At 30.1% G+C, this 72089-nt stretch overlaps 6 protein-coding genes across 6 annotated transcripts in view; 5 read left to right on the forward strand and 1 right to left on the reverse strand.

The window, feature by feature from the left end:
• Positions 1–16283: 16283 nt before the first annotated feature.
• On the forward strand, positions 16284–19381 carry LOC108471179 (remorin 4.2-like). The gene is made up of 2 exons (XM_053021631.1): positions 16284–17117; positions 18819–19381. Exons 1-2 carry the CDS (start codon positions 16464–16466, stop codon positions 19008–19010), a joined length of 846 nt encoding a protein of 281 aa, XP_052877591.1. The 5' UTR covers positions 16284–16463; the 3' UTR covers positions 19011–19381.
• Positions 19382–32082: 12701 nt separating this feature from the next.
• On the forward strand, positions 32083–36390 carry LOC108471912 (polygalacturonase ADPG2). The gene is made up of 9 exons (XM_017773456.2): positions 32083–32500; positions 33324–33455; positions 33557–33730; positions 33834–33854; positions 34375–34582; positions 34676–34757; positions 34848–34956; positions 35794–35910; positions 35996–36390. The coding sequence occupies exons 1-9, from the start codon at positions 32153–32155 to the stop codon at positions 36215–36217; spliced, it is 1413 nt and encodes a 470-aa protein (XP_017628945.2). The 5' UTR covers positions 32083–32152; the 3' UTR covers positions 36218–36390.
• A 393-nt stretch (positions 36391–36783) lies between these two features.
• Positions 36784–44642, forward strand: LOC108470370 (uncharacterized). Its single transcript, XM_053021632.1, has 10 exons — positions 36784–37195; positions 38321–38381; positions 39754–40006; positions 40109–40333; positions 41384–41643; positions 42191–42417; positions 42857–42982; positions 43498–43683; positions 43812–43949; positions 44062–44642. The coding sequence occupies exons 1-10, from the start codon at positions 37049–37051 to the stop codon at positions 44362–44364; spliced, it is 1926 nt and encodes a 641-aa protein (XP_052877592.1). The 5' UTR covers positions 36784–37048; the 3' UTR covers positions 44365–44642.
• A 1539-nt stretch (positions 44643–46181) lies between these two features.
• Positions 46182–57447, forward strand: LOC108470962 (protein SEMI-ROLLED LEAF 2-like). The gene is made up of 20 exons (XM_017772501.2): positions 46182–46728; positions 47052–47376; positions 47685–47759; positions 48742–48857; positions 49492–49606; positions 49717–49845; positions 50790–50837; positions 51547–51737; positions 52013–52209; positions 52303–52595; positions 52698–52847; positions 52968–53396; positions 53759–53908; positions 54628–54703; positions 55471–55598; positions 55818–56018; positions 56130–56273; positions 56344–56478; positions 56628–56792; positions 56945–57447. Exons 2-20 carry the CDS (start codon positions 47230–47232, stop codon positions 57134–57136), a joined length of 3081 nt encoding a protein of 1026 aa, XP_017627990.1. The 5' UTR covers positions 46182–46728; positions 47052–47229; the 3' UTR covers positions 57137–57447.
• Positions 57448–61790: 4343 nt separating this feature from the next.
• LOC128283997 (uncharacterized) lies at positions 61791–64449 on the reverse strand. The gene is made up of 5 exons (XM_053021455.1): positions 64267–64449; positions 63973–64168; positions 63039–63370; positions 62714–62780; positions 61791–61799 (listed from the first exon to the last, which is right to left on the reverse strand). The coding sequence occupies exons 1-5, from the start codon at positions 64338–64340 to the stop codon at positions 61791–61793; spliced, it is 678 nt and encodes a 225-aa protein (XP_052877415.1). The 5' UTR covers positions 64341–64449.
• Positions 64450–66296: 1847 nt separating this feature from the next.
• Positions 66297–72089, forward strand: part of LOC108472940 (villin-3-like) — an 11783-nt gene continuing 5990 nt past the window's right edge. The window contains exons 1-11 of the mRNA XM_053021633.1: positions 66297–66436; positions 67867–68013; positions 68293–68392; positions 68533–68601; positions 68707–68943; positions 69092–69269; positions 69426–69558; positions 70574–70733; positions 70812–70974; positions 71050–71150; positions 71242–71400. Coding sequence (XP_052877593.1) covers positions 67958–68013; positions 68293–68392; positions 68533–68601; positions 68707–68943; positions 69092–69269; positions 69426–69558; positions 70574–70733; positions 70812–70974; positions 71050–71150; positions 71242–71400 — 1356 coding nt within the window. The 5' untranslated portion in view covers positions 66297–66436; positions 67867–67957. The remainder of the gene's footprint in view (positions 66437–67866; positions 68014–68292; positions 68393–68532; positions 68602–68706; positions 68944–69091; positions 69270–69425; positions 69559–70573; positions 70734–70811; positions 70975–71049; positions 71151–71241; positions 71401–72089) is intronic.

Below are 72089 nucleotides of genomic sequence, written 5' to 3' on the forward strand. Positions count from 1 at the left end.
GAAGATTATAAAGCCTCGACTTTTAACTCTTATATATGTACACACATCTAAAATAACATTTATCAACAACATAACATCATATAAATACCAAAAAACATAGACGCGCTTATCACAAGATAAACTTTTATTTCATTTTCCTTTTCCCATATTTCTCGATTTATGATTATTTTATTTCGTACATCATCACATCCATATAGTGAACTCTTTTTCATACCTTTCCAAGTTTCGACTCATCATAAACACATTCTTACTCAGACACCTTAGTGTCACTTTCAACACTTTCTGAAATAACTCGATTGAAAAGTATTTTTGTCTATAAGTAAAAAAAATTAGATCGGATCATACACATCACTCTATCACAGATTTATATGCCATGTATTTCTAAACACTTTACACATCTCATTTGATCTGAGAATCGGCTAAATCGAAGCTCTGATACCAATAAATGTAACACCCTCTATCCGTATCCGTTACCGGAATAGAGTACGAGACATTACCGACTTACAGCTAATTTAAATATATTTTCATAACAACTTGTCTCGATTTCATACTATTTCATATTTAAGCTTTACTCAACAAAGTATTTGAAATATCATCTTTATGCAAATAGCACACATGAGGTACATAATTCCATAATTATGAATGAACACATTTATTAAACATATTCCATATTCATATATGAATGTCTCATGTCTCCATATATCAATAATCGTCATTTTTCTTATTTTTTAGATAAATATGTGTAACCATTCATAAGCATGCAATTCACTGTTTCTTCCTGTCAATCACAATTTCAAATGAAAAATTCATGTGAATGAGCTCAACCTCATTAGCTGTTTAAATTCTATCACTTTGATTCACATACTCATAATTTACTAACATAACCTATCAAACACAATCTCTGAATGATGAAATCACATAATTGAGCTCAATTTCAATGTTCACTAAAATTTGTCATATAAATTCAAATAATAATTACCAAAACTTTGTCAAATTGGAGAACGTCTTACGTTCATTGGTCTGCACCGGTATGCACTGAATTTCATTGATAATCACTGATGCCATAACATAACTATGGTCTTTTCACTAAAATGTCATAGCTCAACTATGGTCTTACATTTTCACTATCATTATGCCATGGTGAAACTATAGACTTATCCGTCAATTCATCACTTTTTACCAAAATGCCATAGCCCAGCTATGATCTTACACGGAAATCACTTGTCACTTGTAACCGAAGCTACCACTATTCATTGATAGGGTAGCCGGAGCTACCACTTCTCACTGATCAAATTACTTATTATCAAATTAGGAAAGGTCTTATGAAATTGAGTACGTCATTGCTCATTGTCACGATTCACAACTCAGTATGGTTTTCCTTATTGAAATACCATACCTACATTTCACAACTCGGTATGGGAAATGCCATACCTACGTTTCACAACTCAGTATGGTTAATACCATACCTAGGTTTCACAACTCGGTATGGTTAATACCATACCTACGTTTCACAACTCAGAATGGATGATACCGTACCTACGTTTCACAACTCAGTATGGATGATACCGTACCTACGTTTCACAACTCAGTATGGATGATACCGTACCTACATTTCATAACTCAGTATGGTTAATACCATACTTACGTTTCACAACTCAGTATGGTTAATACCATACCTACGTTTCACACTTTGCCATGGACCAACCATGGTCTTTTCCGTCAATTCATCTTGTCACTGAACTGAAGTGCTCAATTTGATCATTTATTCAATTTTCATGCTTTTACATTATTCACGATTTTATCATCAATACATATGAAATAATACATATGAAATTCATAAAATTAACAAATGGTCACTAAAATTTAGTTATATAAACTCACAAGTTCGATTTTTGTATATAACGATAATCATAATTTCATAATAAATATTCCAAATAAAACATTATATCATTTCTAATTCAACATTTATCGATTATAATAGGGCATGTGATCAATTTATACACAAGTCATTCATATATATATGTTTTCCTCCTCCTCCTCTCCATCCACATCCTTAGTATAAATAACACACTTGTAAGTAACATTATCCATTATTTTCACTATTTACTTATGTGAATATTCAAGCTATCCATCCATGTCATAGTCACTAAATTATTTTTATCTTGAGCTACAGAACTCCAAATTAAGATCCACTAATTTTTTCTGAAACTAGACTCACGTATCTTCTTACCATAAAATTTTCATAATTTTTTGTTTAACCAATAAATACAGTTTATTCTTTAAATTCACCGCCTGTTCTGCTGTCTAACAGTTCCGACCCTTCTTCACTAAAAATTAATTATCTCCTCCTACAAGATTCGAATGATGTCCTTGTTTATTTCTATTGAAAATAGACTCATTCAGAATTCTAAACTTATAAATTTAAGCCCTAATTATTTTTCTCCAATTTTTTGATGATTTTACAATGTCAGAAAAGGAGAACCCGAAATCATACTGACCTTGTCTCACAAAATTTATTATATCTCATGATTTACAATTCAATTGCTTACATCATTTCTTCTATAAGAAACTAGACTCAATTAGCTTTATTTTAATATTTTATTCATCCTCTAATTCGATTTCTAAAATTTTTGGTGATTTTTCAAAGTTAGACTACTGCTGCTGTCCAAAACAGCTTTAGTGCAAAATATTGATTTCCATTGTGCCCCAAATTTCATAGTTCATACAATTCAATCCTTGCTCAATTAACCCCTCAATTGAGCTAATTTTTATCATTTAATACTTTATTTTATCATTTTAAACTACTTCATAACCCTTGAAAACCAAAACTTTAGCACTAGACCTTAATTCCAAACTCTTTCACAATTAGGTCCTAAAACTAATTTCCATCAAATTTACTTAATAAAATCATCATATATCAAAATTAAAGCTTCAATTATATGTTTATTCATCATATTCTTCCAACACTCATCCATATAAACTTTAAAAATTAGCCATGGACTCAAAAACTAATGACATAGTAAGTTGGACCAAATTGTAAAAGTCCAAAATCTTAGAAATTTCAAGGAGAAAGCAAGAATTAAACTTACATGAAGCTAGAGTATGAAAACCAGCTTGAACCCTCTTCCATGGATATTTTTCAGCTGATGAAAATAAAGAAAAATGAAGAGAATTCTAGATATTCCAATTTAGTCCCATTTTTGTTTAGCTAATTTTGGCAATTTTCCAATTTTGCCCTTCTTTCACCCGTTTCCTGATTTTTCTCAACTATTGCCGCCCAAAATATCTCCTTTGGGCTTATTTTCACTTTAGGTCCTTCCTCATTTGACAATTGAGCTATTTAATCATTTTAGCAACTTTTACACCTTTTTTAATTTAGTCTTTTTTATTTAATTAACCACCCAAACGTCAAAATTTTCTGACGAAATTTTAATACTACCTCACTAAGACTCCATAAATATTTATAAAAATATTTATGGATCGGTTTATGAATTCGAGGTCTCGATACCTCATTCTCGACCCAATTTACCCAATTAATTCTTTTAAATCACCAAATTCACTAATTCAAAAATACTTCTATATTCACATTTGACTCATAGGCATTAATTTATTAAATTTTCAACTCACTCGTCGGAATTAGTGATCTCAAATCTCTATTCCCAACACCACTGAAAATTAGGCTGTTACAACGTATTATATTTTTAAAAAATATTTATTTAATTTTATTTTAATGTTAATATTTTTTATTGAAAATTTTACATAGTCATCTTAATATTATTTTAATATTTATATTAGAGTAGTATTTTATATTTAGTATAGGGTTGTTTTTTTAATGTGTTACAAATTATATAATATAAAGTGTTACAAATTATATAATAAAACGGGTCGTGTAACAACCCGATTTTCAGTGGTGTCGTAAATAGTAGTTTGAGGTTACCAAATTCGGCAAGTAAGCTCGTAAATTTTATTATTTAATTTTTACGAGTCAAATATGGTTTTAAAAAAGAATTTTGAATAAGTAATTTATGTTTTATAATGAATTATTAGGTTCGAGTGGTAAAATCTTAGGTCAAGTGGTTTTAGAAAATAAGGTATTGACACTTTGTTTTTATAAACCGAAACGTAAATATTTTTATATATATTTACGGAGTGTCAATAAGGTGGTTTAAAGTTTCGTTAAGAAATTTTAACGTTTCGATGGATAATTGATTAAAGAGGACCAAATTGAAAAAAAAGTCCATTCCCGAGACTCCCTTTTGGTAAATCGGATTCGTAAATATTTTTAATAAATATTGACAAAGTTGTGAGTTTAATTAAGTTTTAGTTAGGTAAATTAGGTTAAAATAAGAGAAATTAGGAAAAAGAACTAAATTGCAATAGAGTAAAAGTTTGATTATAAATTAAAGAAAAACTAAATGGGCTAAAGAGGAAATTATGCCTTTTTATAAAGGTGTGGCGGTCTATAAGAGAAATATCGAAGATATTTCTAATTAAAATATATATTATATTATATTAACTTAATAAATAAGTAATTATATTATATTATATTATATTATATTATATTATATTATATTATATTATATTATATTATATTATATTATATTATATTATATTATATTATATTATTATATAAACAAATAAAAGAAAGGAAACACAAGGAAAATTGAAATGAAAACAGAGAAGAAACAGGGAGAAAGAAAGAAAGAAAAAAAGAAAAAAGTAAATTTAGGGTTGAAGGTTTAAGTTAATTTGGTAAGTCAATTTAATCATTTTTCTTGTAATTTTGAGTTTTTAGAAACTTAGAACAATATACTATTGAATTTATGTTAAAAATTTGAAAGTTTGTGGATTTTTGGACATAGTTTATGTTGAATTAATTAATGAATTTGGGGTTAAATTGATAGAATTTCAAGTTAGAATTGGGAGTTAGAATTGGGAAAAGGATTTAATATTAAAATAAGTTATAACTTTTGTTTAATAGGGAATAAATTGAGAGAATTTTGAAATTAGGGTTTTATGGAGAAAGAAAATAAGGGTGTTATAAAATTGGTAATTAATATTTTGCAGTAAAACAGTTTTGGACAGCAGTATTAGGCCAACTTTGAAAAATAACCAAAAAATGTGAAAATCGAATTAGAGGATGAATAAAATATAAAATTAAAAACTATTGAGTCTAGTTTTTCATAGAAGAAGTGGTATAAGAAATGGAATTGTAAATTATGAGTTATAATAAGTTTTGTTAGACAATGTCAAAATGATTTCGGAATCCCCTGTTCTGACTTTGGAAAATCATCAACAAATTGTAAAAAAATAATTAGGGGCTTAAATTTATATTTTCAAATCCTTAATGAGTCTATTTTCAATAGAAATAAATGGAAACATCATCCAAATTTCATACTAAGAGATAAATAATTTTTAATAAGAAAATGTCGAAGCTGTTAAATAGCAGAATAGGGTAAGTTTGAAGATTTTACTGTACTTATTGGCTAAACCATAAATTCTGAAAATTTTATGGTAGAAATATATTTGAGTCTAGTTTCAAAAACATCAAGCGGATCTTAATTTGAAATTTTGTAACTCAATATATAAATAATTTAGTGACAATGACTCAGGTAGACAGAAGAACATATAAGTAAATAGTGGAACTATATATATACATTGAGGATGTGGAATGAAGAGGAATAGTAGAAAAATATATGAACATTTAGCTAACGTGGGTTACATTAAAAATGGATAATTTTCAAGTTTTACGCTCAAGGATTAAATTTAATAAAAGTAAAACTTTAGGGTAAGTTTGTAAAATGTAAAAATGAACAAATTACATGAAATGAATCATTTTATTGTCTAAATTAATATATTGAAAGAAATTATCAATATCAAGTGGGTTTAGAGCTTTAATTTTGTTGTATAATGATATTATAAAGTGATTTTGTTAAATATTGATGTTAGGATCAAATTGTGAAAATTATGAAAATTATGGATTTATGTGAAAATAGGGAGTGGAATTTAGTTTAAAGTGAAATTTGCATAAAAATAAATAATTAAATGTGAAAAATAAAAGTTAGTCTCGGTTTAGGGACTAAATTGGAATTTAGACAAATGTTGAGTAAAAAGTTGAAATATTTAATATGAGATTGAATTGTATTGTATTGATAAATTTAATTGTTTTAATTCCGTAGCTAACGTCGTACCGAAATTCTTGACTAAAAAGGGAAGAATAAAATCGACATCGAATAGCTCGGAATTTCTGATTTGTATTTCTATAATCCGAATCTAATTATTAATTGTTGTATTTTGATTAAATGTTATGATAAGTGATTAAGGTGAGAATTATTATGTTTTATAATTGAAATGGATTGATTTGGCATGTGATGAATTTATATTGGTTGAATTAAATTGGAATATATATATATATATATATATGTGTGTGTAAATGTGATATTGTGCAAATGTGATAATTGGATTACTTTTGATGTGTATGAAATTCAGCTTTAATGCCCAAGTAGATGGAATTTAGAACTATTAGGATATAGTGGCATGCCATTAAGGAACCCTAGCGCGCTCTCTGATTATTAGCATGTTAGTGCTCTTTGATTAGCCACTCTCAATTGGCAGACTGAAAATTCCTTAGCTCAGAATCATGCTCTAAAGAAGATTGATTCAAAGATTTCAGCAGTTGAAGCTAATGTAGATGACAATACAAAGATGGTGAATGTAACACCCCTAACCCGTACCCGTCGCCGGAGGGTTAAGGAGTAATACCAAACAAGCACGAAATTTCATTTAACTTTATTCTGATAATTCCCATTGGCATACTTATAGAACCGAATTCCAACTTGTATTTATTTTATTTTATTTTATTTTATATATACCATATACAACAGAGTCATCTCAAGTTAATAAGTACATTGATTCATTCTTAAGTTTAATTCACATCAAAACATGGAAAACATTAATCGAATATCAACCACACATTCACATTAATTATGTGGAACACATATAGTAACTTAACAAGCCATTTTCGCATGGCTATACATATATACATCATCAAAAGATACTTATTTAACAACAAAAGTCAAGCCTATACATGCCATTATTAAAGTTCACTACTAGAGTACCGAATGGGTTAAGATAGTGTGGATGACTTCAACTTTGGGATTCCCGAGACCGAAGCTAACAAACGAGATCTATAAAACAGAGAATTAAGGGCAACAGAGTAAGCATTTCTATGCTTAGTAAGCTTTAAGCAAATACAAACAATTAAAACTTGTCATTTAAACGAGCATTTATTATCACAAAAATAATATTCTAATTAGTTATCACTTGGCCGAGTATATGTGTATAAATCCATGAATACACAAAGAAATTTCAGCATGTACTTTACTTTACTTCATAGCTCATACAATTTCTTTTTTTAAGTCACAGACTTTCATATAATGTCAGACATTGACCGAATAAATCATGCTCTTAGTCGTAGATATAGTAATCATTCACACGCATATATCGTTCCTTGATACTAATAAATCACCTTAAAAATCAATTCACATGTGAGTACATGATACGTACCTGGCTATCATGAGATATCATACATAATCACTTGTAGTTTAACTCGAACCTTCAAATTCATAATTTTACTTAAATCACCGGCGTTAAGCCTGCTAGGTTTAAAACCTGAGTCCAGTCACTAGCACAAAGCCTTCGGGACTTTAAGCCCGGATATATTCCCAGCACGTAGCCTACGGACCTTAAGTCCAGATATAATTCCTGCATATAGCCTGCGAACTTTAAGTCTAGATATAATTCTCGCATATAGCCTACAGATTTTAAGTCCGGATATAATTCCCGCATATAGCCTGCGGACTTTTAGTCCAGATATAATTCTCAAATATCATGCATGTTTAATTGTATAATAATACCTCATCCAACATATCACATTAGTAGTCATTTCCACATTCAGAATTAAGCTCTATATGAACACTATCATTTACATTACGGTTCAAACATCATAGATAAATCTCACATGTCCATTTCACCATTCAAACTTACCCTATAGTGACCATTCATTTATAATACATATAAATAGGTTATTTATCATACTACTTAATTCAAGTAAAACCAAAAGATCCTAATCCATCCAATTTACATGTATCAAGGCATCATCTAGTATATACTAAAGGTGACTACTCAAAACTTACCTCAGATATACTTGAACAGTTGCGAAATGGCTACTCGATTACTTTCTCTTTTCCCTTATCCGAAATTGTCCCCCTACGCTCTTGAGCTTTAATTCAACAAATTTTAAACTAGTCATTATTCGACTATTCAAGTATTACTTTCAGAATATAATACATATATATTCGACTTTCACATATACAGATTATAGTAAGCTTATAAGAAATCAATAAGCAATTCATTAGCAAATTTTTTTATCAATCTTTACAAAATAATCACAATTTCACTATAAGCTGACTTCCTGAACAACAGTCACTAAATTATTTATAACTGGAGCTACAAAACTCCAAATCAATTGTCGTAAATTTTATTTGAAAATAGACTCATTTATATTTTATCCATAAAATTTTCGTAATTTTTAGTTTAGCCAATCAATACCAGATTTTTCCTAAATTTTTCCTTGTTTCACTGTTTGACTAATCTAACCACTCTTTACTACAAAATAAATTTCTCATTGTACAGAATTCAAAACGTGTTCTTGTTTATTTCATTTGAAACTAGACTCATTAAGGAGTCTAATAATATAAATTTTATCATATGATCATTTTTATACATTTTATAATGATTTTATAAAAACAAAACAGGGGATCTAGAAGTCATTTTGAATCTGTCCCACATTACTTCAAATATCTCATTATCGGAAATTCTTTTGCTTTTATAGTTTCTTTTATAAGAAACTAGACTCATCAAGCTTTAATTACATAATTTATTCAGCTTCTAACTCAACTCCCACAATTTATGGTGATTTTCTAAAATCACATTACTGCTGCTGTTCCAAGTAGATTATTACCAATTCACTCTTTCACACATTCTTTGCATACATATTATTTAAACATGTATATCACCAATCAATTTCATCATATATATCTATAATTTAACTTAAGCATAATCTCAATACAACATATTGTGCTCAAATCATTATTCAAGTTCAAATTCGGCTAACACACATATAAACACTAGCAACTAAATATTAACATTTGCATTTCACCATAATAGCTAATTTAGCAAACCTTAATTTAACATATAATTGTTCATAACACATTTAAAGCATCCACTCCATTCCATCAATTCAAAACACATACATTACTCAATATTAACCTAGCTCATATTCGGCCATAGTACACAACATGTTAGCCGATTTTTCCCCTTTAGCAACTAATGCACATATATGCTCATTTGCTAGACTCTACTGCACCTATCTACAAATTTTTCATCCAAAATAACATGAAACAACAACCATTTCCTTGAACACATTCCTTAGCCGAATACCCATGTTACCAACAAATTCAAAATTTTGACATGGCTAACTAAGGGACTTAGTAACTAGCTTAATATATGCAACAATTTCAAAAACTATCATGAATTACATACCTTATTTCAAGCTCAAAGTGACCAAATGCTATTTCCTCCTTTTCTTTCTCTACCATTCGGCTCCTAAGGAAGAAGATGATAAAGTCTTTTTGTTTATCCTTTGTTTTTCTAATATCTTTTTAATTTACTCATTTTTTTATTCCATAAATTAAGCCATTTCCATTTTATAATATTATTTCATAATACATATTGCTTATCATCATTATCATGGCCGGCCACTACTACTAAAGTGGGGAATTTGACATGCAAACCCACTAATATACATCATTAATTAATTGGCCACTACTAAATTAGCCTATCATATTTTCACAATTTTTCAAATAAGTCCTTTTTAAATAATTTCACTCACAAATAGCAATATTAAAGCATGAAATTTTCATACATACACCTTCACATATAATAAGCACAGAATATAGCATTTAATTATTTTTTTGACTCGGTTTTATGGTCCCGAAACCACTTTCCGATTAGGGTCAAATTAGGGCTGTCACAGTGAATGATCATATCAATTTGTTACAAAAGAGATTAAATGATGTGGCAAAAGAATGAGCAGCACCGGGCCAAGATTTCTTTTATCATCTGGCATAAAGAGAAAAAGAAATTCAGAATTTCAAGGAACAGATCAAGGTACTCCAGAAAACTGGGAAAATTCTAGCACCATCCCCAATATCAGAAACAATTGAATTATTTCCTTTGATCAGACAAAGGAACACCCTTCTAGTAGAAGGAGTTCATATCTCCTTTCTTAAATTTCCACAAAGAACTAAACCAAGCACTTATGAAGTGTTTCTGGAAATTAAAAAACAAGAAGCAAAGAAAAAAAAGTAAAATGAAGCTGGAAAAACTGAGGCAGCAAAAAAGGAAGAAGCTCATCAAGAAGAAATTAAACTTGGCAAAAAACCAATTGTGGACAAGTCACCTCCAAGATCGCCTCCTCCAAAGCAAGCTTCAAAATCCCTGATGATTCAACAAGATCAAAATCTTTTAACAAAAATTTTTAAAGATTATAATGAAGCTATGATTCTAAAAATCTCAGCTTTACAACTTCAATATCAACAATTAGATTCTGATACAGATTATTCAGATTCCAATTCATCATCAGAACTAGTATCAGAAAATCAATCAGAAGAAGAGAATCTTTCAAAGGTATTACAAACTCATCCAAAGGTAGAACAATCAGATGATGAAGAGATGCAAGAAGTACCAGACTCATCTTCTTCACAACAACGTTCTACACAAAAACCCTCTATTGGAAGAATCATTTTTACTCTTGATGATATTCCACAAGGAAAATGGCCAGATAGGATTCAAAAGTTCCATTCTTCGCTTGAAACTCGTAAGCTCACTGAAGATAGTAATTACAACATTCTCATGGAGTTTGTTTCCAGATTTATGAGTATGGTGCGAGATTGGTGGAATTTAATTAGTCAACATGATCAAATGCAATTCTTGGTTCTTCAGGATCTTGCTCAGCCAATATGAATTATCCATCATCACTTTGTGGGCAATTGAGATGATATTTTTACTCAAGAGAAGGGAATTCCACAAGAGAAAATGCTATTCATATGACAGGAGAGATCTAGCAAGGCACTTCAAAATAATGACTAAATTATTTTTGTGCCTTAAGTCTCAATTCAAATTTGAAGCCAGTAATTTTCTCATCCATTCCAGATCCATTACAAGTCGAGTTAATCAGGCTCTCCAAAGGCAAAATAAAGATATTCTCTAATTAACAGTTGGAGAAATTCAGCAAGAAGTCTTTATTGCCTTAGAAGACATTTGTAACAGAAGAAAGATATTCAAGGATTATCTCCATTGTGATAAAAGAATTGATTGAGCATGTGATGAATCCCACTTAAAGTATAAGTGCCCAAGAGATAAGATATGTGGCTGTCGTTCAAAGAAAAAGAGACATTTCAAAAAATATTATTTTCCAAAGAACACAAAATGGAAAAGAAGAAAGAAGCCTCAATGGAGATATCTCAGGAAAAAACGGAGATCAACAATAAAGTCTGACTGATGCTACATCTGCAATAAAAAAGGACACTTTTCAAAAAATTGTCCAAAGAACAAAAAATGAGCAAAAAAGATTGCACAGATGGTTCAACAAACAGGAATCAAAATCCAAAAGGAAGATGATATAGAATCTGTTTATTCTATTGAAAATGCCTGTTTGAATGACCGAGAAGAATGGTCTGTGTTTTTGTCATAGCACACCTACTACAAGTTCTTCTTTCTTGAATCCCATCCAATATCTTCACCATTATATCACTTCCATTACATCAAAAAAAAAAAAATACAACATTATGTATAATTATTTAAGAATCTAACATTCTATTTCATTGCAAAATTTGACCCACCATATTAAAAAATTTATTAATTTATTAATGTATTTTTAATATAATTAGTAATTATTATTGTTATTTTAATTTTTATTTAATTCATTATTAGTAAAATTTTTAAACATGTTTTGGAAACATATGTTAAAAATTAGTTTAAAAATAAATATTATAAAATTAATGATTTTGCATAATTAAAAATTTTGAAATTTTATTATTAGGGATAAGATAAGCTTGGTTGTGTCACGTGAGACGTGGGCATATTGAAAACCTAAAAAATATATTTTATAAAAATATAAAAATTAATTAGTCGTACACGTGGCGCCCGTTTGATAAATATAACGTCAATGATTACTTGGCGGGAACATAAGTAGCTTCTCTGACGGGACCTGGAGCCTATGGATAAACGGCATGTGGGAATTAAATAGTAATTTGTTTATTACGTGGGACGCGTGTGTATATTCATCGATGGTCCACACGCCTTTACCTACTATTGGTGGGCTCCTCGTCAAATCTTTTTGTTTATTAAACGATTAACGTTTAATTAAACTCAGTAATTACATGATATTCTTTTAAATATTAAATATAATTATACAAATTATTATATATTTATTTTTAAAAACATTTACCATAAGCATGTAAAGCTTGCTAAATATTATTTTAAAATTTTTTATGTAATAAAAGGTCAACATAAATTATGTTCTATTTTTATCAAATAAATTCATTTACATTTTAACATATATGAGATTAAAATATAACAATTTATGTTTTAAAAAATAAAAGTAAAATGATTTAGTGTAACTTTTTTATTTATCATCAAATAATTATATTTAATGAAAGGTTTTAATCAAATTTAATTTTTATTATAAATTTGTTAAATATTAATAATAATAAAATTAATTTTAAATATTTACATCCAATTAACTAAACTAAAATTATAAATCACAATTATATTGATAATTAAAATATATTTAAAATTAAATTAAATTAAATCTGAAAATCTAACCATGAGGAGATTCTTTTCATAGCCATAATTAGTAGAATAACTAATTTTTATTGGTTAAATTTCATCAATCACTTAATTAACAATATATTTAATATTTTTTATCGATTAAGCTTTAATTCAGTTAATATTGTTATTGTTGTAACATGTAAAAACATATAATCATTTTTTATTATTGAATTATTGTCAGGAGCTATGGAACAAACTATTTTAGTATTATAAATATATATAAATTGTGTTGATGAAATTGTTTTAACAAAATAATAATTTGAAAAATAATAAGAAATAAATAAATAGTAACAATCACAACTACTACATGATATATATCGGAGGTGCTCATGGTCAGGTCGAGTCGAGCCAGACCTAAGCATGATATTAATATAATTTATGCTTATCCAAGTCCCACCCGAAATATAGGCTTAAAATTTTGCCCAAACCTGTCTATATTTGCAAAAGATTAATCAAAACTCATTTTAGGCTTGTCCATATTATATTTTTAAAAAATATTTATAATATATTATTTTAATGTTAATATTTTTTTATTGAAATTTATTACATAGTAATCTTAACATTATTTTAATATTTACATTAGAGTAGTATTATATATTTAGTATAGGGTTATTTTTTAATGTGTTACTGATTATATAATATAAAGTATTACAAACTTAAAAGCGGGTTAGGCTTGACTCAAGTCTTGAATATAAAAATGGGCTTAGGCAAAAAAACGAGGCCCGTTTAGAAAACGGGCGGGGCCTCGGGTAAGAGTTTGGGCCCGGGCCGGCCCGAATTATATATTAATATATTTTTATTTTATTTTAATCATTTTAAAATTTTAATATAACCATTTTTATTATATTGTCAATTTGTGTATTGATTTAATAATTATTTTAGTATCATTTTATTTGTTTTAATATTTGTTTTATGTTTTTAAATATATTTGATTTATTATATTTTTAAATTTTTTTATTTAATGAAAAAAGAAAAAAAAATTTAATATGGGTCGGGCTTAGTAATTTTATTTCGGGCCGAACTTGGACAAATTTTTAAGCCCATATTTCGGGCCGGGACAGGTTGGGCCCGAACCTAGTAGACGGGCCTAAAATTTTATCTGGGCCCGGCCCATGATCACCTCTAAGATTCAAAACCCATTTTAGGCTTGTCCATATTATATTTTTAAAAAATATTTATATTATATTATTTTAATGTTAATATTTTTTTATTGAAAATTTTACATAGTAATCTTAACATTATTTTAATATTTACATTAGAGTAGTATTATATATTTAGTATAGGGTTATTTTTTAATGTGTTACAAATTATATAATATAAAGTATTACAAACTTAAAAACGGGTCGGTCTTAACTCAAGTCTTGAATATTCAAGCCCAAACTTAACTCATATTTTAAACAGGCCTAATTTTTTCACTCAAACTCGTTTTTTGGACTTACAATTTTTGCTCAAAACTTCTCAAATTTCAAGCGGGCCTGCGTGAGTTTCCGACCCATGAACATATCTAATATATACTAAGGATTATAAAATATAATATCCTTGATTTGTTTTAGTAAATAAAACTTTTATATTAGTATATAATTTAATAATAATAATTGTTGTGTCTTGTTGATTTTTTAATACTTTTTACATAATTTATTTTCGTGTATATAAATTAATATATAATATAATTCTCTAATTTTTTTGCTTGACGTAAACTACCAAAACGAATCATGTATTGTTGTGTACTTTAGATCTTACTTTCTTTTTTTAACTATGCCTCCTTTTTGACATAAAATCAAAGGTTGGTATATTATTGCCAAATATATTTGGATTATTTGATGCATAGTATATAAAATAAAATATTATTAATAAATTGGAAAAAATTATGTTAATAAAATGAATTTAATTTTAAATTCTTTTATATTCGTTATTCGATTTTTATTAGTGGATATAATCAATTATGTCAAATATATCGCTTAATAATGGGTCAAACTACTTATTGAATTTTAAAATTCGTTTGATATTTGAGAAGATTTGAAAAATGATATCAGGCCTAAAATGAGATTAAATAAAAAATTTGCTTAAAATAAAAGTCGGACTTAAGACTCTAATATTCAATCGTGAACCCGTTATGTAATATTAATTTTTATCATATGAAAAATTGAATATATTGTACTATAATTAAAAAATAATAAAAATATGTTGAGTGGTTTATAATTTAGAAATTTAATTAAAAGTCAACTGAGCATTTATTCAATTTGAAACGATTGAAAAATTATTATTTTACAAAGCAAACTGTATTTATTAAGAGAGTATTTTATCCTTTTATATCATTATATAAAGTAACTAAAACTTAAACTTGATTAAATATTTAACCAATTTAATTATTTTTATTTAAACTTTTAATAAATATATTAATTACATAATTTTACCCATATCATCGTTTATAAATACTAAATATTAAATAAAAATACTTTTTAAATAAATTAAAAATATGAATACACTTAAACAAGTTCGGATTAACTATTTAAGAATTCAGACAAATTTGGATAATTTTTAAAACTTATATATCAAGTCAAGTTGAACTTGAATAACTATATAAACTAGTAATTCGATACATTAGGTTAGGTATGAAGCAACATTTAATCTCTAAACTTAACAACTTTTCTTACATTGGTTCCCAAACTTTTTTTAATCCACATTAGTCCTAAACTTTGCAGCTTTTTTTTATTTCGTCCATAAATTTGGATTCTATTAAAATATAATGATGTGGCACTTTAAGAAAGTAACACATCATCACATGAAAAAAATTAAAATATTTATTAAAATCTAAAAATATATATATGAGAAGTTAATAATTGTTTTAAAAGAATAGATGATGTTGTGATGCAACTTCAAAATGCCACATCATCATAATTTAACAGAACTCAAGTTTAGGGGCTAATTTGAGAAAAACTGACAAAGATTAAGATAATATAAATAAATAAAAAGTTCAAGGAGTAAGGAAAAATTATCAAATTGAGAAACTAAATATTATTTTATCCCTTTATAAAATAAATTATTTTAAACGAACTCATAGTCGAACTAATTGGCCACAAGTTCACTAGTCCAATTAAAAAATATTAAAATTTTCAAAAAAAATTAATTTGATCGATTCATACCAACTCTCGATCTAATCGATTTGAAACTATTTTTGGAACATATAACTTAACTAATTTTCAATCAGAACCGATTCAAATATCTTTACATTAAATTAACCTAACTTGATCTAACTTGACTCCACTCGACCCATAAATATTAATTCTACATTTTAAGAATAAATAAACAAAATCCCAAAGCTACTTTCTTTTTAAATGAAGTCTCACTTCCATCATTTCTTTTGTGGGCTTATTTTACTTCACCACTTCATAAAAGCCGATGCTTTCTTCTTGAATCCTCCATATAAATTTAGTGGCCCATATATTTTCCCGAGATATTAAAAAAAAAAATCTTCTTCTTCTTCTTTGCAGCTAAATCATATTCCGCATATGTTAGCCCTTCAAAGCTCCGTCAACAATGGCGAAAACGACCCAAACCACGACCAACATCACGATCACGACGATCAAGACGGTGAACGTATCAGAGACATCCATGCTTTAACCCCACCACACCCTCCCGTCGTCAACGCCCGTCGTCGTTGGGAAACCGGAAGCAGCCGTGCATCGTCATCGAGCGAAGTAGCTCCGAGTGAAAACTTCACCACCATAAGCCGAGAATTCAATGCTCTGGTCCTCGCCGGATCTTCTATAGAAAACAACGATTCCGATTCCGTACATACTTTGAATAACAATCAGTTGACCAGGATCGGTGAAGATCATGAACTGCAAGAGGAAACTAACCGTTTAGCTATATTACCCGATAATGGTCCGTACGATGGAGAATCGGATCAGCCAAGAAGGGTAGGGTCGGGTGGGTTAGAAACGGCGACGACTGCGGCGGCGGCTAGTGGTGGTAGTAGCGGCGGACATGGGGAAGTCACGGTGCTGAGAGTGAAGAAAGAGGAGGTGGAATCGAAAATATGTGCTTGGCAAAACGCGAAGATTGCAAAGATTAATAATAGGTTCAAGAGAGAAGATGCTATAATTAATGGGTGGGAAAGTGAACAAGTACAAAAGGCTAGTTCTTGGATGAAGAAAGTTGAGGTATGTTTGGATACTGAGAATTTTTTTTTCTCATCATATTTTCTCATGAAAATTTCTTTTATCAAGGACTAATTCAAAATAAATGATAATTTTATGTGTTAGCAAAAAAAGAAAACCTTGCTAAGCTAGAAAAAAATTGTAAGGGAAAGATTAGAATAGAACTATAATTTCTTTTCAAAGTTCATATTTTGAAGAAATTAAATAGAATTTTTTAATTTTAGGATGAAAATGTAATTTTAATATATATTAATCAAACCAGTATCTTTTCATTTTAAGAGAAAAACAAAACTTAACAGATTCTATTTTTCAAAGTTCATATTTTGAAGAAATTAAATAGAATTTTTTTCATTTTAAGATAAAATGTAATGTAATTAGCGTGATTTAAACATAGAGCTAAAATCTTAAATTTAAGTTTTTAATTGATACCAATTTTAAATTTAACTGAATTAATGATTTGATGTAGTCTAAATAATTTTATTGAGGAAATTATTGAGTATTAATTGATGATTCAATTGGCCAAGGTTCTTAGTTGCATGGTAGGGAATTTTCATGGTAGTTTAATAACAAAACTATCTTCATGTAATAATTATCATATGTTATTGATTTTTTTAGTCAAATTCTGAATCAAGTCCCTATGCTTTGTTTTTCTTAAATTATTAGTGGGATATCATGAATCATGATAATGGTGGTAGTGGGTTTTTTTTTTTCCTTTGTCCTTACTTTAGGAGATTTGCAACTTTATTAGTGGATAAATTTAAAAGAGTACATCATTTAACAATTTTCTCTCATAAAAAATAAGAATAAAAATCTATCATTAGCTTAGTTTGGATTTATCAATTCGAGTTTATTTTATCAAATTATGAACTATTTTTAGTTATAAGGCTCGAATTTAAGATTTTACTTAAAGAGTTATTCTTTTTATGGTACCTTAGTGGTTTTTTTCTTTTTGGGTTATTTAATTATAAGTATTTTTTGTTCACCAAACAATAAAAAATACAAAATGGTCAACTATTTAATTTTGTCTTTTTATCACTCAATTATCTTTTATTTTTAGGTGTTTTCACTTTTACATTAACTAGATAATGACCAAAAAAGATAAAAATAAGTAGTTGAATGATCATTTATAAATTTTCAAAGTTGGGTGACCAAAATAGAAAAAAAAATTGTTGGGTGACAACATAGTTTGATGAACATTTTCTAACATTTTATAGTCTATAAAGGAGAAAAAAAAACCATAGTTGAGAATGTACTTTACCATTCTTTTTAGCACTTAACGGGAAGCCGAGGGGTAGGGAGGGTAGTATGCAGCCTTGATGAAATGGTAAAATTCATCTTTAACCCCTCCAAAGTATTAGTTGTTCAATTTCATCTCTTTTGTTCTCCTTAATATATGAAAACTGCAAATTTAACCCCTCTCAAAAGCTAAAAATTCAATGCAACTCAAATTTTTTACTTTGGTTCCTGAATATTTTGATTTTATCTCAACTTCAGTGCACAATTCCTAGTTTCGCTCGTGCATTTAACAGGATTATACATATATGATATTAACATTGTATATACATGCATTCATTCATAGTAGTTTTACATCATTATTTTGTAATGGGATTTTGATTAACAGTCCCAATATGCATATGTGTGTATATATATATATATACACAAATGTGAATCGGATTTATTTTCTCTATATATTTGTATAAGTAGAGGAAGCTAGAGGAGAAAAGAGCAAAAGCCCTAGAAAAGATGCAAAACGACGTCGCAAAAGCACACAGAAAAGCAGAAGAAAGAAGGGCATCAGCTGAGTCCAAGAGAGGGACCAAAGTTGCAAAAATCCTTGAAATTGCCAATTTAATGAGAGCTGTTGGGAGACCACCTGCTAAACGGTCCTTCTTTTAAAAAAAAAAAAAAAAAAACAACACTTTAATCTTCCCTTCATATAATTCCCATTATATATGCATACATATATACACATACACATATATATATATATATGAATGCATGTGAGTACCTTCATCTTTTCAATTGTAGGGTACCCCTTTTATGTAAGAGGGCATGCAATCGAGAGTTGCACCAAATGAAAACTATATTATGTATACATGCATGTATGTATGTATGTATGGGTTCATGTTTGAGTGTTTTGAAGTGTGATGGGATAATATTTGAGGATTTTGTTAATGGTGATATATGGGGATGGAACCCTTTTTTTTAATGTTGTACAGTTGAAAATATATTAATTATCAGCCTTTTTATTTGGTTTGGTGCTTTAATTAGTGTCAATTATTGTAGTTTTTTTAAAGCTTAATTATGAAAAATTAAATATTAATCACTTTTTGGCTTCATTTGCTGCTGATTCAGATTTGAATGTTGTTGAATGTTGCTTTTCTTCTTTCCCCCACTTTTTATTAGTACTTTTTTTTACTCTTTTTTTTTTTGTCTATTTTACATCAAAACTTTTAAATCGAAAGAAAAAATATAATTAAACACTAAAATTTATATACCAAAATTTAACACTAAAATTTATGCTAATCTTTTGTTTTAAACAATATTATAATAAAAAATTTATACACTTGATTGTTTAGTATTTATACGTATATGTAGACCATGAAGGGCTAATAATAAGAATGTAACAGTAATATATCGATATCATATTTTTTGTGTTATTTCTTAAATTTTTATCGATATTAGTGTTTCATGCGCTTTTCGGAAGTTAATTTTGTTATTTATATGATATGAAATGTGATGTCTTAGGTAAACTTTTATATATGTCAAAAAGTACCTTAGATTAACACGTGTTTTTTAAGTGTTGGTTCACTTACATGATGATTTGAACTTATTATATGCGAACTCATGTAAGTGAACTATACCACGTGCAAACTTGTATAAACGAATTGTACAGGGTGGCACTACTAAAGTAAAGAGGATCAAGTCAGTTTTAGTTGAGTAGCTGGGTAGCATATCAATAATGGCATACACTATAACTCAGGGGTGAAACCAAAAAATTATATTAGGGGACTAAAATTAAATTTTAAAATTTTTAAAAAAGTTAAAGTTCAATTTATAATAATATTTGCTTTTTTTTTATAATTTTTAAAATAATTAAATTAAAATTTAATATTTTGAAAGGTAAAATATAATTTTATTATTAAATTAATTTATAATTTAAAATTCAAAAGGACTAAAATAATATTTTGTCATTTAGTAGGGAGGCCCTACTACCTCCCAAACGTTGTCCCTACAAAGGATGGATAGATATTATGTACACGAATACTAAATGACCACATTTATTTTGCTCTTTTTTTTTTTTTGTTAATGTTAAGAATTATGTGAAATAGAGTTGAAATAAAACTAAAAATATAAAGCCAAGATTAAAATTTTGTATTAAAAATGGCTTAATTTGAATTTTAATTTTAAAAGGATCAAAAGTATAAAATTTTATATAAAAAATATAAAGAATTAAATTAAATTATTTATTTTAGAGTAACGCTAACAATAGAATTATACCATTCAACCAATAGGACCAAAATCATTATCTACCCCATAAGTACTCCTGTAAATATCAATGACTTAATATAATTCGAGAAAAATATTATTTAAATATAAAATCTCTTAACATTTATATAAATAAGAATACTACAACATATATACATGAATTATCAAATTTTATTCCTTGGTATTATTTATAAAATAAATACTTAAAAATGGAAGATAATTGTCGATTGGGTCTTAGTTTGATTGTTAATATAGGAAGATGTTGGTTCGAGTGTGCTGAAATGTATTTTCTTTCTATTTATAACGTGGGGAGAAGTTATGGGTAATTCTAAGCATTGTGACAACAAAAAAAAAAGATATGATTGGAAATGTTTGTAAAAATGGGTATTGATCGTTGTAACTTAAATTATTGATTGGATGGAAAAGAAGTGACTAAAAAAGAAAGATGTGATTTTTGTTTGATTGTTTTTTCCCCAAGTCTAATATAAGGCCAAGTTCTATGAATTTTGGGGCAAAAAGAAAAATTATGACATTTTGGGAGAACTTTGGGGCTTTATTTACAAATAAAAACAAAGAAAAATGATGTGTTTATGCAAAGACCAAAAATATTCATAATTAGGGGGGCAAAAGCACATGAAAAAATAGTATGGTCTAAAAGTTAAAAGCAAATCCATTAAAAGATTTGAGTAATGTATATGATTTGATACATAAAATATCTTAAATTTTGAATTATTATTTAATATAAAAATATTTTATTTAAATTTAATTACAAATCAATTTTGATTAAAATAGAAAGCTTATCATAGACAAATAGTTTAAACTTTTGTGATGAAAAATGTGTAAGGTAAAAAGATGGTTAAATTATCCAAATCCTAAAATGGGAAATTGTAGTTAGGTCCTTTAAAATTTATAAATTGTAAATTCATATATGGTAAAATTATATTTTGATTTCAAATATAATAATATTTTAATTTAATCCTTTAAAATATAAAACTATAAACTGATAAAATGATGAAATTATATTTCAATTCCACTAAAATATATAATTTAATTTTGACTCCTTTTACATTATATATTTTTTTTATCATGTCCATATTATAATATATAAATCGTTTTAAAAACTTCAGGATAAATTTTAAAATAGTTACTTTTGTTTTTCTCAGATTACATTTTAGTCGCTTATGTTTAAAATGTTACGTTTTAGTCACTTGCGTTATCATGTTGTAACATTTTAATCACTGAGCGTTAGTTGTTGTTAACGGTAATTTGATGTGGCACGTTAAATCATCATTTCAATTGAAACTTTTAGGTTAAATAATACAATTGGTTCATATATTTTTATCGTTTTGAGTAATTTAATTTTGTTCTTTTACGTTAAAAGAGATATAGAAAGGAGAAAAATAGAGGAAGAAGCAGAAGTAAATTGGAAAAAAAGAAAAAGAAAAAATAAGTTAAAAGAACATAAAAGAAAAAAATTGCTCAAACCAATAAAAATATAGGACCAATTGTATAATTTAACTTAAAATTTTTGTTTGAAATGAGGATTTAACGTGCCACGTTAGCTTATTGTTACATGGAAATTAATGGCTCAGTAACTAAAATGTTACAATAAGTTAACGTAAGTGACTAAAACGTAACATTTCAAACATAAATAACTAAAATGTAACTTGAGAGAAACAAAAATGACTGTTTCGATTGTTTATCCGAAACTTTAAAATATTAAAATTCCTAATTCCAATGAAGAGTTGATTTTAATAGTCAAAATTGATAACCGAAAGGCATTGATAGTGAATTGGTAAATAGTAAATATATGGCAAATTAATGCATTCACTTTTCCTTCAAACATGCCTTTCCAATTTGTTGTTTTCCTTTTGGGGTTTTCCCAAATAAGAAAATTTAAAATAATTATTAATTTAGTTCTCAACGTTTATATTTTTATTAATTAAATTTTTTATTTTTGGTTAAGTTTAATTTTTATCCTTCTAAAAAAAGTTAAATTACTTTTTTTTTAATAGAAATGATGACCGAAACATTAAATTTTTAGCGATGTTAGTGTGACAGTTCATATGTGCTTCATACTGACATGGCACTAATTGTCTTGTATGACACATCAACAAATAATTTAAAATTTACAAAAAAATTTAAAAACTATGAAAATTAAAAAAAGAAGTATGAAGTATACATGGATTGCTATCCGAGTTGTAATGTTTAAAATTTTAACGTTTTAGTTAGTATTTTCGTTAATAAAACAAAAATTCAACTTTTTTTGTAAGGTTAATGATCAAATTCGATTCTTTTTAAAAGGCCAAATTGATAAAAAAAAATGTAAATTTTAAGAACTAAATTTAACATTATGCCAAAGAAAATCTAAAAAAATTCCGGCATTGTTTTTATAGAATACTTAAGCTATTCATAATCTTATCAAAATATTATGTGTTTAAACGCGTTCAAACTCACATAATTCAGATTATTGCAATGGCAACTATATTAACCGTACTAAATTAACATAATAATAAATTTAACTTTTAATGTTTACGTCTTTTGTCAATTTGACCCTTATTCTTTTCTTGAGTTAAATTTAACCATTAACATTTTAAAAGAGTCAAATTACATTTTTTAATAGAAATTCTAACTAAAACATTAATTTTTAACGACGTGTACTTCATGTTGACATTACACTATTTACCTATTATGTTATGCCAACAAATAATTTAAAAATTATAAAAATAGAAAAAACAAAATAAAATTTAAAAAAATAGTATGAAGTACACGTAGATTATCATGCAAGATGTCATATTTAAAAATTTAACATTTTAATTCGTATTTTCATTTAAAAATAACAATCCTACTTTTTTTAAAAAAAAAATTGAAGGTCAAATTGATCTATTTTTAAAATTTGAGAATTAAATTTCGCTAAAAAAATAAATTTATTATTATGCATTCTAAAATCCAGTCAACGAAAGTTTACGTAGTGTTGGTGGAGACAGCAATTGATTTTCACATTTTTGGACGCTTTAAAGAACCGTAATTTGCGGTATCACTGTCTCCAAATTTTGTTGCATTAGTCAATGTCTTAGTTACATCGATTTTCTCTCACTTTCATTTGCTAATCATTCCAAATTTAACATCAACATTTATACATAGATGAAATTACTTTATTGGAGAAATGGATGGATGCTTATTCCATTAAATGGAACTAAATTTTCACATTATTTTTTTCTTTTACAGTAAAAACAACAATTTCATTACAAAAATTAGAGGTGTACATGAGTTGGGTCGGGTCTAATAAAAAATTTAGGTCAATTTGTTAGGTTTGGGTTTGACTCAGCTTAAAATATGGACTTAAAATTTTACTCGACACGGATAAAAATTTTAAAATTTGAACTCGACTTGGCCTATATTAATTTTTTATATTATTATTTTATATTATTATTTTAAAATATTAAATATAATACATCAAAAGTACTAAAAACATAAAAATAAAATTTCCCAACAATTTGAAAATAAATTTTAAAAATATATGTATACTTAAATAACACTAAAATAGGTATAACTTAACAAGTAAATACCTATAAAATAATAATAAAATTAATAATAAAATAAGAGTTATACAATATCCAAACAATAACAATAAAATAGTAATAATATAATAATGAAATGATTGCAAAATAATGAAAAACAACAAAATAGTAAAAAAAATAACAAATTTTTTTTGTATATTCAAGCTCAGTTGAGCTTGGAAAAAAAGCATTACTTGAGACTTGGCCCATTTTTTAAACGGGTCTTATTTTTTGTCCAAGCCTATTTTTTAGATCTAAATTTTTACCCAAATACTTTTACTTTTTGGGCGAGGCTCAGCCCATGAACAAGTCTTGTCGAAACATCATAAATAAAAGGACAAAATAAGAGAGCAACTAAACCCAACTCGTTAGGCTTACCAATATACCCAACCTAGTTCCCTCGTTGTCACTTGAAACACTATAACAATCAACAACTAAAATATCCTGGATTGAAAACGGACCAAATGGGACATTAACCCATTGTTGAAACGTTCAATGGAGCAATGTTGGACCCCGGGTATTTTACCAAAACAGGTCATTGGGTTTTCTAATCCAACAAAGACCACATATTTGTTTTGAGGTATATTGGACCCCATCGAAAAATGGGCCCATAGATTATGGCCCAGTAAAGTGTTTGATTGCCAACTTAATAGGCCTGACTGTGGCCCAATTCTAATAAAATTCAAGCCCAAACCTATTTTAGTCTAACCCATCCAAAAGCCCATTTCATTAAGAAATTTTAAAAAATAATTTTATATAATATTTTATATAATTTTATAATTAAATTTTTAAAAAAAGTTATTTTAAAAATTGAATACGTCGAGCCAATTCAAGACATAAAAAATATTGTCTAAACCCGACCAATAGACATGTCTATTGTAAACTTTTGAAGCAGTAAATATGTGGTTCATGATCAAATTCAAAATTTTACTAGCCTAATAAAGTACGGTTATATTGATGAATTTAATGACCAAATTAATTTATACACATTTTATATTTTATACAATTAATATTTTAATAATCCAATCTTCATATTCTATTCACTCATATCAAGGGTACCAAATTTTAAGTGAATTAAAAGTATTTAATTTTTATTTGATTTGTTAAGCAAAATTAATTTGTTAAATATATATTTTAAAAATACCATTCTCGATGATATGATAAATAAACTGAATCAATTTTAATAGAGGCGGATACATGGGTAGGCAAATGAAAAATTTTCTATTTAATCCTCTCATAATAGATGAAATTAGAAGGTAGTATATAGCAAAATTATATTTTTACTCCCAAAATTGAAAATTTTTTATCTAATCTATTCAAAATGATAAAATTATACTTCAACTTCTGGAAAATATGAATTATTCTAAAGAAAATTCTAATTAATAAATCAACAATTGAATTATAAAATATATAAATCATAAAAAGTATAATATGACATGGCCACTACACTAAGTTAGGTATTATTTTTTCAATGAAAATGAGGTATTCTTTCTAAAAGCCCATATCAAATAAAGATAAAATCATTGGACTATATTAAATTTTCTTATTCAAGTTGTCAAAAATAGATTCATTGTACACTACCACTTTATTGGACCCAAAATAATATGACAAAATAATCAAATAATGTTCATTCTTTTCCTTTTTAATGTAAGAGAAAACATGTGTTGCCCTTTCCAAATGTTATAGTAGAAAATACTTATGTTATATTTACGTAACGATATAAATTGGTATTGATTTATATAAATTAATATAGATTTATATTATCGATCGGATTAAATTAAAATCAAGTAATAATAGTTTATATATTAGTAGTAGTGGTAGATTTTGGTATTCAATTTTGGGGTTTTAAATAATTTTTTGGGTAAATTATAAAAATTGTCACTTTTGTTTGCTTTAGATTACATTTTAATTACTTATGTTTGATATGTTACGTTTTAGTCACTTACGTTATCGTTTTGTTACGAAGTGGTCACTCTACGGTTAAGCTCCATTACCTCCTTAACGGCGGTCCTATGTGGTAGTTCAAATGAGTTTTAATTGCCAACTTGGATGTCCTACGTGGCAGTCCAAATGAAATTTTGTTTAATTAAAAACCTATTTTCACCCAACAACTGGACATCCAAGTTGGCATTTAAAACCCATTTGGACTGCTATGTAGGACTGCCGTTAGGGAGGTAACGAATTTTAATGGTAGAGTGACTACTTCGTAACAAAACAATAACATCAGTGACTAAAACGTAACGTTTCAAACATAAGTGACTAAAATGTAATATGAGGCAAATAAAAGTAACTATTTTTTCAATTTACCCTAAATTTTTTTAAAAAAAATTCAAGGGCTCAATAAAAGATTTCAAAGAAAAAAAAGAAGATTTAATAAAAATTTCCAAATTTTTGAAAATTGAATTTAAGTTATAAGGTACTAATGAAAAAATCTCAAAATATTGGGAGGAGAAAAGGGAAGACCCCATGGCTCTAAGTTTCGGGAGGAGGAAGAGAGTTTTCTACAAATTCTGATAATTAATTTTTTAAATATTTTTTACCTGATAAAAAAAATCTTATTATTCACCATATTATGCGTCACTGATTTAATTTTTCTTTTAACTTACATAATTTTCAAACTTAAAATTACTTAAAATTCACATATAAATGTTAACAAAAATTAATAATTTTACAAGTGAGACTAAAATTAATTTTCATATTCTTAAATATATCTTACCATATATGTGTATGTATGTAGGAATGTGTATCCAAATTAACGTCATCTTCCTTGCTCCACCAAAATATGACCTCAACACCATGTGATGCAATAGCACATCCTTTGAGGTGTACCAACAACGCAAGTTTCTTTGCTCACGTGGCAAATATAGACCAATCCAAAAGCGACACCTTTGCGATTTTTACGAAGCAAATTAGCTACCGTATGTATGTATATATATACAAGTTGACTACGTATATCCCCTAGTTTTAGTATCTTTAGGGGCTTGACTTGATGATCAATGGCATGGGCACTTGCTGAGTTTTCCCATTTTAGTTCATAAATAATACACCTTAAATTAAATCACATGTGATTAATTTAATCACCATAAAGTTCTTAGATTTTGTGTCCAACTCTCTTGTATGGACTCTTTTTTAAAAAAAAAATTAATGTTTAAAATGATATTTAATCTAATTTAATATTTATATTTAAGCATTTTATTGAGTTGCTGTCAACTTTAATTAGGTCATCAATTTAGTTCTAAAATTAAAAAATATCTCTTCTTTTAATTGTAATCAATATTATTATTATGATGATATTTTTATTTTTCTATATTTTATATTATCTTTAAATAAAAAATTACAAATTACAAATTTAAGGATTGAAATGTGTTTCATCATTGAATAAATTCTTTCACCCACGTCGCGGTGCGATAAATCTATTATATATATATATATAAAACAGAATGTTGTCAAGTAACCATTAGTATAGTACCAAATGATGATACCCACATCATGATGCCATCCAATAAGAATGTAAAACATGACACATTTAAGTATCACTTTTGATAATAATAATAAAAAAAATCCTTCAGGCACCAAAGTGAAAAAAGCAATATACCTTTTGGATCATGGGTGGCGTGGCAATAAATTTATATCAAGCCTTCAGTTGACAGTGATCCCGTTTTTCTCTTTATTTTGAACAACCTTTTCCTTTTCTTTTCCCTTATTAAAAAAACATTTTTTTTGGAAAAAAAATCCTAACCTTTTGGAACATGAAAACTGAAACTGAAATATTCAATCATAATATTGCAAATTTAATTGCATATATTTCCATGAAAAATATAAAAATATTATAATGTTAAAAAAAGGGTAAAAGAAAAAAGAAAAAAAAAAGACAAAAATTAAATAAGCAAAAATGAAGTGTTTTGGATAAGGGTTTTAAAAATATTGAGAAAACCGTTACGAGTCCATGCATTTTACATGAGTGATCATCAATCTTTATTTTTTAGGTTAAAATACTAAAAAGCCCATAAACTTTATTATTTTATTTAAATAAGCCCTACATTATTTTTGCATTTTATTTCTACTTAAGTTGATAAATGATAAGGAATGAATTTATGTGTAAATTATAGATTAAATGTTTATTTAGATATAACTTAAAAGGTTAAAGGATTATTAAAATTGTTGATACTGAGTACCAACAAGGAAGAGAAGGTGGAGGAGATGAAGTTTGATTACTCGTACATAGCGGAGAGTCGATAGTGGGAAGGAAGAAGGAAGGAAGGGGGAGGGTGAGGGTGAGGGTGGTTTGAAGAAGAAGAATTTTGTTTTGTCATGCGCTCAAGTTTATATAAGGGGTTGTCCCTTGTCTTATAGCAGCACGTGGCGACTTGTATGACTGTACAAATAAGTCAGAGGTGAGATGCCAAATAAGCATTGTTGTTGCAGGATGGTTGTCATTATGGTACGTGTTGTGTGGTCCTACCTATATTGTAGGTTGCCCTACTTTAACACCACCATCCTTAAAGCGTCAAGTGAATCCATTCATTTTTGAACGAGGGGTCTTGAGTAAGCAAAGCTCAAGCAAAGGGTGTTTTGCGTAGAATCACCATGAGGGGTTTAACTCAGATAGCTTAAGGAATAACAAGAATATAAGTTAAACAGTTAAGATTGAGATTGTTTATGCTATTTTAAGTATTTTTTTATTATTTAGTCGTTTTAAATATTTTTTCAATAAATAAAAAATAAGGAATATACTTATAAATTAAAAAGAAGGTATATATTTATCAACTATTATTACTATAAATAGATATTAACTAATTAAAAAAAGTAGTCTAATAGAAGGATTGTTTGTATCATCCATCACAATGATTTGTGACAAATTATATTTTGTGTGAATTACAAGAATCTAATATATAGGAATTTTGTTTTAAAATTATGCTTTTTAACTAATTTCCCCTCACTTTTTTGGCAAATCAACAAGAATGTGGTTTTTCTTGGTTATCCCAATCATTATTTCCTCTTTTAAAATAAAACAAAAAATGCTTATAAAATCAAGTTCTTGAAACCCTAATTTTCCTTTATCATAACTCTATCAAATTTCATGAGGTAGGCACTAAGAATTTTGTGAAGGGAATGCAATCAAACAAGGACACATAATCTAATTTTTTTAAAAATAAATTTATTTAATTTCATTATAGGTTGTTATCATATTTGTTCTTTTAATAGGATGCCTAGAACTACCTATAGCCCTATAATGACAATAATATCAATATAAATATCAATCAAGTTAAGACTCAATCAACGTTTAATTTTTTTTTTTTACAATACATATCATTTGATTTATTAATATTATATAAAATTATACATTGAGGGTGCATAAAGTATATATAAACCCATATATGAAGCAAGAGGAGGTCTTCCAAAATTGGTAAATTTTCTCTTTAGTTTTTCAAAATTTAGGAAATTATATGTTAATATAACAATAAAATTATACTTTAACCCTCCTAAAAATTGTTATTCTTTTTAGTTCCCCAAAAAAGTATACTTTAACCCTCCTAAAAAATTGTTATTCCTTTTTAGTTCCCCTAAAATAATATTTTAACTCCCCCGAGCAAAAGTTTAATTGATAATTGTAATTTTAGTGCCTCCCAAATATAAATAATTCAGTTTAATTTTTTTTAGTTTTTTAAAGGGGAAAATTCAATGTTGACCCTCAAATAAAAGTAAAATTTCAATTTAAGCCATTTTAATTACAAAATTTTAGCACCCCAATTCTTTTAAATTTTGTCAAACTTGATCCATTTCTAACTAGTTTTTTTATTATTATCTAAACCCATTGTTGATGCTTATTATTTTTATTTAAACATTTTCAAATATCAAATGAGTGTTTGAGTTTGAAAATTTAAGCCATTGTTTGTATGAAGTTTGTTGTCAAAACTTGATCTATTTTTAATTAAATTTTTAATCCAAACTTATTATTTGTTTTTGTTAAAATATTTTGGAATGATATATTCTAAATTTAAAATAGATCAAATTAGATAAGAGTAAAACTCGAATATTGAGCCTAAACTTGACCCATTTTTAAACGAATTTTTTTACCTATTGTTTATTTTTAATATTTATGTTCAAACTCAATCAAATATCGAACAAGTCTTTGAATTTTGGTGAAAATTTAAACTATTATTGTTTGAAACTCTTCAAATTTGTTGTTGCCCGAAAAAAAAAAAAAGGAATTTGAGAAGGCATGGAAGAAAGCTTGCTGTGATTCTTCAAATACTTGGAGATAATAGTGTTAATCTTTTAGTGTTTAATTTAGGTTTTAAAATTGATTTGATGAAAATTAATTGTTGATATGAATTTTCATCAAATCAACTTTAAAACTTAAATTAAGTCACATCCATAAGATTGCATTTAATAAATTAAATGCAAAATTAAACAAATTCACAATTAACACTAAATTTATTTTATTAACAAAATCATGAAAATTCAAACATAATAATATTAGCAATTAACTTTCACCAAATCAACCTTAAAGCCCGAATTAAATACTAAAAGTTAATATCGTTACCTTTGAATATCAAAATATATAACATCGTCAAATACAAATATCAGATTAGACCAAAATAATACAAAATAATGTCAAATCTAGATATAAAATAATAAATTAAAAAATCTATGCTTTTAACTTTTTTTCCCACTTTATGTGCAAACCAACAAGAAATTTGTTTTTTTTTTTTCAGTTATCCCAATTATTATTCACCTTTAAATAAAACCAAAAGTGCTTATAAGTTATAACACCGAATCCAATAAACATTACTTTCACATATCATAACTCCTCTATCAAATTCATGAGATATGCACCAAGTTATAAGAATTTTGTGAAGGGAAATGTGACATTTAAATATATATATAAATTTATTTTTTACGACACATTATTATCTGATTTATTGACTGTATATAGAATCATATATTATTAGTGCATTAAATATAAACTCAAATATGGATCAAAAGGGCATATATAAGAGGTAAGCAATGATGATTTTGCCGATTCCAAATTTGGTAAATATATATATTGAATAATTTAGGATCTCATATCAGTTTTTTTGACACAATGTCTAGAACTATTTATTGCTCTTATCCAACCCATAAATAGAAGGATAATGCGTTTTAGCACATTCAAACTCACATCCTCTTGACAACAATATTCGTGCCAATCAAATTAATTTAATAGTAAAATTACATTTTGATCATTTCTTAAAAATTATTATTCAATTTCATTTTTATGACAGATCATCAAATCTATTAATAGTATATAAAATTATACATCATTAGCTCATCAAATATACATAAACTCACAAATGGATAAAAACAGGGGCATAGATAAAAGATTGGCAATGGCCTTGACCATCCAAAATTGGTAAAGTTTATCCTTTAATCCTTCGAAATTTGGGAAATTGTAAATTAATATAATAATAAAATTATATTTTGAGTCCTTAATAATTTCATCTCTAACTCTTAAAACAATTTTCTTTTAAGTAAGTATAACTGGATAGTATAAATGTAAATTTAGTGGCTTTTAAATATAAATAGTTTAATTTAATTCTTTTTGAAGGAAAAATTGCAATTTTAAACCCCCAAATAAAAGTTAAAAATTCAATTTAAAGCTTTTTAATTTTATCTCGACCACATCACATAATTCTTGGTTTCATCTTTACATATCCGAAGCAAAAGCTTAACCGATACCTATATATACCCGTTAACCGAATCGATTTTAATAATATGTATAAATGAAGCCAAAGAGATTATTTCGTCTCAACCTCTTATATGGGCAGACCATACCTAGTTTTGTCCAAAAGACAAAGCAACCCATTTTCGTTTATTTTATTTTTTCAATTTTTTTCATCTATAAATATAAATTTTCTTCATTAAAATCTAACTCACAAAACCCATTTCTCCAATACCTTTCATATTACTATTTTTCCCTTCATTTCCTCATTTTGTTTTCTAAAAATGGCTCAACAAAATATACATTCACTAGTATTCGTATATTTCATAGTACTAATCTTATTCTCTTTTTTTTCACATTACAATGCTTTGAAAGAGGATTTGAATGCTTCTTGCAATAATTATAATATTGAAGATGAAATGGCTGCCGGGTATGATCCGGGAGCATACCCTTCGTATTTTACGGCCATCGAAGGCGGCGGGATGAAGCTCGAGGATCCAATGACGGTGGTGTCGAGGGATGATGAAGTTCTTGGCATGAAGCAGAGATATGGTGTCGCTTTGAGGTGGACTGAAACTGTTGTTAATGTTGATGATTTTGGTGCTCATGGTGATAAAAATGTTGACACTGAGGTTAATGCACTTACCTTTTTTTTTTTTCATTTGAGTTTTAGTAATTTACTTATGGTGAAATATCACATTAAATTTTGGGTTTAATTAAAATTTTCAAATTTTAAAGGGTATAATTAAATTTTTCAAAAATTTTAGGTTTATTGAGAATTCTCAAAAAAATTAAAAGGTTTAATTAAACTTTTTAAAGAAAATTAATGATAAATTTCAAAAAATTTGAGAGTCTAAATAAAACATTTAAAATTTTGAAAGATTTAATGAAAATTTCCAGATTATTAGAGCCCGTCCCTGCTCACTTGTAGAGTTGGGGGCCGGGCTGAGTTCAAGCTAACATCATGCATGTTTATTTAAGTTCGGTTTAATTCAATTATATTGATAAATAGTTAACTTAAATCAATGTAGATTATATCTTATTATTTTTCATATTTTATATTATATTTAAGTATTTAAACATAAACAATTTTAATTTTTTAATATTTAGATATTTAACTTTCATTTATAAATTTAAAAACAAGTGAAACTAACTAGGCTCAAATATTAATGCTAAACTTGACCCATTTTTAATCGAATTTTTTTAATTTAAATTTATTGTTCGTTCTTAACATCTTTATTAAAAAAAATTCAAATAACATATTCTAATTTTAAAAACAAGTTAAGAAGTTAGACTTGCATACAGAATCCGAACTTGACCCATTTTCAAAATAGATTTTTTATCGAAACCTAAACCAATTGTTTATATTTAATATTTCTATTCAAATTCTCTCAAATCTCGAACCAGTGTTCGAGTTTCTGTCAAAATTTAAGCCATTGTTGTCTAAAACTTTAGGCATTTGAGAAGGCATGGAAGAAAGCTTGCTCATTGAATGGTGCAGTCATTCTTCAAGTACCCGAAGGAAAGAACTATATTCTCAAACCTGTTAAATTTTCAGGTCCCTGCAATTCCAATCTTACAATCCAGGTTAGTCCTTGAAACATTTTCAACATCCTGTTAGACACTCGAGTTAAAGTAACATTAAAGATTTTAACGATTAACGGACTCGTATTTAAAAAAAATTGCAGATACTAGGGAACATAATGGCATCAGATGACAGATCAGATTACAATGAAGATAGTAGACACTGGCTTTTGCTTCAAAAGGTTGATAATTTGTTGGTTGAAGGTCATGATGGTGGGATTATTAATGGGAATGGGATGATTTGGTGGCAAAATTCATGCAAAATTAACAAAAATCTCGTAAGCTTATATTTAATACTTCATATTTATTCTTATAATTAACCATTTGGTTCAATTCTCTAATCAAAATATAATGACAATTTTTTGTTGCATTGTTTTGCAGCCATGCAAGGATGCTCCAACGGTACGTTAAAGTTCTTTCTTTTTTCTTTTATGTTTTTCCCCTAACATCATCTCAAATATTTGATAATTACATACAAGTACTCTATCGTAGAGGTGTTCATAGGTCAAGCCGGACCATTTCATGGTAATAATACCATTTAGTCTTTTCTAAGCTCGACTCAACAAAAACTTTTACTTCAAATTTTTTTGTAAATAACTAACTAAAATCTGATTTTAAGTCTGGTTATATTTTTTAAAAAGTAAATTTTATGTTACTTTTAATTTGATATAAATTATTTAGTATATTAAAATTAAAATAAAATATTAGAAAGTTAAAATCGAGTCGGGTTTCAATCTTGAATGTTTGAACCGAAGTTTGACTTATATTTTAAACGAGTTTAATTTTCTTGTTCAAACTTATTTTTTGTATCTAATATTTTTGTCTAAATCTTCTCAAATATTATATTAAACTTCGATTTTGGATGAGTGAGTTGAAGGTTAAACAAATCTAGATTTGGTAAACTCTTTATATATTATTGTAGGCTCTTACCTTCTACAATAGCAAAAACTTGGTAGTTCGGAACTTGAACATCCGAGATGCGCAACAAATACATGTTTCCTTTGAAAAATGCACCAATGTTGAAGCTTCTGGATTCAAGATAACCTCCCCAAAAATAAGTCCAAATACCGATGGGATTCATATAACAGAAACAAAAAACATTCGGATCACAAGCTCCATCATTGGAACAGGTATCGTTTTTAATTGATTAAGAGTTACAAATATTGAGATTTGAACTTTTAGGTCCGAATATTTAATTTAAAAATTTTCGTTCTTAACTAAAGGTGATGATTGTATCTCCATTGTAAACGGATCTCAAAACATGCAAGCTATGGACATAACGTGTGGTCCAGGTCACGGAATTAGGTGATTTAACTCTAACTTATACTTTTATATATATATTTCCAATAAAATTTTAGGGTTTATATACTCATATTTGTGATGATTGTAACTCAGCATTGGGAGCTTAGGATCTAAAAATTCAAAGGCTTATGTCTCTGGTGTGACTATTGATGGAGCTAAACTATATGGGACTACAAATGGAGTTAGAATCAAGACATGGCAGGTAAGTTTTGAAGTGTTTATGTTCAATATCCATATTTGAAATATAACCGAACATGTTATCGGGGTACGATCGGATTTAATCTTGAAATTTCACTAAACTCGATTTGATCATAAAAATTCAACTGCTTAAACCGTTCAATTCGAACTAAACTTAAAAATGTTAAAAATATGATATAAGTTCATGTGCTTTTCATAAATTTAAAATTTAGTCCTTCTATTTTTTAGATTTTAAATTTTGGTCCAACCGTCAATAGTGTTAATATTATTTTGTTAAATGAAGGGTCATTACAATGTCGTTACATTGCTATCAAGTGAGTATCTTTTTTTTAATTTCAAAATGCTACATCGACAAATTTAACAAAAAAAACAGTGTTAACAATTGGACTTGAATTCTGAAATTTAAAAAGTGGAGACTAAATTTCTAAAAAAGAGTACATGGACTAAACTCTAATTTGTGAAGAGTACAGAAATCTGCTATATATTTTAACCAACTTTAAATGACCAAAACCCAAAATATCCCTAATTGAAGTAACCTAACATGAAGTGGCTATAACCTAAAATGATCCGAATCACGATGACCTGAGCGGAAAAATCCAAAACAACCCAAACATAAACTAACTCAAACCCGATAGACTTGGACCCTAAATGGTTTGAGCCAAAAAATGCCTCAAACTCGAAATGACCTAATCTGATCTAGATTGACCTGTTCAAAACCTAACTCGACAAATCTACTCCAAAAATATGAAAAACCCTAAAAAGAATTAAGCATACCCGTCTCGGATATATACTTACATCAAACTTCGAATCCAAGTAACATAAATGATTTAATGATGTCCAGGGAGGATCAGGAACTGCAAGCAACATCATATTTCAAAACATTGAAATGTACAACGTGAGTAACCCGATCATCATAGACCAAAACTACTGCGATCAAAGCAAGCCATGCAAGGAACAGGTATTTGAGAGTTACCCACCAACTGTTTGTTTATTTGTCCCAATGAGTAATCCACAACTTATTTTGGTTTTTTAATTCATTGTAGAGCTCAGCAGTTCAAGTGAAAGACGTGTTGTACAACAACATTAATGGGACAAGTTCTGATGAAATTGCAATAAATTTTATTTGCAGCAAAAATCATCCTTGTCAAGGGATTGTGTTGCGAAATGTGAACTTGTTGCAGGAAGAAGAACATAGACCAGCTAAAGCTATTTGCAACAATGTCATGTTGAGTGAAGGGGATAATGTTTTCCCACAATGCCCTTAAGCCCTTTAACATATAAAACTATATATATATATACAGTCTGACTCTGTAAATCAATCTATGTTAAAGAATAATATGAAACAATTTGGAAAAGGAAAAGATTGAATAACACTGTTGTAAAATATGATTACGTGGTTGAATTTGAATAAAGTTTAAATTCCTATGTTATTTCATAATTGTTTACAAATTCAGGGATCCTTTCATAAATACTATAACTATTCTTCCTTATCCACCGATGCGTTTGTGTTAACATATCTCGTAATGTAATAATAAAAGATTTTCGTTAAAATGAAATCTTGGTTGACGTCAAGTCTTGAATTTAATTTATGGGCACAATTTATTTGGAAAAATAAGAAAGAAATTGATGAGTTTGTAATAAATCTAAGTTTAAATACCAAAAACGGCCCTAGTTGCTAAATTCAGGTACTAAAATGGACCAAGAAAAGGTGTAAGTATTAAAATGGAACTAATTGAAAAAGTTAGGGACTAAAAGTTAAATTAACTCAATTTTTTAATATCCCGAAACTAAACTGTTTATATATATATTTTTTTCTTTTTAAAAAATCCAACCCGCTAGGGAAGAACCGAATTAAAGTCAGTTAGCTAGCTTCTCTATTCTATGGCGGTGGCTTACAGCCTTCTTTCCTTGTTCTTTTTTTCCCTTTATATAAATTATATTAAACAATCTTACTGAACCATCGTCGGAGAATCAGTCCGGACGGTGATTGTAGCCTGGTTGCCGGCGGCGAGACGAGGTTTAGTGTTTTTATTGTTGTCGCAATCGCGTTGAAGGAAAACCGAGAGTTTTTTTGAATTGATCAGCAGAAACAGGAAATGAATGGGAACCGCTATGGATTTAGAAGTACGGCGGCGGCTGCGGCGGCAGCGAGGGAATATATAAGGAGACATCACTGGCATGGCTCCGGAGAGAATCAGTGTAGTTCAGCTCTTGTTAAGCACTTCAAAGCTCCTTTCTCTCTGGTAACTCTCTCTTTCTCTTTTGATTTCTGGAAATCTTGATTGTTTCAGTTTAATTTATTGGTTATAAAAGAACTTGAAAATTGAATCACATTTTTTTATATTTGCTATATGATTGAAATTTGTTTGAATAGAAGGTTTCAGTGACATGTTTTGATATATTGTGTTGGATTAAGATTATTCTGAAATTTGACGTTCAAAATTATCTTTCGCTAGTGAAATAAAGAGCTTGTTTATTGAAGTTAATGCTAAGGAGCAGCTCAAAACTTAGATAACAGTTGTTTCTTTCTTTCAATTTTATTGAAGTTTTAACTAAGTCTACTACTAAACTACATTAGACCCCAACATTCTTCTAACATATACAATGCACTACTTGCAAAGAAGATTGCTCTAAACATATGAGCTCCCCGCTACTTTGCTTAGCCAAAAAAGCAAGTAAATCAGGACACCCTTGCGTTTCTTTATAAACATGTAACACCTTTGATGCAGAGCAGTTGTGTAATTGTTTTTAATGTTCTTTATTTTGTTTTGTAATAAGTAGTACTGTGACTTTTTTATTGAGGTTTAGACTTAAGATTGCTTGAGCCTTGAAGAGAATGGGCTAAGTTTAGTGAAATGCTAATGGAACCCTACCAAAACTCAAATTCATCTCACAGTAAAAGGAACCCTGCCAAAGCTCAAAATTCCCAGAATATTTATTTATTTTAAAGAAGCTAAAGAAGTTGAAAGAATTGTAGCCTCTTTTAGTTCTCTTACTTTCAATGCTATAATCTTCATTCCCCATCCCCATCCCCCTCAGGCTCTGTCTTCCTTTTCTTTCCCTCAAATGACCCACACGCAGAATAGAAATTTATTTAGAAGGTTTGGTGGTTAGAGATTTGTAGGTATTGATGAAGGGGCTTCAGAAAATTGGGTTTAAAGAATATAGTGACATGCTTGCTTCATATAGTCATTTTTGGTGTAGTGATGCTCTTGATTTCCCCCTTCTTCCATTCATCATTTTCTTTTTCATGTTCTAATTTTTGCTCAATACAAGTTTTTTCCCTTCCTTCTTTCTCAATGATTTTGTTGCATTTCTGCACCTTAAACTATTTTTGTTGTCCTTTGACATAATTGCTTTTTTCCTAGTTTGCAAGAAAAGGTGCAATCACTCTTCCTGGGGCTTCCACGCGCCATCTTTCTTCTGTAGGTACAATCTATTTCACTCTCTACTTGTCTACTTATTTGTTTATTTATAAGTTTGTTATATAAACTTTGGTGTACCTTAGTATTTGATGGTTCAAAGATCGAACAAGGTGCTAATGCAGGCTTTATACTTCTTTCTTTTCTACATTAAAAGATGGAATTTGCCTTCAACCTAAGTTTTCACTTATTAAATAATCAAGTTGAAGATGAAACTTTGATTACATGCTGTTTTTCTAGGAATGAGAGTTGAGCTCAACAAACTAATATGAGATTTTGCAATCGGAGATAAGCTAGTTATTAGGGAGCAGAAATGTGTTAATGAATCTTTGGTTCTAGATCACAGGATAGCAGCAAATCTTATGATGCAGTTTGTTGACCTAATTAAAGATGTCCTGATAGTTTTATTTATTTATTTGTTTTTTGGGGTGGGTGTGGGTGGTTTCAATGGGATCTTAATGTTTAAACCTTGGAATAATAAGAGATGAAGAGGGAACCGGGGAAAGGTTTTTCAGGTGAGCTTAGAGGTGGAATGATGGCTTAGAGGATGCTAGGGCCTCGAGATTTAGGATTTTTCTTAGAAATATGGGATGCTTTAAGGTGGAATTCAGAAAGAAAAGCTACAGGGTGCTGATTTTTGGTTGTGAAGTAGAGCCGGCAGGTTTTTTCCTTTTCCTTTTTGGTGAAAACTTCGGGTTTTGGTTCTAAATCTACAGGTTTAGAGACCCTTTAGAGAAAACCAAGGGTGGAAAGGAAAAGAAGAGGCCTATAGGAGTGTATAGGTAAAGTTCACCACAATCTTGAATCCAGCTAACGGCAGATGGCAATGGTGAGTGGTTGCTTGGCTGATGGTCTTCAAGATTTAGGTTTAGAGTTGCTGCCTTTGGATTTTAAAATACAGAGAGAAAGTTTGAAGGTTAGAGAGATGAAGAGGAAGGGTAACTAAATAAAATAAATAAAATTTTGAAATATAAAAGGGTGGAAATGGAGAGTTTTGAGAAGGAAGGAAGAAAGAAGGACAAAGAAAAGGGGAAACAAAGAAAAGAGGGTTAGACTATGGTGTGACTTTTCTTCTAGGTGGGTGAGGTCCTATAAGCTGTGTGGTTATACCATTTGCTTGCTTCCCTCCCTCTTCCCAACTCTTTGAAAGTGTAACAAAGCATTCTGTTGCTGAAACCTGAAATGAGGAAAAGATTCATTGGCCCAAAAGTAGCACCCTGTTATTTTCAGCCTGCTGCTCCATAAGACCAACACTTCCACCCCTTCTGCTTGTCCCATCTTTTCATTTTCTGTCAGTAAGTTTTGTTTTTTTTATAGATAGATTTATTTCATCAGAATGATCTTTTTTGGGTTGGTAAGCTTTTGACTGGCTTTTGCAGGACCATCTCTTTTCAAGAGTTATGGAAGTGCTCATCTGCTTAACAACTTTCGGAGTTCGATTCCAGCTACTTTGAGATTTTGTTCATTTGCTGTCTCTGAAGATGATGTGTCTAAACCTAATTCCAAGACTCTCGAAGAGGCTATGCTTGCCAACCAAAAATCTATTGATTTCACCAAATTAGACATTAATCTGCTTCCCACTGTAATGATTATTGGTCGCCCCAATGTAGGGAAGTCTGCATTGTTTAACCGGTTAGTAATGTACTAATGTCTTTTTCAATGCACCACACACTTTTTTTTTTTTTGATGTTCTCTATTTGTTCTTTTTATTTATTCTGGTCAAATATTGTTTAGCTTGATAAGGAGGAGAGAGGCTCTTGTGTACAACACACCTGATGATCATGTCACTAGAGACATAAGGGAAGGTCTTGCTAAATTGGGGGATCTGCGGTTTAGAGTATTGGATTCTGCTGGCTTGGAAACGGAAGCAACATCTGGATCTATTCTTAATAGAACAGCTGCCATGACAGCAAATGTGCTTGCTAGAACTCAGTTTGCAATTTTTCTTATTGATGTCAGGTTGGTCTTCATTGTGGATCCCCTTTTTGTACATGTATTAGATATTTACTTATGATGTATCTGAGAAATTAAAATATGGTATTAAAGGGATTTGCAAAATAAATAATATAAAGCTAGAGTTTATTTAAAACTTAAAAATTCTCTACATTGGGGCATCATAATAGCACTAGTGGAAAACAGAGCATGCATAATTTTGGGTGCAACGTGAGCAACAGTCTGGAATGAATTTGAAAGCTCTAAAGCAGTGAAATTACTGTGCTTTAAAATGAAAGGGAGTCACATAAAATCACACATGTCATTTGGTGCATATTAGGTAATTTGGTTAGGTTTGAGATTATCATCTATCTTTAGAGGATTTTAATGAAAATGGCTGCATCATAGGAGATTTCTATTTTGCCAATTCTATTGTCTAGATAGTGGTTTGAAGTGTGATGTATGTCAGTTTCTCTTATCTTCTGCTGCATTGCATACATGATTGGCTGGGCAAGGTTTGTTTCATATTTTCTCTGGTTCTTAGTTGTTAGCTTCTCCTATTTGATTTATTACTTATTCAGAAGCAAGAGGATAATACTTCCTTAACAGAGTATGAAGCAAAATTGAAGTTGGAAAACAACAAAATAGGATTTCTTTGTTTTGGAAGGTGAGAAAACAAGATGAGAATGTGCCCATTTATGTTGGGTAAACATCCGGTTTATGAAAAGGTGGTTTAAGTCAATTTTATGCTTCTGGTTCGCTGATGCATTTTTCTTCCCTTATTGTAACCACATTTTGTATGGTATAATATTGTATAGCTTGATTACTTTGAAAGTTTGAGACATTTTCTTATATTTACATTTAAAAATTTTATTTGAAAATTATGAGAAGACACTACATCATATCAATTTCTTTGACATCTCTAAATCACACTATTGGTTTTGCTGTTGTGCACTTCTATCTTCTCTGTATTATTTAGGTGCAAAAGTTTTCAGGGCATTGTTTTGAGTTCTCTCGATCTCCCTCTCTCCTGTATGTGCAAACTAAATTTATTTTTTTGTACTTCCTTGAGTCTAGAACTGGGCTGCATCCATTGGATCAAGAGGTTGGAAAGTGGTTACGCAAGCATGCGCCAGGAATCAATCCTATAGTAGCCATGAATAAATCTGAATCGCTTCATAAAGATCCGGATTCTTTTGCCGAAGCTGCTACAGAAGCCCTGAAATTAGGATTTGGGGAACCAATTGCTATATCTGCTGAGACTGGTCTGGGAATGACGGCACTTCATGAATCTCTTTGGCCAATGCTTGAGAATTACATGGCCAAAGTTTTAGATGGTAAGCACTTCTGTTGTCGTTAAAACTCTTTTTTGTTCATGATCAAGATAGCTGTCTTCTTGTGATTAACATTTGACCTTTGTTTGGTATTCTACTTAAAATAAATTATGAATAGATATTATAATGATTTTTTAATAAGTATATTACATTAATGAAAGTAAAATATAGCTAAAAGGAAAAGAAGACAAGGATAATGTAATTAAATGAGAATTTTTTTCCTTGAGCTAAAAATGGTTGAATTTAGTGAGCACCTTTTAACGGCTTAGGATTGAAAAATGATTGAAAATTTTCCATTTATTAAAATAAGTTATCATACACATTGATAACATTAACCCATTAATAGTTTTCATTTAAACCAATTGAGAATTTTTCGATGTTTACCAAATATGCCCTTAGCTTAGGTTTCACTTTCTTTTGTCAACTATGGTGGATTTTTAGGATCAAGTGTATCATAGCCCAGGTACTTCGTACACTTCTTTTGAAGGCACTCATTCTTGCTTCTCCCTGTTGTCTCTATCTCATCATGTTTGCCTTTGATTTGTACTAGGCAAAAGTAGCCAAGATGAAAACCTCAGCCAGGGTAACGGTTCTTCTAAGGATGATGAGTCTAAGTTGCCACTACAATTGGCTATTGTTGGACGACCCAATGTCGGGAAGTCTACGTTACTAAATGTGTTGTTACAAGAAGATCGTGTTTTGGTTGGTCCTGAAGCTGGTTTGACTAGAGATTCAGTGAGGGCACAGTTTCAATATCAAGGGAGAACTGTATATCTGGTATATATATATATTGCTTGTTTTAATTCTTAGTTCAATATCAAGTGTACATTTCTTTCTTTCCAAATTCTGATACTCGATGAGCACAAATGAATACAGTTTAAAAGATTTTATTCATAGAAAGTAAATAATGGTATCTACCAAAATAGAAGCTCTCAAAAAGTTGATGTTTGATGTACCATTTCTTTTGTTTATTTAACTATCTAAATTATCGAGGCTCTTCCGAGTGTTATCCTCATGGGAGTTATCATAAGGTCAGTTTTCCCTTTAATTATCATAATGACTAATCTAAATCTGAATTTTACAAAGAATCCTCCCTTGGCTAGTCTGATACCATCTGCTTTAATTCTATTTGTGGTCTTTTCATTCAAGTCTTTGGATGAACCAGCTTTTAGTTTAAGCATTTCTTATCCCGTTTTTGCTGTGGTTTGTTTCTCAGGTTGATACCGCTGGTTGGTTGCAAAGAGGTGATCGGCATAAAGGACCTAATTCATTGAGTGTTATGCAATCAAGAAAAAATCTGATGAGAGCTCATATAGTTGCTTTGGTTCTTGATGCTGAAGAGGTATGTCATACGCTATATATACTGTCTTATATCCTTAAATGATGTTTGGAGGTTAATCCTTTTCAATATGATGGACATATGATGTATCATATGTTTGGAAGCTTTAGGTCTACGTTGCTCTGAATTTTTTCTTGAAGAACCTGTGTCCGACACTTGTGTCAAATGCATGGATATACATGAAAAATTAGAAAATCTGACATACTCGTCTCAGTCACATCCTTGTGTCCAACACTCAAGTCCGAGTAAACTTGCTTGCTTACAAAGTTGTTAGTGAGCTATCTATAAATATCCATGTTACTTATAGTTGAATCAAGATATTGTCGGATCTCAAGAACCGAGTGCCTCAAATTTCATTGAATTAGATACATGTTTTTGTTCCTATCCAAAGGTGGTTCATGATCATTCAGTACAACATATAGTACCTTTTGATGATATGGAATTACGTGCACATTGAATATTGTAACAACAGGGTGAGCTTTTCTTACATCTAATACTTCCCATTACACGATATTCAGATTGCAAAAGCTCGGCGCAGCATGACACATGCCGAAGTTGTTATAGCAAGACAAGCGGTGGAAGAAGGTCGTGGTCTGGTTGTAGTTGTGAACAAGATGGATCTTCTAAAGGGGCCAAGAAATTCTGCATTGTATAAAAGAGTCAAAGAAGCTGTTCCTCAAGAAATTCAGATGGTTATACCCCAGGTTTGTCAGCATAATCATTATTTTTAATTCCGAATTTTGATAATTAACAAATCATTTTTTTGTTGATTTTATTATGTACTCGATAATTACCATTAGATCTTTTTATGTTACCATGGCCTTGCCAACAGATAACCGGGATACCAGTTCTGTTCATCTCTGCAATAGATGGAAGAGGGCGTGCTGCTGTTATGTCTCAAGTCATCGCTGCATACGAGAAATGGTGTTTAAGGTTGTCCACTGCACGTCTTAACCGTTGGTTGCGTAAGGTCTGTGGCCGACATATTCTGCTTTTAATTCTTATCTTAAAGTCCAAAAAGTGTGTAATTTGTTCACTCAAAGGTCAATCTGTTTGTCTGTTTCAATCTGTTGTTGGTTTAGGTTGCAAGCCGGCATTCATGGAAAGACCAAGGTTCTCAAACCAAGATCAAGTACTTCACTCAGGTGAAAGCTCGGCCTCCCACTTTCGTCGCTTTCGTCAGCGGTAACACCAAGCTCTCTGATACATATGTAAGGTTTCTAACCAAATCTTTGAAGGAAGATTTCGATATGGGTGGAATTCCAATCCGGATAATGCAACGTTCTGTTCCGAGAATGGCCAGCGGGAGTAGCAGTAAGACTGGCCACTCTACGGGAAAAACAGTTGAACGCACACCATCGGACAAGAGAAGTGTTGTTGTTTAGCCATTGCACTGAACAGAGGCCTGCATTTGCCTTTTTTTTTTTTTTGAAGAAAAAAATAGTTTTCCTCTTTTGTAGGAAAATAGATAGAATGAAAAGAAAAAGGGTAGTTTTGTAATTTGCTTTTTCCTTTTAAATTAGAAGGAAAATTTTCTTTGTTTCTTAAATTAAGCACACTTTATTTGCATTAACTTAAGCACACAATAACTTAATCCGATTTACAATATTTAAATTCACAAAATGGTAATAATTTAAATATTTACAAATATTTTAATTTTAAATTTTTGCCATTTTTATAGAAGGAGAAAGAAAACATTCCTTTAACCATAAAATTATTTTCTGAAGGATGACTTCGAGACAAGCTTAAATTTCTGCTTGAAATTTGACTAAAAATTGGTATTGGATAAAATAATATATTTATCTAGATATGGATCAGGTTATTATTCAAAGCTTGATTTCAATCTTTATTTTTGATGTATTAATTTATGTGAAAAGTAAATATAATATATTAACATGTAAATAAGAAAACATGTTTGTATCCAGAAATTTAATATGAAGAATATATATGTAATTCTTAAATATAAAATAAAAATAATTATATTAAAAAATATAAGTGGAGTTAAACATATTTAGATTAATAATTTATAAATATAGGTAAATTTAGTAAGTTGGATATTTTCAAACATAATCAAGTGTAGGAACTGCACTTTAGACCATTGCTTAATAGTGTACCTATTTATAATTATGAAACACAAAATGTAACATTAAATAAATATAAAGTAAAACATCATACGAATTAAGAATGTTTCCAAAATTTATTTTACGTGAGTTGTTAGTATATCAAATATATAAAAATATTAAAATAATTTAAACATAATTATGACATGATAAAATAATATAAATACATGAATTATTGAATTTATTTAAAAGCATAGTTTATACAATTTATGTGATATAAATTTCAAAATATATAAAATTTTTTTAAAAATATAGTTAAGCCTACATTATTTAAGCAATATCTCTATAGCCCAATGGTAATTGATTCCTTGCATGTTAGTTAAAGTTAACCTAACGGATATCATAGTCCTAAAATGATTGCCAATTTAAAGTATAATAATTATTTTTCAAAATAATAATAATTAGATTGAAATGAAAGAAGCTTCCTTTAAAGGTAAAAATGGGAAAAGAAACAAAAGTGATTTTTACTTTAATTATTGTGCTTAAATATTTTATTATTATTATTATTTATTATCAATAAATGTTTTAAATTTTATTAACAAAATTAATAAAAATAAAAATAATACAAGGGATAAAACATATAAAAATAGACTTGTTAATGGCTAGGATCATAATTCGATTTAAAAAAAATTCTAAGCTTAAATCCAAATTCAACTCCACTTGAAACGTGTTTCATAATTAAATTTTCATTAATAGTTTAATTAATTAAATTAAAATCCGACCAAAATATATTTAATCTAAAATCATTGTCTACATCGATCAAATTGATCTGAACAAAAGATTAAATCGATTTTAAAGTAAACTGTTTAAATTTGGGTTAAACTCAAAAAAATCAAACCAACCCAATTCACTAAAATACTTTAAAAAAATTAAAAAAAAAGTGAGAAAAGGTCAACCTATATCAAAATATACAATTTATGTTTACTTCATTATTTATATTTATATATATTTTTAATCCTTTTTTACTTACATTTTAGAATCTTTATTTCTATTTTTATTTCTAGATAAATCTAAAATTAATAAAATACTTTTTCTAGATTAATTAAATAAAAATCGATAATATAATAAGTTAAATCATCAATTCAATTTAAAAAACATTGCTAAAAAAATCAAAATCAGACCGGGTCTATTGAACCAGCCACTCAACGCATAGACCGGTCTAAGAACAAAACAGAAGAAAATCCGGGTAAATAACGGTCTAAGAACGAAAGACATCACAGCACGTTCGTGCGGCAAACTAACATTAAAACAAATAATTAATTAATGGATTATATTTAAACAAGAAATTCAATCAAATCCAATGACTTGAAATGGCCTTTCAAAATTAATACCATATATATCAGTAATTATTATTATTTGATTTGTTTATGCAATGAGGCCCATATAATAATCCAGTTAGAATGTGTTCAACACATATATAATAGCAGCCGGCTAACGCGAATTGAATTATATAGCATTAAAGAAACTCAATTTACATTATTATAATTTAATAATTTAGTGCATAATTTTAGAGAGAAGAAATTGGTAGTTGTTTAGCAGATTTGGGAAATGCTGGAAACGCGGTAATGTATTTCATGGCTTAGACAAATTTCCAGCCTCTGTTCTTGCACTTTCCGACATTGATTCGAGGTAAATTTTGTGATTTTTTTTTTGTTTGTTTCTGATGAAAACCCAAATTTTAAAATCGGTTATTTGTTTTTAATTTGATCAAAATCTGCATTTTTTTAGATACCCTTTTGTTGGTTCTATGTAATCAATTCCTTTTTGTTGTTGGGTTTTTATTTAATTTTGATTCAATTTTGCATTTTGTTGATACCCCCCCCCCTTTTTTTTTGAAGTTTTAAACAGTTTGATCAAAGTTTTATGAACCCAAGTGCATGATTGCGTTACTATTTACTTTATGATCCATAGAATTTGGTTTGGTTTTTGATTACCATGAACGTTATTCACAGGTTGGTGATTGGATTTCAGAGGTAGATTAATTGTTTGTCAAGCTTTCTTTCCCTTCTGGGCATTGAAGTCCAGGCTTCATTTTTATTGATTTTTGGAGGGAAAGAAAGCCAAGAGATATTGAAAGGTTAGTTTTAGCTAGTTTTTATAATATAAAATACGAAAAATATTAGAAAAAGAATGAGCTTCATCTCCGGTGTGATCTCGAGGCAAGTCATGCCTGCATGTGGTAGCTTGTGTTTCTTTTGCCCTTCATTGCGTACAAGGTCTCGGCAACCTGTCAAGAGGTACAAGGTGCTGATTGCCGATATATTTCCTCGCAAAAAGGTTTGCTCTTTTTCCATTTTTAAACTGTAGTATTATATGGCTTATCATTGTATTTTGACTGCATGTGTTCTACTTATAATGTAGCCATGTTGGTGGCCGATGCGCAGTGACAGATTAATTAGAAGTACTTTAATTTGATCATTAAATAGGGTTTAGTTAAGCAAACATAGTTATAAGATGGTGGTTCACTCATTTTAATCATTCTTGAGCTTTATAATGGATGAGGATTGCATCTTTAGTACTTATTTGTCTGTTGTTATGAACTATTTCCGTCAGTTTTATTAATCATGTTGAACTTTCTGTTATAGGAGGATGGTCCAAATGATCGCAAGATAGGAAAACTATGTGAATATGCTTCAAAAAATCCTTTACGCATCCCAAAGGTATAATATATTTGCAAGCCTCAGGATAATGCTTTTGATGTGTAACATTTGTGCAACATTTGTTGTTCTCGTAATCTTAATACTTATTGATGAAATGCATGTTGATATCTGGTTGTGACAAATGCCTCCACTTTGCACTTTTTTTAAATATATATATATATATTTCATGAGATTTAAAAAACATTCTTGAGAAATAAGGTACAAATAAATTTTGGTGAGTTACTCCTCAGTGAAAAGACAGGCTGCAAATGGAGCATGTTTGTAAAATCCTATAGGAAAGCTCAGAAACCTTCAAAAGTTTGTACTTTTGAAAGAAGCTAAACACTTTGTTTTGAAAACATGGAACCTATCTTTCTGCAGAATTTTTGGAAACGGTTTTAAAGCCTGTCATGATCAGATCTTAAAGCATGCAGGTATCTTAGAGAGCTATGATAGGCTAAAATATGTAGTAGTGATCAGATAGCAAAATTGGCATTGTGTATAAAACTGAGCCAAATGTTGACTGAAACACATTGATAGTTGTAACATACTGACCTCCAATTGGATAGTCATTTGTTAAGCCAATAAATATTCTAATTATTCTCGATATTTAACTGTAGTATAGTGCTTGGTCATATGCATTAGTATGAGACTTATGCAAGCTTATCTATCATGTATTCTGATCCAGATTAGTTGTATATGAACTACTTCATGCTTAGCTTTGTACTATTGCATTCATTAACTCCTTATAACTATCCTCTTTGCCACTGGATCGAAGTTTTCTTACTATCACGATATCTGATAAAATACCTGAAGTATTTTGAAATTAAATAATATTGTGGTCAAAGAAAGGCATTATTAGCAGTTTTTACTTTTACATTTTTTCTAGGCATACTCATGTTCATTGATTGGAATAACAATGGTTTTTGCTATGTGCGCATTTTATAGCTAGTTAATCATGTTAATTGCCATTATGACTGATTCTTGGAAATTTTATGACCAGATCACTGAGTCCCTTGAGCAAAGGTGCTACAAGGAGTTGAGAAATGAGAATTTTCAATCAGTGAAAATTGTTATTTGCATTTACAAGAGATTATTGGTTTCTTGTCACGACCAAATGTGAGTTTTTCTTTTGTTGCAAAATCTATGGCTTTGTATCTCACTGTTTTGGATTATATCAAGACTGTTGCATCATGGGATCTTTTGTTTGTTTTTTTACTTGTCATGTCCTTCCCTTTCCAAGTGACCACTGTTAAAACAAAAACAAGGAAACTTGACTCTTCAAATTCTTATATAATATTTTCTTATAGTACTGTGCTTAGATGAGATTATAAGTCTACTTCAACAAGGAAAAATACACTTGATTCTATAATGGAAAGACCTCTTATCAGTATGATACTGTTATTGCTGAAACTTATACTTTCACGGATTCTTCCCTGAACTCCTGGCTTGGATTCTGGAATTTGATAATTTGAAGTGTTTTCCTGTTATTTATATTGATAAATATGTAAGTGATCATATCTCTTTATCAATGTTTGGATTGTTAAAAAGAAAAGTCTGTTTGGATAATTCCCTAAAAGGTTAAGTGTTCATATTAATCATGTTCAATCTTCTACCAAAAGATAGAAAATTTCCAAATTGTAATTCCAAGAGCAATATCTCAATCAAATGAGCTGACAGAAATTTTAATTTTCTTTATACGTTTAGTGTTTCCTTGAACTCACTTGATTTCTGGTTATCAATAATGTTATAGGACACTATTTTCCAGTAGTTTGCAAAGCATTATACAGACCCTGCTAGATCAAACACGGCAGGATGAAATGCAAATTCTAGGATGTCAGACTCTTTTCGACTTTGTAAATAATCAGGTTGGTACTTTTAGCATTACTTGTATGCTTCTGGTGTTATTTCATATTTATTAGTTAGTAGGTTTATGGCAAAAGGCTTCAAACTCATATTTATCTTTCCAAATTTTCAGAAGGATAGTAATTGCATGTTCAACTTAGAAGGCTTTATTCCAAAAGTTTGTCAGTTAGCTCAAGAAACTGGAGAAGGTGAAAGGGAGAAAAATTTACGAGCGGCTGGGTTGCAAGCGATTTCTTCAATGGTATTCATTCACGTGAACGGCTCTTCTTTTGACATGCATGAAAATATGAACTTTTAGTTGAGTTTCTTTGAAATAGATGATAAAAGTGAACCTTAAATAAAATAACTGGACCAACAATTATATCGGCTCTGGGAAACTAAACCTGAACTAACTAATAATATATGCAGAACATATAGTGAAGGCAGAAGAAACTAAATAAGAAAGTTAGGCATTACATTACTATGAATTAGGTTTGAGGGGAGTAATGCTGAAGTAGTGCATGTATTTTGGCAATTTATGACGTAGGAATCTCAGCTGTTCCAGTGAGGCTAACATTTTATTTATTTCAATTTTGGATTGTTCAAATGCTAGCATGTAGCAACTGTGTCTAGCTTTTCATAACAGCAAAGAAGACTTATTGGAAAAAGTTTTTGTAAAATTTATAACATAAATTCTCTGATATGCCACAATAATAGTGGTTTCCAAGAACTTATTTGTATCTTCACTAGGGCTACTCAATATTCTGCTTTTGGTTATTAGCAAGCAACCGCTGCTTTGGTACCATATGACATGTTAATGATAGTATTTTGAGATTGACAAACGACATTGACCATTTAATGCATGCCATGTCAGAGTCAGTAAGTTGATTGTTTTCCACAGATAATTATCTGTCACCAGGCTTGTAATTTCACCTGAAATTTTGACGTGTCAACACCAGAAAAACTAGAAGGCTAGCTTAATTATTGCAACTAAAGAAAATTCTTGCTTGGTGGGTCTTTTTTTCTTGGGTGTGGGAAGTATGAAGCATTACAACATGTCAGTTCATTTACTTAGAGTGAATGCCTTCTATAATTTTCCCTTTCACAATTATTCCTTTCCTTCTGACAGTTTAACATTTTTCTCACTGTCCAAATTGTATATACAAGTACTCTAATGCACATTCAATTATCTATTTTCTTGTGTAGATTTGGTTTATGGGTGAACACTCTCACATTTCGGTGGAATTTGATAATGTAAGCGGATTCAGACTTATTCAAATCATTTGCATATTGATTGCTTTGCTGTTAACTTGTTTATTTTCTTCATTGCCTATGTTCGAATGTTTCTGTTATATTGATAGATTTCATTTACAATCCTCGATTGAAGTGATTAATTACTTTTTTAATTGACCAAAGCAGCTACATGTAAGTTGAGTTATTTATTGATCCTTTTAAATACAAAGAAAATTATTTTCGTGATGTTTTCACTTTTCTTCCATGGAATAATACTTTCATAGGTGATGAATATGACTACCAATATTTTGGATTTTTTTTACTTTGGCCTTTGATCGATTACTTCCGGCAATTGGATCAAGCTGTTCCAGTAACCTCTGGTCTCTATGTTGCGGTGGAATAACTTGTGTGTATCCTGTCCAAAAGATTAATCCATTTGTGAGCAAGATACTAACACTTGCTTTCGTAAATCTTCTCTCCCTCAAAATTTTACCTAAATTGGGCTGTTGTTGCAGTAAATCCCTTAACGTATATTCGCTGTTTGGTAACTTTTAGTGCAGTCGATTTCTTTCATGCTTTAGCACCCATCTGTTTCCCCTGGTTTGGTTATCAAAATCATGCATGCAGCCGTACTGCTCAAGAACCTTTAATTTAATTTCAGTTCTCTGAGTTTGGGGAATGTTGTTTCATACCATTTTGTATTAAAGGAATTTTCAATTTTCAAACACAGATGGTTTCAGTTGTCTTGGAAAATTATGGAGGCCCAATGAAAAATTTAGAGGAAAATAATAGTGGTCAAAGTCGATGGGTGCAAGAAGTGCAAAAAATTGAGAGTCGCATGTCTCCATCGCCAAATGTTCTCGCAAAAGTTCCTTCATGGCGGACAATTGTAAACGACAAGGGAGAACTAAATGTGGCAACGTAATCCCTTGACTCAAGTTTTGGATTTAGTTTTGCAATTTATTCAAGGGTAATTATTTGATACATCATCCATGGAGTTTTTTAGACTCCACAAGGGGGTTGAGGGTGCACAAGTATCACTTTTTTTTTTTTTTTACTACACCCTATAAAATACTTGTCACACTCTAAATCCGCTTGTGAAGTCTAAAAAACCCCATAAGCGGTGTGTAAAATGATTTTCCTTTATTTAAACTATCATCTTACAGTGAGTTTCTTTTTTCTTTCTTCCCTAACAGGGAAGATGCCCGGAATCCCTCCTTTTGGTCAAGGGTTTGCTTACATAACATGGCAAAACTAGCAAAGGAAGCTACAACAGCACGACGGATTTTCGAGTCTATATTCCGTTACTTTGATAATGAAAAATTATGGTCTGTTCACAATGGTCTTGCCTTGCCAGTCTTAAGGGAAATGCAGCTTTTAATAGATAGTTCTGGTACTCATGCACTTTTTTTCCCTTTAATTATCTGTTTTCTGATTCATGTTAATTTATGAGCTATTGATACTATTTGTTTTCTCGTGTTTGCAGGACAGAATGCACATTACCTTCTGTCCATACTAGTTAAGCATCTTGACCACAAAAATGTCCTCAAACAACCTGACATGCAACTTCAAATTGTAGAGGTTACAACATATCTTGCTCGAGATTCAAAAGTTGAGCCTTCTGTAGCAATACTTGGTGCAGTTAGTGATGTTATGAGGCAATTACGAAAGAGCATACATTGCTCACTCAATGATTCAAACATGGGAACTGAAGTTATAAACTGGAACAAGTACTTCAAAGAAGCAGTGGATAAATGTCTTGTGCAGTTATCACATAATGTGGGACCTTTTTCTCATTCTCGAGTAAAAATTATAGTATAGAAAATATTTTCTGGCATTTTGTACTTTGGGTTTTACTAGTGTTTTTGTTCTTGTGAACAGGTTGGTGATGCCGCTCCAATTCTTGATGTTATGGCTATGATGTTGGAAAATATCACAAATATTACAGCTATAGCAAGAACTACAATCTGTGTTGTCTATCGTACTGCTCAAATTGTAGCCTCAATTCCAAATCCATCCTATCTAAACAAGGTAGTGATCATATTTATTAATTATTTTTTGTTGATGAACATTTCATAGTGTTATCTCCAGTATTTTTCATTTTTTCTTTTGGATTTACCCTTTTTATTTGATGTTCCTTTGTTTCTGTAGGCATTTCCTGAGGCTCTGTTCCATCAATTACTCCCAGCTATGGTACACCCTGACCATGAAGTACGTGTTGGAGCTCACCGTATCTTTTCTGTTGTTCTTGTGCCATCTTCAGTTTGCCCTCATCCATCCTCTACTAGGGAAGTAAAACTGAAAGCTTCCAGTATTCCAAGAACACTTTCAAGAACTGTCTCTGTTTTTTCTTCTTCAGCTGCCCTTTTCGAGAAGTTAAGAAAAGAGAAATCCTTCTCGAGGGAGAATGCTTCTCTAGAGAACAAAGAAAATATTGCTAGTGAGGAGCAACTAGAAATCAGTCAAAATGAGATTCTGATTAGATTAAAGTCATCTTACAGTAAAGCATACAGTTCAAGAAGTCCTCCGGTATCTTCTGAAGCAGACGAAAATCCTCTAAGCAATTCAAATACGGAATATGTGAGTATTTTGCTAGTTCCTCTCTAAAAGTACTCTTCTTTTCTTTCATGGTTAATACATATCTAGACATGACTATGAGGATATGGTCTTTCAAAGACCCTCTAAATACATGAAAAATCTTGAAAAGAAATGAACACATTCATGTCGAACACATATGTATATCTAACACTTTATATCCGATCTCGAGTAACATTGTAAGATGGTACAAGACCTGATTGGAGCAGCAGCGACTGGATCTTTGTACATATGCTTAAAACTTCTTGTAAAATGAATCGTTCAAATGACTAACCCTATGATTCATTTGATATTTGTTAAATTTGTGATCTATTTTTATGTGACTATCTCTATTCACCAAACCTCAGGAGGCCAATTCCCTACGGCTTAGTAGCACCCAGATCAGTCTCTTGCTTTCATCAATTTGGGCCCAGTCTGTCTCCCCTCAAAATACACCACAAAACTATGAAGCAATCGCTCATACCTACAGCCTTGTGTTGCTTTTCTCTCGAGCCAAGGTAATTCCTTAATTGATGACACCTGCATGGCACTTCTTTGGCATGAGGTTGTGGTTTTGCAGTCACGTTTTTAACGTATAATTGGCAAAAGCATATTCTTTGCATCCCAAACTTAAATATTATCAAAAGGGTTTTTTTTCCATTCAAGTCCTTTAATCTAATTTATAATGCATAATTAGCTTCAAAACCAGGTATAGTAGTTCTATGTTGCCTCTCTTGATTCATCAAGTAATACATTTTATGATGGCCTTGATGACAGTGGAGTATTTTAGGTTCTGCAGGAAATTATCAGAGTAATTTTCATTTTTTTTTAAAAGATCCATGAGGGTTTAACGTATTTAGAAAGAAAAAAGGGGGAAATTATTGGAGTAGTTTCCATTTTGTTAAAAGGTTGAGAGGCACAACTTCCGAAAATTCAAGACTTAAAATTATGAGATATATCACCATATAACACTCTGCCTCATACGAAAGCGCAATACTTATAACCAAAACAAATAGGTCAGCAAGTGCATAAGCGCATAGAGTCCCGTTTTTGTATGACATAAAAAATATGTATAAATCAACATTAGATCTTATTAAGTCAATGTATTGGTATAGTTGATTGTTTAAATTACTTACTGGCAAGAAAACTTCTTCGGTTCATTGTATCAATAGCATCTACAGCTATTCATTCTCTTTCTGACTTATACTTTCTCAATTTTCATATTTATATAATGCAGAATTCTAGTAACGAGGCACTTGTTCGTAGTTTCCAGCTAGCTTTTTCGCTACAAAGCATAGCTTTCAATGAAGGAGGTGAGTGTCCAAAGTCGTGGCTTCTACAGTGTTTGCTTCACCATACCTTTCGCTTTCATGATCCCCTCTCAACAAAAATAAATAAATTAAATAAAAAAAAAAAAACTAAATCATCGTGATATATCTTGCATGGAAATAACAAAACCATTACCTATTCAATCTATAATTGTATTCAACCTTAGTCACATACATTTAGTGTATGTATACATGGATAACATCGAGGCTTTGTGGATTTGAAATGCAAGAAGCTCTCCTAATGACTTAAACTCTTCTACTTTATTATTATTTTTATTAAATTTTAGGACAAGCAGACAACCTAAAATTAATTGTCCGAAAGTGGGGAAGCCATTGTTATGGATTTTCTGCTCCGGTTACCCTGATTTAATGGATGTGGATTTGTACTTTATTACAATACTCCTCACTTGTAGGGATAACGGACCTATCATGTCACATGAAGTTTATGTATAGGCTTAACGAACACATCACCAAGGGGACAACAAACACGGGTAGTGTCTGCTCTGATACCTTGTTAAACTTTAGGATGAATATCATACCAAAAACCAATTGTGCGGGTGGACTGGCTCTTGTTATATTTGTGTAGGTTACCTCCAATTAATAGATATGGCGTTCTTAAGTAGTTTCATAGGAGGGAAACAACAAGTTTCTTTTGTTTTATTTAATAAGGAAAGAAAGATTGGAAGCTACTAATTTGATATTTTGTTATCAAGGTGTCATCTATTTAAGTTGTACTTCCACTAATGCTGCAGGGCCACTTCCACCATCACGTCGTAGATCTCTTTTCACATTGGCAACTTCGATGATTCTCTTCTCATCAAAAGCATTTAATATTCTCCCTATTGCTGACTGTGCCAAGGCAGCCCTAACAGAAATAACGGTATGGAACCAATCATTCATGAAAACTTACTTGCTTTTCCATCCGGAATAATGTTGAAGTTTCTATCTTTTCTATGCAAAACATTCATCCTTTTTTATTTCTGGATTTTGTAATGTATAATGGAGTGAATCTGACTGGTTATTTGGGTTTACCATATTTTATTTTCATCTCAAAACCGGATATCTTGTTTTGATGTCATGGTTCTATGATTATGAATAGGTTGATCCGTTTTTGCGCTTAGTGGACGATCGCAAGTTACAGGCAGTTAACACTGGACTCAACCAGCCAGCAAATGTTTATGGATCGAAAGAAGATGATACTTTGGCTTTAAAGACTCTCTCGCAAATTCAGTTACCCTCAGAGCAACATAGGGAAACCCTTGCTTCCGAGATTGTGAAAAGCTTGGGACACTTGTCGGAGGTAAATCATTTTATCCCAAATCTTTGAGAATCTTTGACCCTAATTCATCATCAAAGAACTATATTTTCTATTGTAATTACACTACACAAATCTTTGGTGACTATATCGCAGCCTGAATTGTCCAGTATACGGGCACGACTGTTGAGAGAATTCTTGCCTGATGATGTGTGTCCACTAGGTTCACAGTTTCCTACCGATGCTCCACATAAAGTATATCAAGCCAGTGCTGAAGAGAATGAATTTATTATCAAGGAGGTAAATATCCTTGCACCACCTTCTAAATTTTATCTATCAATGCTTGGAACTCAAGTGATTTCTTTCGCAGGGAGCTCCGATTTTGTCAATAGATGATGATGATGATGATGCTTTTGTAGAACCATTCGAAGGTCAAATCATGGACAATTCAGAGTTTTCCGGAGAAATGCCAAATCTCATGGATGTCAATCAACTACTAGAATCAGTAAGTTAACAATGTCATTCCCTTTTTTTTTTTTTTACTCTATTTGAAAACACGAGAGGCACCTTTTAAAGAACAGAACATCTTCGGAACATTGATAACATGAGAACTGGTAATGGCATCAAGCATAATGATTTTCTTTATCTGCACAGGTCTTGGAGACAGCGTATCAGTTTGGAAGAAGTTCCGTCTGCACCGGACCCAACATGTCTTACAAGGAAATCACCCGTCATTGCGAGACACTCGTAACAGGGAAGCAGCAGAAGATGTCTCATTTGTTGAGTGCCCAACTAAGACAAGATAACATGACAAATCAGGTAACCTCTATAAGTTCCATATCAATACGCATGCCTCGTTATTTCCAAATTCTGTTTTGTCCCGTGCAAGAACTTTTCAGGTTTTATGACCACTAAGAACACAAATGGCTCGAAAAAAGCATCTAACACTAGCAACCAAACTTAAATTGCAGTTAGGCCCAATCGTTGAGCAAACTGGCAATACCAATCTATTCAAACAACCGATGGGAACTCTTCCAATGCCATGTGCTACTGAGTACCATAATCATCCCCCGTTCTTCAGTTTACCAGCCTCAACTCCATATGATAACTTTCTAAAAGCTGCTAGTTGTTGGTCCTATAAAAGTATACAGTTAAATTCTTGAGCAAAAGTTTCCAGTTACTGTTCCTTGAGGATGACAAAATTTCGGACTATTTTTGGTTCTTGGGATGTTTAGTAATTGTGATTTAGATTGATTGAGTTTGTTACCATTTAGCATTTAATTCATTCATTTTTTTTCCCATTTTTCTTTTATTCTATGTGTAGTTTGCAAGAGATCGCAAGAATTTCCCTACTCTTCATCTTGCAAGTAATTTACTTTAGTTCTTATTCTTTAGCATTGTGATGGACTTGAATGTAAAAATATAGACAAAATTTTGGAATATGAGAAACCATATTGTTACTTTATAGAAGAAATTTTTGTGTATTGTTTGATTCGTGGGACTTATCTTATTTTCCAATTAAAGGTGTTCATGTGCTGGTGGGAAAATTTTCTTCCCTATTAAGGCTCGGGCTTATATGATCTTAGCTAGGGATTGCAAAATCCGACCTGATAGGTATTGGTTGGATCTTTTATTCTATACATAAAAAGAAAAACTATGCGGTATTGTAGTGTCTACCCTTTCATTTTTCAATATTCTATTTATATCATATTGGTGAGTGTACTGTTTTTCTATTGGAATTAACATGTATTAATATTGATATGTATTGTTCTAAATTTATTAAAATATTTAATGTATGTATATAAAATATTTTCAAATGAATGATATTAAATAAATTTTAAATTTATACCATTCATGCACATTTCGATATACAATATTTTGATTAAAAAACTATTAAAAATTTAAATTTTTTATTTTTTAATATTATTCATGCACTGATCGATGCATAATGTTTTGACCAATGCAATTGAAATTAAGTGAAACGAATTATTGTAATTAGTACTAACTAAAATTTTAACCGATGTGAAAAAGAAAATTGATTATATCAATTTATCATTAGAGCAGCACGCACCAACCGAACTAAAACGACTAAAATCAAATCGAACTAAAACGACTAAAATCAAATCAATATGGAACCAACTACACTGATGATACCCTTCTTTACAAGACAATCTTATTTTCTATAAATTACCTAAAGAAATCTTATTTTCTAGAATAGAATAATTGCTCTCAAATGATTTATTTTTCTCTCTTAAATGATCATATCACATTGAAGCAAGGGAAAGAATAACAACTGGGTAAAAAAACAGTTGAGCTGGTGAATAAATTGAGTTCTATAATTATATATTTTTTAATAATTTATTTAATTAAAATTAAATCGACAATAAAATCGAACCGATAATTCGTTTAAAAAAATTCATCCAAAGAGAATATCCCAGACATCACATGAACTTCACAAATACAGATACTGAAAGTAAAAGAGCCATGCATGCATTAAGGAAAATAAAATAACATCAATAACCATTAGAAAAAGAAAATCATATAAATAAACAACAAAAAGAAAACAAACTTCAATTGAATATATGAACTAAAAGCATCATTCAAAACTAAAATTTACTCAAAAACTTGTGTTTGGAAGAGTCAAGACCAAGTGTTGACTACTTTGGGTCGTGAACCTGAAGCTGAGTGGTAGAGTCAGAGCCACCGTTGCCACCGCCGTCACCGCAAAGCCTGGGATCAAGGTGGCTGTGGGCTTGAGGATTAGAAGAAGGTGGAGGATGGTAATATAATCGAGCAGTTTGTGGGCAATGGGAATGGAACCTGGTGACTACTCTAATCCCTACATCCAACAACTCAAGGTATTTCCCCATTGCACATAAGAAGAAGAAGAAGAAAAGTTGTAGTCGGGGAGGACTTGCACTCTTATCGCTTGTAATAAATTGTATGCTAGTAAAACAACCAGAGTAAGAGCCCTTGTTTAGTACATTTTAATTTGTATTTTAAATTAATCATTATTTTGAATAAATATTTATTTATATCAAAAGTTTTATTTATATATAAATTAAATGTCATATATATAGCTGGCACGCGCTTTAACCCCAAAATTAATTTTTTTTCATTTAAAGTCACTTTGTAATTTATAAAATTTTAAATTAATAATAATAAAATTATACTTTATCCTTTAAAAATTATAAAAATTTAATTTAATCCTTTAAAAATTATAAAAATATAAACTGTTAAAATAATAAAATTATATTTTTACTATCATAAAAATATAAAATTTAATTTTAGTCTCTTCAAATGTTTTCTAACTTAGCCCCTAAATTATCATCTATATGTCAAATAATTATTCTTAAAATTTAAACTTATTTCAATTTTAATTATAATTTAACTAAATAAAATAATGAAAGCTTATTTAGATACAAATATTTGGATACGAAAATGTGGAGATTTATTTAAATAAAATAATAAAATATAAATATCTTTAATATATTAAAATTCTATCATGATTAGGATTTCGTAGTCCCTAATCATTGCTCTCTTTTCCAAAGAAAGATTGCGTTAATTTTGGCGTTTAAGGTTAGTCGTGTGACTTTGACGTACGGCTTTGTACTTTTGTCTCTCGCTTTTTTTCTTTCTCTTTTGTTCTTTTCTTTTCCGAGAACTTATTTTGTCCCTAACCCTAAGTACACGCTAAATTCACCTTCTGCCTTGTTATTCAGTAAAAATATTTTGTCTTTTCTAGGCTGTAGACATTCAACATGGTTTTAAAATTCTAACTGGCATTTTCAATTTTGGATACCGATTAGATTTCCATTTTGGGATTCAATAGGTTGAATTGACAGTACAACATTGAATTTATTAAGTTCTGTCGAGTCCCAAAAATTTTTTTGGGTCAAACAGTCCCCAACAGTCACTGTCACTCTTTAAATCCTAACCCAATTCCCTATGCATTCTTAATTCATCACCACCGCATATGTTTCTCTATGAGCCGGGTCAATTCCAAAAAATAAAAATAAAAAATTTCTAAAATTATAGATGTTAAATATGAGTTTGACATGATTTATATTAAAAAAATTAAATATAATACATAAAAATATTAAAAATATTAAAATAAGTGTTTTTCAATAAAATGAAAATAAATTTAAAAAATTTTATACTTAAATAATATTAAGATACGTGTAACATAATAAGTAAATGCTTCTAAAATAGTAGTAAATTTAACAATAAAATAATAGTTATACAATATCCAAATAATAACAACAAAATAGTAGTAATTGTGAGCTTATATTTTTGTTGAGCTTATTTTTTTTAACTAAACTAATTTTTTGAGCTTATATTTTTATCTAAACCCTTCTATATTTTATACGGATTTTTGGGCATAACGAACCCATAGACCGGTGCATATACTCTCATTTAATTATAACCACTAAAACTATAACCACTCCAAATTTATTTTTTTTTAAAAAGAAACAATCATCGTTTCCCTTTTAATTAGAACTACTTTGGGTTTTCATTTCAAGGGGATTCTCTTTTCTTTTTTAAATTTAAATGTTCTTCTCATTCAAAACTCTCACTCTCAATTGTTGCAGATTCTTTATTTCTTTCAGACTCTAATACATCGTATTCTTTTTCAAATCTATCCATTTTTTTTCAAAACTACTTCATTAATTTATTTTTATTTTGAGGTAGCAAACAAATGATGAAGGAGATGATGAAAGATAAAAGATGATTATAAAGACATCAATCGATGATGAAGAAACAAATTGAAACAGCAAAAAGAAATGAAGAATGATAGTGTAAAACCGGTTGGGTAAAAAAAAGATAAAGAGTCTAGAAACGAGTTTTTTTTTTTGGTCATATTTGGACTGGTTGATTTAGTTTTGGTTGAGTGTTTTTTTTCTAGTTTGGTTCATGAAAAATTTAGCCCAAAACATAAAATTCAGTTTTTTATTGGTTCATCCAATTCTTAATTTATGATTTGATTATAATTTAATCTCTTTCTTCAGACCGATTTTTAGTTTAACTAGTCCAACTGATTAATCTAATTTAAATAACTATAGCTGAAAGAACTTAAATTCATAAAATCAAAATTAAATATCATTTTAAATTCAAGATTAAACATAACAATAAAGTTTGAGATAAGCATATAAATTAAGCTCAACTAATTGATATTTTTATCTTGAGCTTAATGTTTTAAAAGACTTAATCAAGCTCAAGTTTAGCTTATATTATAAGCACTTATTATTACTTTTATATGTATTTGATTATGACACATTCATATCACACACTCACAATATGAGTAAAAATAAAATTATGTAATAACTTTATTTATAAAAACATTGATATAATTAATAAATGAGATTTTGATTGAATGATAAAATATAAATATTGAAAACTATAAAACTAGAGTTTAATATTTCTATTTTCCTATATGAAAAATATGAAATAATAAAATATCTTTAAAATAATATAATTTACTTTATAAAATAAATATATTTTAATTATTACTCAACTAAATTAATGCCCAGCGACCATGAATGTTGAGTAAAAATATTAAAATATCGTAACCTTTGATTTATGTGTACATATTATTACCTATTTGTAGCTTGTATTAATATTGAAAACAAATTTAGATAGAGTTAGAGTTATATGTACTAATCTATTCTAAGATGTTAGGTAGTTAATATATCAATACCTATTCTTTGTGTTCTTCTTCATATTATATAGTTCTTACCTGAATATGGCTAGTGCAAATATTAGTTGACCAACCTACAAATGCCGGGTAATTCAAGCTACCATCCTAGAAGCTCGTTCTCATGCAATCTGCAACAAACAATGTGGGTAATATCAAAAATCCATTTCCTTAGACTTTATGCTTAAATAGACTTTTACATTGTTGTATAGACTCGACTAAATAGACTTATTTAAGTATTGTTGTATAGTCTCGACTAAATAGATTTATTTAAATTGAGTTTAAAAAGTTTTCGCTTCGAATAAGTTGAATTTAATTTAATTTAATTTTAAAATGTTTTAAAAAATTAAATATATAAATTTTAAAAATTATTTAGTGATATTAATAAAATAAAACTTGGTGTCAACTTGAGCTTTGAAATTTATTTTAAAAATTTAAGTTGCAGTCTAGCCAGACAATAGATCTATACTTAAATATAATTCCTAAATTCTAATTAAACCATAATATATATCTACTAGAAATTAAAAATTAAAACTCTTAGATAACAAAGATCACAAGGAAATTAAGCTCGACTTGATCCCATGAGGTTGAGTCTTACTTTTAATATTTAGAAAACTAAAAATTATTATATTTCTAATTAAAATTTAAGTTAAAATAATAAATCCAGCCAAAGTTTAAAAATCTAGGTTAAATTAGTAGTTTTGGCCCTCTACTATCTTGAAATTTAAAATTTATTTGTTTATTTTAATTTAACACAATTTGATCCTCTACTTTCAAAATGCCTAGTCTAAATATGGTTAAAATGCTGACTTAAAAGTGTTATAAGATAAAAATTCACCGTTATAATTTGGATATTTGAACTAATTAATAATACTATAAAAATAGAGATCACTGCCAAATTAAGGTTTAGGACTAAATCCCAAAATTAAGCATGGTAGAAGGACAAAAAAAGTATTTGACCAAAATAATAATAATAAAATAGCATAAAAATCAAAACTAATTAATAGTTTTTTTTTATAAACAAAATTAATTAATTAATAGTTACCGTGTAAATATAAGGATCTTTTTGCCCTCCAGTTCCTGATCTTTTCACTTCTTCCTTCTTTAACAACCTGCATACAAATAATTTTATATTAGCAAGATCTTCCACCGTTAACTTGTCAAAGTTCTATGATCGACGGCACAGATTTTACCAAGTTGATCCACCGATCAAGTTTTCTAGATGCATTTCATGCCGTTAGATTTTAAATAACTTCGTATTTTACAAAGACTGAGATTTTCTGTTCACCTAACGAACTTACTAAAATAGACACGTGGATGAGATGCCGTGGTGACACGTGGCAAATAAGAGGAAAAAGAGAGGAGTGTACATTCGAAGGGCTTTGCTAGTGTCTGGACTGTCGCCGAGCATTCGACGGATGTTAACCTCAGCGAAGCAGCCGCCGGATAGCAATTTCAAAATGGCTTCGGCTCGGCAGCGCATGTGATTGGAGCCGCCGATGCGCCTCTTCCTTTGTATTTTCTCAGCTTTGGACGTCGTACTTTTAGGTTGGCTTCGCGCGCTTGAGATGCCGCTTGAGCTGCTCGACAAGCACGATGTCGTCTGAGCCGTGGCCATGTTTCGTGAGATTAATGACTTGAAGGATGATACTTTCCGGTCATCGGATCTCCAACAGATCTTCGAGCGTCTCCTTTTCACCACCTGCGAAAGTTCATAGAATTTAGAAAAAAAAAATGAAAGTTGAAAAATTACGAAGAAACTTGAACTGATCGTGGAGATATATTGAATCGAAATTTGAAATTCAAAATCTAACGAGAGTGAAAACATAAATCAAAGGCACATAATCAAGAATAAATTGAATATTATTGCAATCAAATCATAATAAGAGGAATCATATACGATGCTCAGAGAAAATAAATTCAAAATAATTAGTAATTGCAAAAGAAGAAAAGTTAACGTAAACATTGAAGAAACTACAACAGCTTGAGGTTTGAATTTAAAAACAAATTGAGAGAAATCGAGATCGATCTCACTTGGTTGAATTTTGAACTATTATCTCAGAGTGAATGATCATACCAGAAAATTCTTGCTAAATCATTACGTTTTCAGATGCAGGAAATAACAGTCAAATTCAGCATCTCAAATATCATCCAAACACTATTCCAAACAGAGTATTGAAGCTCAAGCAACTAAAACAAGAAGAATAAATTGAATTTGATAAAAACTTAAGAAATTGAAGTAAAACAAACAAAAAACTGAAAAAATACAGCGAAAAGAGGAGAAACAGAGTAAGGCAATGAAACCTCGAGCTTGATCTCATGGCAACGAGCCACGGCTGCGATGATCCGTAGCCTCTGTTGCTTACGTGAAGATAACTGATGGCTCGTGAGAGAGGAACTGCAGGATTCGGATTCATTCGAAGGCATCAATCTCAACTTATTTTCTTCGCTCATGCTTGTTTCTCCTTTCGTCTCACCATCACTACAACCGATCGTCAACCTTTTCAAAAAAAGAAAAAGAACAGCAAAGGTATCATGGAAATGAAATTCAAAAAAACAATTGATCTAGCATTTGAATAATTTTTCGTTGAATTTTACTTTGGAGGTTGAGTTGAAAGGAGGAGAAGAGCTGAAGCCACAGTTCGTTCGACCGGAGATGGAAAGGTAGCCATGTTTGAATCTTGGCGGGGCTGGTTTAAATTTTTTGAATCTTTTTTTTTTCCTTCTAAAATCACTCAAATCTGACCCTTTTGATAATGTGCGAGTTTAGAGAAAGTTTGTAGGGCTATTTTTAAGTTTATGTTAGTGCAGTTTAGTTAAAGAATTTTAAAATTGTGTTGGTAATTTTTTTAAAATATTATAAGTACGGAGTAATCACAAGTATTAAATTATTACTATATAAATTATTCTAGTAATTATAAAATAGAATCAAATAAATTAGTACTAGACTAGTATCAAACTATTAGAACATGGATTATTCTAGTAGTCGAATAGAATCAAATAAATTAAACAAGACTAAAATTCACACATAACAACTATACAATGTGAAACTCAAAAACCCATGTATATAATATACATGGTGAGTCAAGATTCATGATCTCCACCTTTGTCAACAAAGTCAAGGCTTTATTAGTATGTTGGTATTCGATTATGTTAGTCCGTTTAAATTAAATGGACTTATAATTCTTGAACATTAGACCAATATGTTCATGATAATTAAAATTTATTTATAGATAATATATGTTTAGAGGAGGTGGGATTTACTTTTAGAAAAGCTTTTACAATGTTGTTCGAAGAACCGACGAACCCCTCAACGATAGAGGTATTATATTTGGTTTTAGCTCCAGGTTTTGTCTCCCAACTTTACGAAGAGTCCTCAAAATATTCACGGAGTAGGAGCGCCTCTTCCACTAAAGAAATGTGAGCATTGGCTTTGGTGGGATCCAAACACATGACCTTATATGTAGGGTAGAGCAATTTTTTATTTAAAAAGAAAAGCAACCCATCTTTTTCACTTCCGTTTTAGTTGGGTGAAATGAGTTGAATGATTTTGACCTCAATTTAATAGGTTAATTCAATCAAGTATCGATTTTTGAACCCTCAAATTGAATCTCACTTCGTGAATCTATTGAGTGCTCTCCACGAAGTTGAGAGATAAAAACTTGGAGATAAAATCGAGTATAGGCATCTCGAGTACAATAATTTCACCATTAAAGGGTCCCTTGGTTCCTTAAGCAGTACTTCAAAAAATTATTCGAGATTGAGTCTAATATTTCTTAATTGAGATAAATATTAAACCATAAAAATATTTCTTAATTTTCACATATAAATGGACAAAAAAACTAGTATTAATTTACCCTAAACATTAGGTAAGCGTAAATAGAGCTTAAGCCTTAATCTTCGAGGTGTTGCACTTTTAAGAGAAGAATGTAAGTTCGAATTTTAGATACAACATTGTTAGAAAAAGTAATTATAAATCTCAATCATAAATTATAAAATGGATTTGAAAGATAAAAAGATAAAACTAGTTAAGATATTGGTCTAGAAAATTTCATTAAATCGATTGACCTGAAAATTGGTATAGGCCAATTTAACTATACGGTTCAACCAACTGAATCGAACATTTTGCAAAACATTTTTTATAATTTTTTAAATAATTTATTTTATCAAACCAAACAAACTAATTGAACCATTAGACCGATAAACTAATTACATGACCAGTTCAACTATCAATTCAATTCTAAAAACTTTACATGTAATGCCTGGTGGGGACGGTGAGGGCTCTTTGTGCTGTTTGGTCGGAAGTGGGCCCTTGTTTTGTTTGTCCCGTGGTTTCGGCCTTTAGTTACCCATTTCATAACTGAAATGAACGTACATTACCGAACAAATGGAAGGAAAAGACAAAAGCTAAAATCATAAGATGATTGACCAGTGCCATATTTTGCCTAAAATAACAACTTCGCCACTCCCTCGAGCTCTCACAAATATTTTCCCACCAACCAAACAGTAACCGAAACAGAAGGAAAAAAAAAAAGAACCTCTAATCTCGCTTCACCATGATAATTTCATTCAAGCAATTCTCTGTCTCACATTTTGCAAATCTCAAAAACAATTCTAAATAATAATATTTATTATTAGATAAAATTTGGAAATAAGAACTCACCCAACGCTAAAAAACTGCAATAATTAACCTTTTTTTAATAAAAAAAAATTCCAGCTCTGTTTTCTTCTGTTTCTCCCCTTCTTCATACTCAATCTCTCTGTCAAGGTATCTTTCCTTTTGTATTTATGTTTTTTTTTTCTTTTTTCTGTGTGATAAAGCGAAGGTCATTGATTTGATATTCTTTTTCTTTTAGATTATAATTGATTTGGATATTCATTTTGTTCCTGTTTGATTTTATGTTTGTTCTTCTGGGTATGCTTTATTTTGTCATAATTTTAATGGGCTTTGTTTCTTTTTCTCTAGTTTTTTAAATCATGTATGATACTGGTGTCAACTTTTCATAACTTTCTCGTACACTTTTTTTGTCTTTAAGCTTCTTGTTAAATATATTTATATATCGTTAAAGCTAGGGAAATGATTTGATTTCTTACTGTTAATGAGCATTATACAGATAAGGAAACATTAGCTTTCGTTTTGAATTGTTGTTGATGTCAACTTTTCATATTTTTCTAGTAATTTTTAATGCATTACCGCGCTAGTGCTAAAAATCCTTTGATGCCTAGCGAATTTCAGTACAATGCTCACTCAGAGTGCTTATTATGAGTGATTTCTAGGATGTAGTAACGGCAGGGCCGAAGCAGGAAAATTGCTTTAGGAGGGGTTAGAAACGAATCTTAAATTTTGGGGGAGCCAAAGTGAATTTTACCATTTTATTAATGTATAGTTTCATAAACTTCAAATGGACTAAAAGGAATATTTACCATTTTGGAGGGCATCTACGCCCCAGCATGGCGGTTTGAGAGAGATTGAAGAGGGTATTCTCTAAGAGCTTGGAACAACTGCAAACAAATTTTGGGACTAGGCTATCGTAGGGTAAATGGTTCTTTGTTATTTTAGACTTTTAGTACGAAAATGATGGATTATTGGTTTAAGGAATAGGACAATAGAGGAGTCTATCAATTTCTGAATCATACGACGTTGGCAAACCAGTGCATATAGGGTATGATTATTTTTTTTACTTTAATGAAAAATTCTGATTGTAATGCTAATTATGGGAACATCATCTTGATGTTTTGAATCCTGCAATGCTAGCTGCATGGACAGAACACACGGTTCATGTTTATTCAAGCTGAAAAGTTGCTATTTATATAATTGTCTTTTTGCAATTTGTTAGGCTACTTCTTTTTCTTTCCTTTTTTTTTTCCGATAAAGGGATCATTATATAATGATCATGCAGTTTGTGTGAAATTTCTTAATACTGGACCATGGTAGAACCTATGTGCTGCCTATATTGGCTTGTTGATGAAGATTGTGAAAAGCTAGGACTTATTTCTTTTCGAATGATGCTGCTATCAAAAGCCAAACTTATTTCTTTTGTTTTCTGCTTAATAACAATTTTGGGAAATAGGAACATATTTTTAGACTGCTTAAAATGTTGTAAGCATTGGTTAAAAAGGTTGTCTTATTTTTATTTTGCACTGCAAATTAATTTTTTTTTCCTTGCATGACCTGATACCTGTATTTTCTCTTGTAAGTTTCGTACTTCCAGACTGCTGAAGGTTGGATTCTCGTGTTGAGCTTTACAATTTTTGCTTAAGGAACACTGACGAAGAAAAACTCTGAGAAATGTCTAGCTCTGTAAAACTTTTGGATCCTGCATTTCAAGGAGCGGGTCAGAAACCGTATCCTTAAAATGAAGGGCATATAAGTTGCGAAGTTATGTACTTTTATTTTTTTTACTTTTTCTTTTAATATATGAGTATATTGTTTTTTTCTTTCTTTTCTTTTGATAAGCGGGACTGGAATTGATCACTAAGTTCTTTTCATCTTCTTCTAACCACAGCGGTAGAAAGAAAAAAGATACTACAAATGCTTTCTTTTCTTTTTAAGATGTGTGCTTACGTTGCTTATATGTCCCAATAATTTTTTACCTTAAGGCTGTTGCACTTGACATCTTGTAGCGGGATTGAAATCTGGCGTATTGAGAATTTTCAGCCAGTTCCGTTGCCAAAGTCTAACTATGGAGAATTCTACATGGGGGATTCTTACATTGTCTTACAGGTGCATTCGCTCTCTCCCTCTTGCTCTTGTTTGTATGCAAGCCCACGACATGCATTTCTGGGCCTGGATAAATCATATAAGGTGAATCATTGCCCCTTTATTTTTGTGTCTCATTTGCTTTCTCTCTATATTTTTTGTAGACAACACCTGGCAAGGGTGGTTCAAATCTGTATGACATACACTTCTGGATCGGGAAAGATACCAGTCAGGTGTACTTTTGCTTCATTTTCTTTTACTTTTCTTAGTTTGTTGAGGATTTAAATGTAACTCCAAATGAACTAAAACATCATTTGTGATGGTGTCGGATCAAGCAGGATGAAGCTCTAGCAGCTGCTATTAAAACTGTTGAGCTAGATGCAGTACTAGGAGGGCGTGCTGTGCAGCACAGGGAACTTCAAGGTCATGAATCTGACAAATTTTTGTCATACTTTAAACCTTGCATTATACCACTGGAGGGTGGCATTGCTTCGGGATTTAAAAAGCCTGAAGAAGAGGAGTTCGAGACACGGTTATACGTCTGCAGAGGAAAACGGGTTGTGAAATTGAAGCAGGTAGTAGAGTCTCTTTACATAAGAATGATTGATGAATATGGATAAAAAATAAAGAAAGAAAGAGAAGGTTCATGAATTAATTGTAAAGTTTTTAACATGAGACCTATTGTAGATATCAGAAAATACCATTTTTATTATGATGGTGCAGGTTCCTTTTGCTCGGTCTTCACTGAATCATGATGATGTATTTATCCTGGACACTCGGAATAAGATTTATCAATTCAATGGTGTAAATTCTAATATTCAGGAAAGGGCGAAGGCATTGGAAGTTGTTCAGTTTTTAAAGGAAAAGTATCATGATGGTACATGTAGTGTTGCGATTGTTGGTAAGGATGCGTTGATTTACAGTAATAAACAATGTTCTTACTATGTATTCTCTACCTCTCTAGAAGTATTAATTGAATTGCGTGCAAGGTTTATTTATTTAGCTGGCACTTTATCAAGCTTAACTTGTATATGCATAAATGTATTCACCCTGCCAGAGGATGGGGAATTGTATACTCGGTCAAACTCTGGCGAGTTCTGGGTCCTCCTTGGTGGTTTTGCTCCATTAAACAAGAAGGCTACAGCTGAAGATGATGTAATTCCAGAGACTACTAGTACTAAACTTTATAGGTAATTCTGTAATTGTGTCTTCTGTTTATTCTGCTACCAGTGAAATGAAGATTTTGGCACGCCTAAAATTTTGTTGAAGTTAGAAGCTAAGACAATGCATGCTAGTCATATGTTGGTAACAGTACTTTAGTTTCTTATTGATTGCAAGAAAATTAATAAGCCTGTAGCCCCAACCTCTTGCACTCAGATAACATTAAGCAATCAAGCCAAGAAACTGTTCACCGGTGTGGAAGACATTCATAACTTCCTTTGTTCTTTTCATTGCTGCAAGACAGCATCAAATGTTCTTTTTATGTACTTGAAATCCTTAAGCTTCCTCATATTTCACTTTTAATCTATTACCTTTAATATAAAAAATCTTAAATTGAAGCCGTCCTCTTCTGCCTAATATCTACCCATAAATCTCAACCTGTGAACGTGTGAAACCTTGTAAGTCTAAAAGCAGCCAACTCTAAAACTGTTATCTACTTTTCAAACTCACAAAAGCCTTTTTAGTTTTATCTAATCTGCTAAACATCATATGTTTCTCACATGTTCTTTTGGAATTCCTATCTGTCATCTTTACTCTGTCAGAAATCTAAAATCAGATTCTTTAGTGTGTTATCAAGAATGTTATGACTTGTACTGAAGTCATGAGGCAGCATTAAAGATAAGGTTTAAATTATTTAGTCCATACACTCTAAATCAATTGTTGTATTTATTATTCAAAAAGTAAAGGGGGAAAAAGATATTTTGAGCGGATATGATAACCCTTCTTATGTAGATCTATTTTAAATTGTTTGCTAAACAGCATTAAGAATTTTCATATGGTCATCATTATTATTTCTGATATAGATGAACTGAACTTTCTTTGGTTAGATACTTGTTTTCTGGTAGAGCATCTCTTCAGGGGCATTTCAAATGAGTAGGCACCCCTGATTAAAGTTGTTTAGTTAATATTGGTTTATTATTACCATTGTTTTTAAAGGTATATGCCCTTTTTAACTGATAATTTGGAATCATCTTGTTCCTGTAGCATAACTGATGGTGAGATGAAGCCTGTAGAAGGTGAACTATCAAAAGGCCTTCTCGGAAACAACAAATGCTATCTACTAGACTGTGGTGCTGAGGTTTTTGTTTGGGTTGGACGAGCGACACAAGTAGAGGACAGAAAAGCTGCCAGTCGAGTCGCTGAGGTATAGCTAGACGCATAGCATTGATTTCTTCATGTGTTTAAAGAATATGAATTCTCATTCTTAATCTTTTATCTCCAGGACTTTGTTACTGGTGAGAATAGAGCAAAAATAGCACGCATAACCCGTGTCATCCAAGGCTATGAAAACAATTCATTCAAGTCCAAATTTGATTCTTGGCCAGAAGGGTCTACAGCTCCTGGTGGTGAGGAAATAAAAGGAAAAGGAAAAGGAAAAGTAGCCGGTAGGACCCCTTAAACAAGTCACAAATAACATATTTTGTGGTTAACTTTATTGAATGGTGTTTTTCTACTGCTAGCTTTTCTGAAGCAACAAGGAGTTGGGGTCAAGGGAACAATTAAAAGTGTTCAAGTAGTTGAAGAAGTTCCAGCTTTGCTTGAAGACGGTGGAAAGATGGAGGTCCAGTGAATAGTCTGCTTTTAGTTGGTTTTTGGTATTGGACTTAAAGACACTAACTATATATATGAGTATGGTGTTGCTTGTTTTTCAGGTATGGTACATTAATGACGGTGCCAAGCTGCCATTGCCAGAAGCTGATTTTGGTAAATTCTACAGTGGAGACTGCTACATTGTGCTTTATTCCTACCACTCAGGTGAAAGGAAAGAAGATTACTTTCTCTGCTGTTGGATTGGAAAGGATAGCATTGAGGTAATTTACACAGTTCCTAGTTGGGTTAGAAACAACTCAAGTAATATGCCCTTTCTGTCATTTTCAAATTTTTGTTCATGATAGACCTGCCTTCCACCTAACAATTTGAAACAGTGGATTTGATGTTAAATAACACAGACAAGAGTGCCGCCAAGGTGATCTCCTTATTACGGAAAGAATAATAGAGAGGCTTCCTATATTAGTGCCTCCCCCTAAAACAAAATTTAGAAGTTGACTTCCGAATTTCATCCAAATCATAAACTTGGACTGCTAATCTGGATTCGGGATCCACCTAATTATTCTCTTTTCAGCTGGTTTACTCTATCTAGGCAATCTAAGGCATGATTGATTTAGTCCCTGGTCAATCTTAATGCACCTGCAAATTGAACCATTGATGGAGGGTAGAAATTTTTTAGCAACTATCGGATTCTCTAAAATGTAAGATCAGGCTTTGTAAACAGTGAACACGCCGATAAATGCATATAACAATAGTGCATCACTTCAGTTTAAGTCAAGAATAACTGAGGACAAGTAAAAAATAGGGATCCTATTATAATTTCGATTGCTACAATTGATGCTGGAACTGGTTTGTCTTTAGGGGAGTCCCTAATCTGGACGCATTGCAATGGCTATGAACAGTAGGGAGAATTTCTTCATCGACAAAATAGAACAACTATTGTCTGGGAATT

This window comes from Gossypium arboreum, chromosome 11, assembly GCF_025698485.1.
Source record: "Gossypium arboreum isolate Shixiya-1 chromosome 11, ASM2569848v2, whole genome shotgun sequence".
Taxonomy (NCBI): Eukaryota; Viridiplantae; Streptophyta; class Magnoliopsida; order Malvales; family Malvaceae; genus Gossypium; species Gossypium arboreum.

Coding starts and splice junctions, on each gene's coding strand:
- LOC108471179 (XM_053021631.1), top strand. CDS start 16,464: ATGTTAGCCCTTCAAAGCTCCGTCAACAATGGCGAAAACGACCCAAAC. Junction 17,118..18,818: donor CTTGGATGAAGAAAGTTGAG/GTATGTTTGGAT, acceptor TTGTATAAGTAG/AGGAAGCTAGAGGAGAAAAG.
- LOC108471912 (XM_017773456.2), top strand. CDS start 32,153: ATGGCTCAACAAAATATACATTCACTAGTATTCGTATATTTCATAGTA. Junction 33,731..33,833: donor GCAAAATTAACAAAAATCTC/GTAAGCTTATAT, acceptor ATTGTTTTGCAG/CCATGCAAGGATGCTCCAAC. Junction 34,758..34,847: donor GGTCCAGGTCACGGAATTAG/GTGATTTAACTC, acceptor ATTGTAACTCAG/CATTGGGAGCTTAGGATCTA.
- LOC108470370 (XM_053021632.1), top strand. CDS start 37,049: ATGAATGGGAACCGCTATGGATTTAGAAGTACGGCGGCGGCTGCGGCG. Junction 38,382..39,753: donor GCGCCATCTTTCTTCTGTAG/GTACAATCTATT, acceptor TGGCTTTTGCAG/GACCATCTCTTTTCAAGAGT. Junction 40,007..40,108: donor AAGTCTGCATTGTTTAACCG/GTTAGTAATGTA, acceptor AATATTGTTTAG/CTTGATAAGGAGGAGAGAGG.
- LOC108470962 (XM_017772501.2), top strand. CDS start 47,230: ATGAGCTTCATCTCCGGTGTGATCTCGAGGCAAGTCATGCCTGCATGT. Junction 51,738..52,012: donor GGAGAACTAAATGTGGCAAC/GTAATCCCTTGA, acceptor CTTCCCTAACAG/GGAAGATGCCCGGAATCCCT. Junction 56,479..56,627: donor TCAATCAACTACTAGAATCA/GTAAGTTAACAA, acceptor TTATCTGCACAG/GTCTTGGAGACAGCGTATCA.
- LOC128283997 (XM_053021455.1), bottom strand. CDS start 64,340: ATGGCTACCTTTCCATCTCCGGTCGAACGAACTGTGGCTTCAGCTCTT. Junction 63,371..63,972: donor GCCATGAGATCAAGCTCGAG/GTTTCATTGCCT, acceptor GAACTTTCGCAG/GTGGTGAAAAGGAGACGCTC. Junction 62,781..63,038: donor ACTAGCAAAGCCCTTCGAAT/GTACACTCCTCT, acceptor ATTTGTATGCAG/GTTGTTAAAGAAGGAAGAAG.